The following is a 71549-nucleotide window of genomic DNA, read 5'->3' as shown; positions in this document are numbered from 1 at the left end:
AAGCACGAGCTAGAAATAAAATCCCACTTGCTTTCTTCATTTCGTGAGCTGCCTGCACGGAAGCGCGGGGTTTTCAGTAAGCTGAGATGTGAGGTTCCTGTGCACTGGAATGTGTTGCTTTTCAATATAAACCTTAGTCTGTGGTATCATTTTCTCTGCTTACCTGGAGGTCCTTGAGGTTTTTGAAGTCATTGGTGGAAACTCTGCTCTAGAGTGGAGATGGAGTATGTGTGGGTGGTGGCAAAACACCCAAAGCAAGAGACAGGACAGTCAGAGGAATGAAGCTTGTGTGCAGACTGGGTGAGACTGTGCTGCGTGGCACCCATCACCTGAGGGAACACGCACAGTCAGAGTCTCTCATGTCACAGGTCTTGTATGCTTGCACCCCTCAGTTAAAAGTACTGTGGGAAAAGTGAGCATGATAAAGTGAGCTGAGGAATGGAACAGAATTGTAAATTAGGGCAGGATAAGAGGGAAAGAAAGAATTTAGTTTGGATTACAGACCCCACTGCTGTGCCCATTACTTCACTTTCAGCTTTCTTCCTTCCCAGCAGATGGGGAGCACAGGCAATGGCTTGGCTCGTGGTTGTGCTTCTCTCCCTATTGTGGAACTGCTCTGGGCTTTATGCCCTTGTCTTTTCCTCTCTCACAGCTTCTGTCACTGATCCTGCATCATCTCCAGCCTCTCCCTCCCTCCCTGCTGCACTAACCAGGAGCGAGCAATCTACTTCCCTCATTGCTTCTTTTCCTCTGTCCAAGGTAGGCAGGTTATCTTCCTCCTTCGACTTTCCCACTTGCCTGCTGAGACAACCCCAGAATATTCTGAGTGGTCTGGTCCAGTGGAAGTGTCCCTGCCCTTGGCAAGGGGTGGAGCAAGAGGGGCTTTAAGTTCCCTCAAACCCAGACTATTCCGGGATTTTTGGATTCTACCATTAGCTGGACATAACTAAACCATAGCTGAAGTGACCTGTTACACAGTGTGCTGGCAGGGCTGGCTTTAAAACCCTGTGCTCAGAGGTTTAACAGAGGTGTTCATAGATACACAGCAGTCCAGCCTTGGAAGGTGCTCATCTGCTCTTCGATTATCAGTCAATGTTTTAGAGCACAGTTGCAATACAAAGGCTTTATCTAAAATTAAAAAAACAAAGAATAGCATTCCTGTTACTTTGAAGAAAAATTGATGGTTTTATGACCATTAGAATGATTTCTAAATTTCAGATAAATTCAGATGTTTTAGTGTTTACAACATTTCATTAAATATTTTCTCCATGTGCTAAGGAATTGGAAGCAGTTTTGCTCAGGGTGTTCTGTCTCAGTAGGAGCTGTATTGCACCTGTCATATCCAGATCCATATGTACCTGTCATATCCATACCTGTCACCTCCACTACAACATGAAACCAGATTTGCGTTTCAAACGAGAGATTATTTTAGAGTCATTTTGTCTATATAAAACACAGAAGATAAATGGAAAATTGGCCTGATAACGCCTGGCAAATGGGGCATGGAGAGTGGCACAACGGGCCTTGTGGGGCTGAGACGCTTCAGCCAGGAGAGCAAGTGGAGCTGGCTGTATTCACCTGCCCTTGCTTTGCCGGCTTTCATCTGGAACCCCGCGGGGCTCGGGGCAGAGCGGGACCCGGGGGATGGCTGCAGGACCCGGGCAGAGCAGGGCCTGGGGCCGGCGGCTGTCCGGGGCTGCAGCGGTGGCCCCCGGCCCCCGCGGGTCCCCGCGCTGCGCGCTCCCGCGGCGGTGGCAGCGCGTAACCAGAGATGCGCGCAGCGGCGCGCCGGGATGGCCGCGCTCGCACAGGTATCGGCTGACGCTGCTGCGGCACGCTTTATTTCAAAGAAGTAGCGGTAACAATGGCTCTCAGTAATAACAGCGCTGCCGCTTCCCCCGGGGGAAGGCGCAGAATGCTATCTCGCCACATGATCTCATTTCTTTTAAGCTCTGCACTAACCGCTGACATATCGCATAAATGCCTCCTTTATTACCTGCCAGGGATTGTCTTCTGTGCTGGGAATGGCCTCCGGAACCCACGTCCTCATGCCAGCCAAGTGCTCCGCTGCCTGCCTGTGAATTTGTCTCTGTCTGGCGCTCCGGGAGGCCCCGCATCCACCTGAGCATCCCGGCGCGCTCAGCCTGGGTTACAGCTCTGAGACGCCTTTGTTCGGTGCCTCGGGCTGGGCCGGCCGCTGGCACCGGCCGGGGCTCTGTTGCTCTATTTGCCAAGTCAGTAATTTGCCATTTTAGTCAGGGGTGGGTTTTTTAAGTGGTGTCCAGCGGGTAATGTAGCCTGGCCACGCATCCCTGCAAGGATTCTGGTTCTTATCTCTGCGCTTGCTTTCAGACAAAAGCAACATTCAGTCACATCGCTTCCCTTATCAGCTTGCTAGCAGATAAGATAGTTATTTTTCAAATTGCCTCTCTCTTTCCAGTTTTAAGTAGGCCTATATAGATACTTTTCAATCATTTTGGTCTGCAGATACTCATTTCACATAAACAAGAATACACATTCTGTTTTGTACGACCGTTCGTTCAAACCCCGCTGCCACGTAGACAAAGCACATTCTCTGTGTTTCATTGTATTACGCTTTAATCTGTTCTATCCAGCCCCGGTTAAATTAAATAAAGGGCAGAAAGTAGCACACAAGTCAGAGTGACCATTTTTCCCCAGCGGTGCATTACAGTCTGCCGCACACACGCCTACTCAGGCTGGTGTTGAATTGGTAGACGGTACCTTCTGCTTCAGCTTTTTCCTTTCTTTTTCTGCAATGTGCTGTTTTGAAAAGGCTGGTAATTATTAGGTACTCTGAGCACAGCAAAGGACTGTGCTCTTCAATAAATCTGTGCTTTGCAGATAAATATTTTGATCGATGGTAATAAATGAAGCAACAGCAATAGGAAACTGCTGTCTGTGAGCTGTTCCTGGGTGCTGAACCTCTCCAGCTCCCTCCCTCAGCCCACTCCTCTGGGTCTTTAAAGATCATTGAATCCCAGAATCCCAGACTGGTTTGGGCTGGAAGGGACCTTAAAGCCCATCCAGTGCCACCCCTGCCATGGCAGGGACACCTCCCACTGTCCCAGGCTGCTCCCAGCCCCAATGTCCAGCCTGGCCTTGGACACTGCCAGGGATCCAGGGGCAGCCCCAGCTGCTCTGGGCACCCTGTGCCAGGCCCTGCCCACCCTCCCAGGGAACAATTCCTTCCCAATATCCCATCCAGCCCTGCCCTCTGGCAGTTTCAAACCTTTCCCTCTTGTCCTGGCACTACCTGCCTGTATAAAAGGCCACTCTTCCTCCTTTTCATAAGTTCCCCCTGGAATGCTGCAAAGAAATCTCCCCTAAACCTTCTCTCCTCCATGCTGAACAATCCCAGCTCCACAGGTTGTTCTCCCTGCTCCTGCTCCTCCAGCCAAGCCTGGGCTCAGGTTTGCCAGAGCCCTAAGCTCAGCTTCCCAGGCCCCTAGGAGATAAGTTATCATTCACCACGGGGTGTTAATTTTGAATTCTTTGGGACTCCTTCCAGCTTTGCCTCTGTGTTCTGCCCGAGAGGGACCATGCTGATCCCTGCTGGTGGCTGGGCCCCGAGTCCCAGGGCTGTCCCCCAGGTGCGTGGATCATGCACAGACTCAGGGCCTTGCCAAGAGCCCACACATTTCCAAATGTACCTGATTCGTTCCTGCCACTCACACACGCTGCACACACACGCTTTGTCATTAACAAATAGGCCCTTGGCAAGCTGATTGCAAAATGTTCTGTCAGCAGGGCTGGAGCTCCTCTGTCTCTTCTCCAGGCTGGAGTTTTGTGGGAGCTGTTTGGGCTCCAGAGAGCAAACCATGCAACCTGCCCAGCGAGGTACCACTAAGGAACACTGTTCAAATGCTACTTTCTAACATTTTGGGACAAAGCTTTCAAGGACTTATTTTTCCTTCAACTTTATATCCGTTTTAACTCTCTTTCTCTCTCTCTCTCCCCATATAATCTCTTCCTGCTGAAATTAGTACCAAAGATGCACTTGTATGCTACAGTTTCAACTGCATAAATACCTATTGCACTTCTGCAGCCACTGCTCAAGCTGTCTAAACAACGGCTGTGAAGGATGGTAACAACTAACATGGAATAGCCCTGGGAAAGTATAATAATGCAAACTTGGAATGGGGGCGAGGGAAATTGTCTTATTTTCTTTTCTTCAGAAACATGAACTTACTTCCCACTTTTGTTTGCTTTAGTTTGCTGATTTGCCAGGTGCACGGATCCAGTAGGCCAGGGCGCACCCAAGACATTTGCTGGGATGGTTTTCTTTCCTCTTACATTGCTCTTCAGATCCTGTTGCATAAATTAACACGTCATGTTCCCACATTTGGTGGTAGAGGGTTTGTGGTTCAACATGGATTCGTTCTCTCTTGCCCTTGTATTGAATCAGCAGCGGGTCTCAAGCAGGATGAGCTTCATCAGAGAGTAGCTGTGTCTTCATGTTGTTGTGTGTGAGACCATCTCTGTTTCTCATGCTTTACTTACAAATGTGGTGGCAGAGAGTTCTAAAATCTGCAGCTGATCCTCTTGTTGGGTCATTTCATAAACTTTCAAATAAACTGCCTGTATGGTCTTAGCCAATCTCAGCTTTGCACTGAGCAGCCAGAGGTTTTCTATTTGCTCCAAGCTGTATGAAGAGTAAATACCACAAATTACCCCCACATTACAGGAATTGTTCTGTCCTTCAGTCTGTGCAGAAATAGAGATGGGTATGAACTAAGAAAGGCACCCCCAAAATGAGCATTAGCATGGAAGTTTTGGTTCAGTGATTAAAGAGAGGAGTCCAAAGTCAGGGCTTCTGACTGGTGCACTAAAGCACAGTTTTATTTTTTGGAAAAGAGACCGCAGCTCTCTTTGGCTTGTCTAAAATGCTGTAGATTTGCCCTCTGAAGTTCACACAGGGGATAGCAGGTTTTTATACAGCTGGCTTTCGTTGTTTCAGTCCTTGTTGGTACACTGCATTTGTCAGTACTGTTAACTGACACAAGCACTGTCAGCAGAACCATTTCAGAGAGGCAAAGCACCCCTCCCTCAGCTGAGGAACTCCTTCCTTCCCTGAGCACTGCAAGTGCCTCTGGCTGGCTGGCAGTGGAGGATGAAGAGCTGGAAGATTAAGAGTGTCTGTTCCTTTTGCTTTCAAAACCAATTTTCATTCAGTGGTGGCTAAAGCTGGGGGACAGATGGCTTCAAAAAGCCCTTTAACTAATACGTTTTGCCAGCCCTACATCCTCTCTTCTGTTAAACATTTCATTCATTATGCAGCTTCAAGGAACGGTGAGAGCCAACTCTTTCTGCCAGTGTCACCCCTGCACGTAACTCCCCCTGCTTTCCAAAGAGCTGTCAAGAGGCATTTTTCTTCGAAAGGGGTAGAATCTAAGTCCTGCTACAATCAGCTTCTGAAGAGGAAGGGCCTTGCATTCAGCCAGAGCTCTGGCGATTGCTGAGATAGAATTAAAAAGGAGAAGAAATAAGAGGAGGGAAAATCTCAAAGGGTGTCAGGGGGCTCTTTGCCTCAAACAGCCTCGTGGGATGGAGTGTGGTGTACAGACTTTGTTTTACAGCTCCAGCTCAGTGTGCACAAAGGCAGTGCCTTGGTTGCTGCGTGGGTCACCAACAAGGGAAAAGAGAAATGAAAATAACACTGCAGCTTTTCCATTCTACAAGAGCTGCTTAATGACTCCGAGTAATTAGAGAATGCAGGGAAAAAGTGGCTATTTTTCATTACAAGTCCCATTTTAATTCAGCTCAAAGTCACCTGTTGGTAGAAGAGAAGAGGACAAACCACCGAGCATTGGTTCTGCTTCTGGGAAGTGTCGGAATTGCTTCCCTTTAAACTGCAAGCAATGAGAGCTCCTCTGGACACGGTGAGGAGCTCCCAGAGGGAGCAAGGGCACGGCCGTGCCTGGGCAGAGCACGCTGGGCTCCAGCTCCTGCCAGCCTGCCGGGCCTTCTGGGTGCTCCAAAACTCAGATGTACCTGTGCTTTGTGTCAGTTGGGTGTAAAGTATTCAGGAAACTGATTTGAAGAGCCAAAAGAATTCTCTGGTCTGTTTTCCTCTGAATGACCACGTGGGCAGGAAAACAGAGGGGCGGTGGGAGGACCAGGCTCATGGAGACCCCCTGTGTGCACCAAGGCTGGGTGCTGTCACACTGAGGAAAGGAAAAATCCTCCCAGAAGGAATGAGAACTGTGTTTCCTCTCATCTGTTCCCTCTCCTTTCCCATACACACACTCCTGAGGGCTTGGTGGGGTGACACGGTGGCCCCATTTCTGTCTGATCACTGGCACAGAAGCAGCTGGGGAGGGAGGAAATAAACACACTCTGAGCTCTGAAATTTCTGTGTTTGTTCTGCTTGCTGTTCATTTTTCTGCTAAATATGAAACAGTTTTAGAGTAACTAGGCCATTCACAGTAAATGGAAATTGGGGCAGGAAGAGGTAATAAATTTCTCATTTCAAAGAACATCTTCAACTCCTTTAAATTGAAGGAATTTAAAACATCCTTGTTTTCTGACTGCCTAGCATGAGGAGAAAGGATAGGAATTTTCCCCAATCATAATAAGATTTCCTTAAGTTGCAAGAATTTTTTCAAGTGTTTACAAATCCAAGTCAGTTAACAACTGCTCACATGAAGAGCTCTGAACAGTTTGATATCACTGGTGCACAGATTGGGAATACATGTGAAAAGTAGCTCAGCAGATTAATTTTGACTCCAGCCATGACTTGCAATTAACACCAACAAAATTTTGACATGTGGGGCTCTGCAGACAGCATGAATGTATTTTCTGTAGGACTTTGCCTGGTGTGAGCACTTCCCTTCTCTAGTAATCAGCATTTCATCCTCAAGTGCTAAATTAATATTTCTGTTGGTTTCAGGAAAAGTCAAACTTAAAGCTAGGGCTTCATACATCACTCACTTCAGAGGAGGTGCATATACATATACATATAAGACTCTGGGGGGCAAATATGCCAGAAGAGAAAGTTCAGAGGGGAGCTAGGAAGGAGAGAAAACCTGAGACATTCTGAGGGACCCCAACATCTCACCCTGTGACTTGGGGTGATCTTTCCAGAACCAGGAGAACAAGGAGAACTTGAGGTGACCCACAACCCTGCACCCAGGATTGTTGCCACTTGTCAGTCCCTTTCCTGTAGCCCACTTCTTCTCCCAAGGGAAAGAGAAGTAGGATAATTCATAAAATTGCATATATTTATGATTAGAGAGTTTTGGTACCCAAACCCATTTAGTCCTAAACAGTGACAAGACACAGTGACAAGCAACAGAGTAATCCCATGGAGAGTGTAAGTAGCACCTAAGACATTCCTCAGCTGCTATTTTGATTCCTGGTTAAAGATTTCAGCAAAACCAGTCTGGATGTGTTGGGGGAAACTGGGACATGATTCAGGAACTCAGGAAAAGAGGTAACAACCCATACAACATGTGAAGTTTAGGAACTATTCTGTTTTGTCACAAACCCCACTATTTTTTTTCTGTCTGCTGGGACTCCAAATTGTCAGTGGGATCTGCGAAGCTGGAATTTGTCCATTCCTCCTGAATCTTATCAACAACTTTCTGAACTGCAAACCAGCTTAAGTCTGGGTGTGGGATGGAATATGGGGAACAAGGAGAAGGAGGTCCCTGTTATTGACATGCCTGAGGCCACGGAGATCAAAAGACGTTTTTAATGGGCTCACAAGTGACAGAGTGAATGGGGACTGATGTGGCAAAGAAGCCATCGTAAGGGGCAGTTCCAAAGGACCCAGTGTCTCCCTGTTCCTGGATTAAATCACAGCAAAGGAAAGACAATGAAATCCAAGAAAAGACTGAAATGTTGAAGTGTTGGAAGATAATCTGTTCTGAGCCAAATCCTGCATTTCAAAACACCCTGACAGAACCTGAATTTACTTTAGTTCACAGCAGCATTAGTCAAGGACTTTATCCGTGTTTCAAAGCACAGCCTCAGAACTGGTGCTGAAATGGCTCAGAAAGTTCTGTTTCAGGACAAGCGATGGCTGTGACTGATCTGTGCCAACTGGGTCTGCAAAAATTGGAAAATTCAAAGACCTTCTTATGTTTGAGTATTTTGGCTGCTATACCCAAACTCGCAAGCACAGAAGGGAGAGTTTAAGAAATTTTTTAGGTTTCAGTGTGGGGCAATCTCTAACACATGAGTGTGCATCATCCCAGAGCAGATCACTGTGCATCAACCAGGAGATGAGACTGTGGCACACCCGTGTGCCAGGGCAGGCCAGAGTCAGGTGGGTTGGCACACGTCTCTCACCAGCAGTTGTGAGCCGTGCTGAGGTGAACACGAGGCTCTTGCAGAATGGTCCTGATGTAACCAAGGTTCTCCTGGGCTCTCCAGGCATCACCTCAGCCAGTCTAGAGAATAGTAATAATTTTCCCATGCAGTCTTACATCAGAGCTCCATTTCACTGAGGGGATTTTGGTTTGTGCTCAGGGGCTGGCTTTCAACTGAAGAATTCTGTAACCTGAAGAAGAAACATGGCAGGAGTCAGCTGGTCATGGTTACCCTGTCCTGGCCACCCCTCTTTCCCCACAGACATACAGTTCTTCGTTTTACTTGCCTTAGAGCAAACCTGTCATTGAAAACTCAAACACCCACCCTGCAAATCTTATTTGTAACCCTTCATAGCCTAGAGAGGAGACAATGTGTTCTGAACCATGGAATAATAGGTCCCCCACAAAATGCAAATCTAAGTAATAATATAATTATCATGTAATGATATTTGGCTGTCTGAATTCATCTGTCCTGAGTAATACATGCCTTGAAATGTCACACTGAAATGTAATTTTTCGCACCATATGTTTTGTAAGGATTTGGAGTCTGGGGACTTTATTTGTTTGTTTGTTTGTTTGTTTGTTTTCCCTTTGTTGCATCTTTAAATGTAGCAGAGCATCACTTGATCAAAGTGGTTCAAACTTGAGTGATTTCAATCCACTTGGCTGAGTTGAACTACCAACTCCTTCAATAACCAGTTTCAAGAATGAACTACAGAGTTATCCCAAATAACCCGCAGAAGAAAGGAATAAGTGTTGTTCTCTCCTCTGCTGATACGAATTCTACGTTTGAAGAAAATTATCTCATTACATTAGAATCTAATAGGAGGAAGTGCTCGGTGTAATAGATTAATGTACATTATAATAGTTTCTCCTGAACGATGAGGAATCATTTAAAGTACAATATACTTGTAAATATTCAGTCATTCAGTAAACCTACCAATCTCTAACTCTGTTAGTTAATGCTTTTTAATTGCCAAAGCAATAAGTGAGGAAGGAGAGCACCAATCTAATGTAATTACCTCAAAATACTGTGCTACAAATATCAATCCCAGTGGGTACCACCCCTGCTGAGACTGTGGAAAGGAAATGGAGTTATCAGGAAGAGTTCAAGGTGGAGAAGGTGGAGAGGGTGGAGAAGGGAAGCGATGTGCACACAGTGAGGGAGCTGCTGGGATGTGCCAGGAATTCTGAATGGCAGGCAAGGATTGCTCCAGGGCAGCAGCAGCTGTAACACTGCCTGGGGTCGGTGACACCACTCCTGCACTCAGCTGAGCAGGGCCTCCAGCGGCTCTGGCACGGTGTGGGATTCCTGGGAGCCAGCAGATAGCCCTGGGGGATTCCTGGGAGCCAGCAGATAGCCCTGAGGGATTCCTGGGAGCCAGCAGACAGCCCTGGGGGATTCCTGGGAGCCCGCAGATAGCCCTGTGTGCTGCAGGCTGGAAATGGAGCACTTGGCACTGAACTTTTGGGAAGACCCTCTGATTTTCTACTGATTGTCAGGTTTTAAGACCTCTCTATCTCACTGGTATCCTGCTCCTCACCTTTAGCAACTGGGAGAAAAGGGAAAGAGAGTGGGAGAACTCATTCCCAGGGCATGGTCCCTCTGTTCTGCGCTTGCCCTGTCCCGTGGCAGGGGAACAAGGACAGACTTTACCTCCTCTGGGTCTCACTGACCCCAAGCACCCCCCCTTTACTGGCAGCATAATCTGACCCAGCATGTTTAAAGGCAGGATGCTGTCCTTAACTATATTGAGTTGATGATAGATATTTCCAGGAACTACAAAAAGGAGAAAAATCGTTTCTGGAAGGATCACTTGGGTAAGAGTGCACATGCTGCAGTGTAGGTGCACTGCTGGGTGGGTTTAAGTGTCGTTCTAGATGTGTCATGTCCTGGCATCTCCATCATATGCTAGAGCCTCATTTCAGTAATAAGGAGAAGATGATCATAAATCTCACTGAATGCTTTAAAAGATATTTGGATGCTCAGACTTACTATGACAGAGTGAACTTGTAGTATTTCCTTACCTGAGATGTACAGGAGTAATTACACATGTTGTAGAACTTAATTAATTGTCTCATTTCAGGCAGTATGAAATGCTAATACATCAAATGAGTCGGTCCTCATTCATCATTTCATACCATATAAATCCAGTTTATAATGTTCAACGAGATGCAAGCAGACAACAGAACAGAACTCCAGCAGTCTTGTCCCTGGCAAACCAAAGGCAAATCTTGGTAAATAAACCCAGCTTGTTAATGATAAACTACTATTAATTAGCATTCTTGAACCAGCTATTGAGGAGTTGGATGAATGAGCAGATCTGGAGCCAAGGCAGTAATGACTTTCTGTTTGTGCAGCTACATCAGCTTTTAGAAGGTCTAAGACAGCTCTGGCACATAATTGACCCAGCAGTGATAGATGGGCAGTAAGGAGCAGATTTGCCTCACTGGGTTGAATCACCTGGTTCTGTACAATCAGGGTTAGATTCCTCTGTGTGCCTTCAGACAAGGTGGATGGTCTAGGACTGGTTTATCTTGAGCAGCTCTTTGCACCTTCCTTCCCTTTGGAGGCAGCCCAAGGGGGAAGGGTGGCTCTAGTGGACCATGTTGGCTGAACTGCACAAGAACAACCTGGCTTAAAAAATCTTGTCAAAGCATGGAACTTTCCAATGTTTCTGGTTCTGGACTCCTGACACCACCACTTTGTGCTCATACAGGTTGGTGGCACCCTGAGACACTGCTGAGCCTGACAGCTGTGCATGCCTCTGGTGGAAACTTTGTCACTACACACTGCAGGTCCTGCTGGACACAGAAAGGCAGGACCTGCCAGACATCTGGAGCCATGGATTCATCTCTGAGGTGGAATAAGGTTTCTGTGATGAAGATGATGCCACTCTTAATGCACAAGATAAAGGGTGTACAACAGACAGGGCTGAATTTACAATGGCTGCACATCAGCACTCGTAGTAAGACAGAAGTTGCACTGTCCTCTGAAATCCTGTGTAGATTTTTAGGTAGTTACAGGTAAAAGTAGCTATAAATATGATACAGCCATATGAAGTAAAATACAGGAGTTAATGAGTATTTTGCTCAGGCCTTGAATGTCTTTTTGAGAAGCAGAAAAATCTGTATAACTGTATTTTGATTTTTTTTGGTTGAAAACAGCCCTCCTCCAGACGTGACTAAAAGCCCAGGTGAGATTTCATGTGGTGATTCTGCCCACAAATCCTTTTGGAGGATTTGGAAACTACAGCAGGACCAGCAGTTACTACGGAGCGCACCTCATTTGGAGAGCGTTTTGCCACAACACCTGTCCCGAAGCGGTGCCTTCATCCCTGCTGGTGCTTCAGGGCATTTGTAATGCACAGCCTGCCTAAAGCAGGAGCTCCGTGCAGAAAGCTGCTCACAAGAAAGGACTTGTTGGCCAGATTTCCCTGCGAGAAGCTCCAAGGTGCCTTTGTAACACAACCCTTTATTAACGATAGAAATGGAGTCAAAGGAACGTATTGCGAGCCGCTGAGGTTAACCAATCTGCCACTTAAACATAACTGTAGTTTGTGTTATCTGTAACTGAAGAAGGTCATGGGATCTATCGTTTGCAGTGGGAGTTTGCAGTGCCAACAAATTAGCATCCAAAGGCTGGCTCGGCATACAGAGCAGCCTCTGAGAGCTGCCCGGGAGCTGCGAGCGACAGGAACAGGCTCCCTCCAGCTCCAGATCCCACTGTCAGTTATTGAAAAAGCCCCACTCTTGTTGCCAGCCCTAATGTGCTTGAGAAAGTGTCAGCGGAGCCTCAGACAGGGCACAGGAGGGTGGCAGTGCCAAGGGGAAGCCGAGCCCGGGGAAGGGCCTGCGGTGCCGCTCGTGGGGCGGACGGGGGACTGGGGGCTGAGCAGGCATCTCGCCTCTTTTTGCTTTGAGGAAGGCAACAACTGGGTAATCCTGGGAGGAAAAGCACTTCTGAGAGGGCAGAAAAGAAAACCAATTTACTCTGAGAGCAATGAATATAAGTGCTTTTGCCCTTTCTTAATAAGACTGCCTAAGAAGGAGAAAAAAGGGAGAAAGCAAAGTCTTCTTCTTTCCTCCTCCCCCCTGCAAAATCCTACATGCCCTTTTGGCAGAGATCCATCATTCACTTAATGTGTCCTGCTGAAATCAATTCATGTGTCAGGATTTGGAGAGCTAGAATAAAATTTGTTTGCTGATCCCATCCACAGATCACTCAAGAGGATTCATAAAGGTTGGCAAAAATACCCACAAACCCACATTCAATTTGCTATGTAAAGTAATGCATTAGGGAATGACAGGTTCCAGCAGGGAGGGGGAAAGTCTGGTTGTACAAACCAGTTGGTTGAAGTCCACAAGCACCTTGAAGCACATGCAGTTGCATGAAAGGGGATTTGCCTCCTTTGGTGATGGAAGAAAACGGCCTTTACAGTGAAAAGTGTGCCCAGCTGAGTGAGGAAGGGAGGGCATGAGGAGGTGCTTCGGCGCTTGGGGCTGTGTGACACCAGAGCGTGGGGTGGTCACACAGCACAGGTCCCTTGGCCACTGGTGCTCGGAGCCAAAGGCAGCTCTGTGTCCCTGCTATGGGGTTGGGTGGCACTCCTACCTCCATTCAATCTGGGGCACATGAAGAGGAACTTTGCCACTACATCCCCACCCTGGAGCAGGTAGAGAATTTCCTCCTCCAGCTGCGCTTCACAGACCTGTGAAATGACTCCTGGTTTGGGATTCCCTGGTCTCTGTCTGTGCTGACGTGGAATCATAGGATCGGGACTATCCTGAGCTGGAAGAGACCTCCGAGGATCACAGAGCCCAACTCCTTAATACACATCTTCAAAGCTCCTGTCCAACTCACCCAGCAGAGAGCTAAGCAAGAAAGAGCCCGAGTGCCTGTAAGGGCTGAGGAGGAGCTCTCAGGGCACAGGCTTGGCCACAGCCTGCTCTCCTCTCTGCTCGTGTGCTGGGAGCATCATGTTCTTGCAACAGATACAAGTAGGACCTTGATTTCTGAAATTATTCTTAATTAAAATGCAATTAGCCACACTAAGTAGAAAGTGGCTTTCTCTAATCTCCCATTTGAATGAAAAGGAGGGCTATGGATGTTGGTCAGCAGTGCTCACCTTACAGCAGCCTCCTTGCTCTCCTGGGCTCCCAGAGCGCGGCCTCGCACACAACACGTGACGGGGAGGGCAGAATTCTCCTGGCTGTAGCTGAAGCCCACGCCAACTGCATTAACCCACCCACAGGCTGATGTGCTGTTCTACAGCCTCCCTGCGTGTAGTTCCTCTGGTAAATAGTGTGGGCCATGATGTCACTCTTGCTTAAAGCAATTTGTTGAGTTGTAAATACCACTAATCAATTCCTGTGACTGAATCCTGTGACCTTGGGTGTAATCCATGACAACGCTGACTTTAATGTATTTTCTAGCCTTAGCGAAACTACTTTTAGCTGCCCTTTCCCATTAACTTCCCATCTCACTAATAAAATACTAAGAGAATTATATTCACCACTTCTGCCAATCTTAACCGGAAACGATTCTGACTAAGGAATATTAAATGTTGCACATTGACAAATCTGATCCCTGCTCATCATTGCTGGGGTCAGCAGCCTCCTGCTCGGCCTTTTCTCAAACCCAGGCATACTTTGCAGCCCAGGGTCCCTTGAGTTTCGAACTCAAATTTAAAGGGCTTTTTATTTATGCCCAAAGAAGGAGGGGATGTGGGATCCCTGCCTGTGTGACAGTGTTTATTGTGAGACTCCTCCAACTTGAAAACTTCCTTCTTTGAGAGCAGTGTCTCCTTCCTGCCTCTGCTGCCCTCCGCCAAACTTGCATGCAGACACTTTTGAAAATGATCGGTATTTGTTTCCCCTTGGTTGTCTCCTAAAGCAGGAAAATTACTGTGCAGGCTGGGGGGTTTTAATAGGTTTTGGAAGGGTGGTTTGGGAAGGATGACAGAGGACAGGACACACAAACTGTCTGACAGGAAGGATATTTGCACTCAGAGGATTTTTTCCTGACATCTGAGATGATTCCAGTGATACAGGCCCACATCCTACGAGCTGAATTGCTGTCACACAGTTCCTGGGCAGAAGCTCTGTGTGCAGCAGGTGGCCTGGGCAGGTTTCTCTGTCAGAGCTGCTGAGCTCTGGCTCCACTGCAATGCCACAGACGAGCACCCTGTGTTTGACATGCAGCAGAGAGCTCAGAGGCCGAATGTGATCTGCCAAAATCTCTCTTGCTGTCCTTCTGTGATGACAGAGGAATCTCTGCATATTTGGCTTTTCTTCTAGAACTGTGACAGGAGCACAGGCACAGTCAGCAGCAGGTGCAACCTTGTGGGGCTCTAAATCCCCGCAGTCCCCATGGAGATTTTACACTCGGAATTCTCAGTTCTGGCTTTAACAGTTGTGCTGGCTACAGCAGAAATCCTCGTTGTTTCACCACAGCAGGGTGAGAACTCGGTGTTGCAAAGCTGTCCTTCGTCTCTCCCTGCGCTGCAGCAGCACTTCAGCATCTCCAGGCCTCCCAGCCATTTCCTCTCGAGTGCCTTGGCTCTGCAGATGCGCCAGGCTGGCTCCTGCACTGTGAACGCCGTGGGCAAGGCTGCAGCCGGGTGACGGGGGTGCGTGGGTGGCGAGGGCCTGCAAGGCTGACAACGCTGTTGGAAAGTTTGTTCCCTAGAATCCGAACTCCAGATAAATAGTACATGCTGTCTGTAATTTAAATTCAATCAATATTCAGTTAAAAAATAAATAGAAAGCTTTTTAGATCGGTGATGTAAGGGAATGTTGGTTCAAGGAAGTAATTACATATTATGTAGAAAAAGTCAATTTAAGTCCTCAATAATTTACTTAAGTGATTTACTTGACTGATGTGTTGTCTTGACCCAATAGGGCAGAGTAACAGACACTCAGTTATGGCAGAGTTCCAGCAAAACCAGCCCTTGTTACCGTCCAACATAAATCATTAGCTACTGTCTTGTTCCAGGTGTACACAGGTGCTATTTAAAACAAAAAAAGGTGATAAATTTTGTGTTTGTAAACATAACTCTGTCAAAACTAATCCTGTTTCTGGCAGATGAAGATGTTATCCATACCTTTTGCTAAGGCAATATCCATTTTCAGGAAATAAAGTTCCTAGTGTATAATTAGCTCAAATTGGCCGACATTAGGGCAGCAGGGCTACATGGTGGGATTAACTGGATAGCTGGGAGAGAAGCTGCCCCCTGTCAGCGCTGCACAGAGCTCTGGGGACAGTGGCAGGATGGCTGCTGATGGCCTGGGGGGGCTCGGGGCTCCAGGACCTGCTGCTCGTTCCAGGCTGCCATCACAGGGCAGTGGCTTTTTAAGGATGCTCTTTGGACTCTTCCCAGATTACATTCCATACATGTGGAAGATAGAGATTGCAATTTGTAGCCATGACAACGATGCTGGCGAGCGCTGCTGTTCTCTGTACCTGTGATACAAGGGTCCTTTTAAAAACCACCTCTTGTGCCGTGCTCTTCCTCTAAAGTCGAGAGCGAACTCTGGCCCCTGAGAAGGTGAAACCCGGGGTGCATGGGGTGGGTGTGCTGAGCTCTGGGCTTGGTCTTGAACTGCACCAAGGCTCAAAGAACAGCACAGAGTCCCACATGCTCACTCCAGACAGATCTGAGAGCAACTGAAATCGGAGTTTAGGATAACACAAAATGTCTGCTGGTATTCCTGGGCAAAGCTGTATGATCCACCATATTCAAAAGCTTCAAGCAACCCATCAGACCCCTGTTACACCTGTTTCCCTGTTCCTTGCTGCTCTGAGTGCTTGTAGCAGCAGTGCCAGAGGTTATGCCACCTCTTTGCCTCCAAGGTGCCCTCTCTGGGCCATCGGGACAGGCTCTGAGCTGCTTGCAAGTGCCTCATGTGAGCAGAGAATCACTGAATGGCTTCAAAACCCTAAAGATCACCTCGTTCCACCCCCACCTCATGTGCACATGTGATGGTGTGTGTGCACCAGGTGTGTCCTCCTGCAGCCATCACTTTCTGAACACCATTCTCTACTGGAAGTTCTGAAGCTCTGATTACACTAAGAGCTACAACAAAGCAAGAAAACCCCGCTAAAAATGCCAAAAAACCCCTAAAGCACTCCTCACCTGTACTCCCTTGAAAATTATTGGAATATGAGTCAACGAATGCTACTGCAGCATTAACCCTGGTGTGTGTGACGTCCGTTTAATTCCCATGGACTGAAGATCACCAGCTCTAGGAAGGATCTCTGGGAGAAGCCAGCTCAGGACCAAGGAGGGGAACCAGACTGATGGTAGCTGCACAGGGTGGTGGTGAGCAGCAAAATGTAGCTGAATTCTTCATTAAACACTGTGGCTTTGCAATTATAACCTGAAACTGGGGCAGACAGAACCCAGGAAACCACGGTGGGGAGGGCACCCCAACACATGTTTGGAATGTGGCAAAAATGGCTGCTGGCAGTTTTTCACATAGTAATAAGTGGCTTAACAAATCTTGAGCTTGGTTATGTAACGAGATCATTAGATCAGCATTTGGGACCTATTTACTGTGACAGGAAAACAATACACCTATGATCTATTGTGGGCTGGGTTGAGACTTCCAACTTCAACAGTAAACATGGCTGATAAATTAAATTAACATGATAGCCCTGATATAGTACTGATGGTTTGTGTACTACAGCTCCAACCAGGTGTTGAATTTCATTCTCAAAGAATTAACCTAAACTTCAGCCCCCTCAGGTCTTCAGTCTCTTCATAAAGCCTATAAATACCACAGACAAGGCTTATGTCATTAGCCTCTTAATGTTATAAACATTTAATGAAGTTAAATTTGAAGCACAACACATTGTAAAATCAATCTGATCTTGTTGGGAAGACAAAGGGAAGAAAATTGTTGGAGTCATTTGGAAAACAAATTAAGAATTACATTCACTTAACTTTGAAGTGGATGAAAAATTATGGCCAAGACAGATAGAGCCATTGTATTTCAAAGGCAAAGGGAGCAGGGAAGCCTCTCTCAGTGGAGGATGCTGCCTGACAGAGATCACCAGCACCCTCAGTGGCAGGCAGCCCCCCATCCATCACCTGGGCACAACAGGCAGTGCCTTCCTAGCAAGTGGAGGAATTTCACTCCAAATATTGCAGCTCGGATGCCTGTCCCTCAGAGCAGCCACTTCAGCAGCCGGAGCTTTCTGTGCTTCTGTGCACAGGTCTGCACTGCTCCCTCCCCGGGGATGCTCACCTTGCCAGGGATGCTCACCTTGCCAGGGATGCTCACCTGCTCCCGGCGTGGCTCCTGCCCCCAGCACGGCCCTCGAACACGGGGCTGCCTTGTCTGGCTGCAGGACAAAGCCATTCCTCCTGCAAACGCTTCCCTGGAATTGGCTTCCCACGGAATAGGTTGGAGGGCGAGGTTCTCTCACCCTGTACTGAGGTGGGCACAGGGGCTTTGCTGGCAGCCTGCTCAGTGTCCTGGCATGGTTTACCAGCACCCAGCGTCTCCTGCAAGGGCTAAGTGGGCAGAAAAGAAATAAATAAAAATAAATTAACCTCTATTAGGGGAGGTTTGCTGTGTAAAAATCTGAGACAGTGAAGAGGAAAAAGTGAAGGGCAACGGACGTGTTAAAATGCTGCAGACAACAACCTGCTCGGAGGAAAGTGTATTTGTTCTTTCTTTTTAAAACTCATCATTTATTTTCTCTATTCTTCAGACCTAATGTCTCACTAATGAATTCCAGGGGGATTTTTGAATCATGGTGATATCATGGGTTAAACCCCTTCTCTACTTTTTGAATGTAAATTCTTTTTGACATTCTTAGTTATTGCAGAGCATTGACTTCTTTCCTACAACAAAACCAAACGCTCTTTGGTTTTGCATAGTTAACATTTTGCTAATGGGTAGCCAAGATTCTCTCAGCAGCTCAACAACATTTTCTAAAGCACACTGGCGTTGTTGTAGCAACTGGTGGCTGATCTGTGAATAAAGCAGATGTCATTGTGGCAGGATAAAGGGAGAATAATCTATCACCCGGCCACTGCCACTCCTGCCCAAACAAGTCATCAAAATGACAACTTTGGTGTGTAGCCATTAATTCAGGTCTATGTGTCCCCTTATCTCATCTCGTTATTATATCAACCAAGGGTATGTTACAAGCACCAAGAGTTTCCCAGCCCCTCTCTGTTGTCTTTCTGAGGAAGTGCAGCCTGGATGTGCCGAGGCACTGACAGTCTGCCAGCTTCCTTTTAGGCTCTGATTGATTTTGCTCTGTCGTCCAAGCTGCTCTGGCCTAAATAAACACAATATATATTCTGGGATGCTTTTTTTCTTTACTGTTTCATCTGAATTCAGCTCATGTGGCTCACGACTAAAGATGGGCAAGCGTCAAAATATTCTGACAGGGGCCCGAGCTGAGCACAAAAGGAGAGACAGGAGCAGATAAATTGCCTTTCTAACTTCTCAGAAAGGCTTTAATCCATTTATTATTTTTTTAGCTTCTGTTCTAATTCTCACAATTTGTACTTAGTTGGTGCAACTGGTTGACCCCAGTGAGTCACCTCTCATCCCCCTCTTTCGGTGGCAGCAAATGCCATGTGCTTTAACACTGTCCCATGAAACACTTTCCTTAACTTTTTTCTATGCTTCCAGGGCTGTGGCATCACAGCAATGTGCCCCTGCTTTGTGGAGACTTTGAGCTGAGTTTTAGCTTGCCAGAGGCTGTTTGTTCCCTGTGGAACTGCTGTCCACATCTCACTCAAAAAGCCTGCTCTGCTATCTCCTTTGCCTCCCAGCTTTGCTAATCACTTGACTTAAGGAGACAAAACATGAGACCAGGTTTCTTCCATTTCCCTGGTGCATGACTCATACTTAATGTGGAGGTTATATTAATTACTGTGTGCTCAGCATTTAATGAGCCTGGGAAGGAGTCTCCTCTCTTCAGCTACACAGAGCATGCAGGGAAATCACTGCATGCAGTGAATACATCTCCCAAACTCTCAAATCTGGATATGAATTTCATACAAGGAGGCGAATCAGTCGTTACTTGAGTTCCTTAAAACAGGATGGCAGAAGCTGAGAAATCTGGGCCGCAGTCCTGATTCTCTCACAGGCTGCCTTTGTGCCCACTGGCCAACCCTCTTGGGCTCTGTGTCTCCTGATTTCCTGTCTGTTTGTAGGGATAATAGTGGCTGGCTGAGACCAGGCTCAGCGCAGAACATTTGTACAACTTGACATCACAGCATTGGGGAAGGCCAAGAAGAATAATCCTGAGGTTTTTTAATATATATAGAAAATACTTTTTCTTTTTTTTTTTAAGTAAATGACATATATTCCAGTCCTGTGTGATGGCATTATGGTCTAACACTACTGCCTGCACCAGATCTTCTCTGTCTTTCTCCACTGACTTCTTTCTCAAGGTGATGAGTATTTAGCATTCTCTGTAGGATTTAAATAGCTTCAAAAATACGCTGTATGTGATGTCCATGGTGCATATTTCCATGGGCCCATGTGCAAAAGAAAAGTTGCTAAGTAAAAACTTTAGTGTGAGAAACAACTCACAAAACAGGTTTCTTGTTGATTCAAGGGAATAGATGCTTGGACTTGGCTTGATCCAAATGAAATTGCACTGTGGCTGTGTAGCAAGCGGGCAGGCTGAGCTTTGGCTGCGATCTGTCCATTCTGCCAAGCCCTTTCTGTTCCCCAGTGGACTCAGTGGTGTGCCTTCCGTGCACTGATTTGTTCAGGGGTTTTCCTTCTCATGCTTTTTCCTCTGTATTCCAAAGATTTCTGGGTTGCACCCTGTCTGTTACAGGCCCTCAGTTTCTTTATCTTTCAAATGTCTTTTTCTGTCTCCTAGCTAGAATTATGGAACATCCTAAATTGGAAGGGACCCTCAGGGATCATCCAATCCAACTCCTGTCCCTGCCCAGACACCCCAAATCCCGCCCTGGGCATCCCTGGCAGCGCTGTCCAAAGGCTCCTGCAGCTCTGGCAGCCTCGGGGCTGTGCCCATTCCCTGGGGAGCCTGGGCAGTGCCCAGCACCCTCTGGGGAAGAATCTTTTCTTGATATCCACCCTAACCCTGCCCTGGCCCAGCTCCAGCCGCTCCCCCGTGTCCTGTCCCTGTCCCAGGGAGCAGAGATCGGAGCTGCCCCTGTGCTGCCCCTCGGGAGGAGCTGCAGCCCCCGCTGAGCTCTGACCTCAGTCTCCGGTTCTCCAGCTGAGCAAACCAAGAGCCCTCAGCTACTCTTTGTACGGCCCCTCCAGACCCTTAAATATCTTCATTGCCCTCCTTTGGACACTCTCTAATAGCTGTAGACCTTTCTTATATTGTGCTGACCAAAACTTGAGACAATATTCAAGGTGAGGCAGCCCCAGTGCAGAGCAGAGCGGGACAATCCCCTCCCTGGCCCGACCGGCCATGCTGGGCCTGGTGCCCCCCAGGACAGGGATGTCCTCCCTGGCTGCCAGGGCACTGCTGGCTCATATCCAACTTTCCATCCACCAAGAGTCCCTGCAGTTCAGACTTGGAGACCTTCTTGCTCCATCAGCTTCTTTGGTTCCAAGCTGGGGACGAGGGGCAGCATTGGTTAATATGCACACTGGGACAGTCACAGTGGGTATTTCCTCCTGTCTGTTATAATGACAAATGTGAAAATATTGTCAGAAATACTTATGCAGCATCTTAATTTGAATTTGTGCACCCTGACTGCAGTCTGCCACGTTTCTCTGTTTAACAAATTGATTTTAAAGTGTGGTCAGTTAAAAACAGTTTTGCAATCCACAGGAGAGTTCATTAAGAGCCTTGTGCAATAAGGTATGCAGCCATTATTTGCCTTTTCTAAGTTACTGTGTCCCCTTACAATAACTTTACCAAATGAGCCACTTAAGAGTACATTTTAAGGATGTTTTCAGTTTAATTATCACTGTTGAAAGACATATCTCCATTAGCTTTGTGCATACATGGCAAAGAAAACTTAATCACTGACTGATCCATGTTTTATGTAAGTGCTTCTAGTATCAAGTGCGTGAATTCAGGTTAGCTGTCCTTTTAGAAAGGCCAACAGGTGAAGTCCTTAAAACTTACTTAGGAATCCTGAGGCAGAACAGCTTCATTTCCACAAACTGGGGTTCCACTATGGGATGAGGAAGGGAGACTCCATAATTAGCAGCTTCCCAACTTGCAGCCAGGCTTTTTCCCTTCTGCCTCCCACTCCTGCCCCTGCTCCTGGGCTGTGTTTCCTTTCCAGCCCCATCCAGGTTCTCCCCGTGCCCAGCAGCGCCGCGCTCCTCTGGCAGCACACATGAAAAGATGTATTTTCCTTGGAGGGCTGCATTGTCCTGCACTTGTGTGCATTTCAGTGCCGTTGTGTGGCTCTTCCCCACGTGAAAACAGAGCTCTTCTATCTCCGAGCACAAAGCCCAAACTGTTGTCAGGGGGAGGAATAGCTACAAACCAGTAAATCTTCTCCCTTCTCCTGGTTATTCTCCGTGCCATTCAAGCCCACTTAGCGAATGACCAATTAACTCCAGGCTCATGGCACATTCTGATGGGCCAGACTTCTCCTAGCTGGGATGACACAGCTGAATTTCCGAATACTTTCTGGTTGAATGCAGCATTTGGTTTCCCTTGCTCTTTAATTCATAGTTCCCCAACTGTTATTTCAGTTATTAAACAAACCGACATTTTGTTCCTTTTTTTCTCTCCATTTTCTCACCAGCAATATTGTAAAATATAGGGAAAATGTGTACCAAATTGAACTCCTTGTGCATCCAGTTTTTTATTATTGTGAGTAAAACTGTTTAAAGATATTTGTCCTTCAATAATTATTCTGCTAGCTGTACATGGCACATCACTGCATATGGAAATTTACAGGAAGCAGGAGTTTTACACATTAATTTTCTATGGTAAAAACATGCTGCAAAAGTAATAATTTGTAAAGTAACTCTAATCAGTGAGGAGAACACAGTTTTAACTATGATACGGTATTCACTAAATCAAAACCCAATACAAACTGGGGGGGGGAGATTCCAAGAGTAAAAGTCAGATCTGAATTATTAGACCGTAATACAGAGTTGTAATGAACATCCCTACTGTATGTGGCTGCATTTTATATCTTGTCATGTGGAATTTAGAAGGACTAAAAGCAGTGACTCAATGACCAATAAAAATTTGCTTTTATACTGACAAGTCATAAGTTTGAAAGTAAATTGCGTTAATAACTTTATTTTGATACCCCATTCTGGTGTCTGAACTGAAGAAAAATTCTATTTTGCGTTAAGTGGCAGGTCTGCAAAGAAACTGCATTAACCCTGACTATCCATTGCTAGGATTAGGTACTGCATGGGCTTGTGTTCTGAAGTAAATGTATATACAAGAAGTGAGTTAAAACCCGAGTCCTAACAAGTGGGTTGTCAAACTTTGCCGCATCTTTTGTGATGCTTCTGTTCCCCTTCTCAGAAATTCTCTGTTTTCGCAGTGCTAGGTGGGAGTTTTGCCTGAGAAGGATCAGTGCACACAGGGCAGACCTGTCCCACCTGCTCCTGGTGGCACTTGCTGCTAGGCAGGGAGTCAATGACACGTTCCCATCGCTGAAGCCTCGTTAACTGGGGACATCCTGCAGTCTGGAAGGAGGAGAGAATCTGATCTGTCCCAGACAATGTGCAATATCTTCTGTAATGCTGGGCCATGTTTCTTACCCAGTGAAAAAGAGTGTTAAAATTAGAGATATTATTTTATCAATCACAAATTAGTTAAGCAGGAGGAACAGAATTATTCTAAATGCAGAGAAATATTTACCACTCGAATGTCTGAGGAAATCAGTAGTGATGAAAAGGAAACACCATAAAGGGAATGCAAAACAGCTTAGTTGGGCTCTGAAAAATAAGTGAGCAGTCTTTAAATTTGCCTCTTTAAACTTGTCCGAATGTTTTTCTGGAGTTTTTGGGCTCTGGCCTTTTTGGGGGGAAAGAATAATGTAAATGCCAAAAGGAGCTGGACAAAAAGTAAGCTTTGTATCCTATCTATGAGAATCAGACGATGTGTGTCATGCAAGTTATTACAGTCACAGTCTACAGTCTTCCCCTGATGGAAATCAGATTTGACAGCAGCACAATGCAGAGGTTTAACTGACAGCACACACAGCACATTTGCGAGTCATAACGCCACAGTTTAATGACTGACGCATGTGGGAAGCTAATTCGGATTTTTTTTTTCTTGAATGGGATAAATGAGCATCCAGTTAATACCAATCATGAATTCTAGCCATGTGACAAAATTGATGCTACATACCCTGTTCTTGTTTTGCATATTCTGCAAACTGAGCTGCAGGAAAAGAGCCAGTTTGTACACACATCCGGAGAGAAGGTTCATTCTGCTTTCTGACACATCCACCAATTGCAGCTGAATGCATCCAGCTTGCTGCTGTTGTGTTCACAAACTAATTACCCTTTCTCTGTTAAATAGCCTAAGAATTACAAATTGTATGCCTGTTTTGAGAAAAAGTACAGGTTGAACAAGCAGACGTAGTATAAATAAAATATTTATATAAAAATAGTCTCTTACAAAATATACTCTCTTATCCTATGGTTGATTTTTCCAAAAGATGGAATTTTGTCTGGATTTTCTTATTTTTAGACATATTCCAAACCGGATTTTATTAATGCTTCTTTCTTTAATCGAAGAAAAAAAAAAAACCAACACAAAAACTGGTAAAGATTTGTAACCCCTACCACTCCACTTTTGTTCCAGACAACTAGCAGCAAACAGGAGGAAACAAACAAACAAAAACCCCAAAATACAGTGTGTTTGTGTATGTACATATATATAAAGATGCCAGCTTTTGTCCTCAAATATCCAGTACTGTAGAACACATCCTGCAAGTCCAACTAATAGAAATATCCTAGTCAAGAACAATATATACAGCTCCAGTTTTTCCTTGCTGATCCTACAAAATTATTCCACAAAGAAAGCCAGCTATCTACTTTAATTGCAGAATAGTTCCAAAAAGGTTGGTAAAGTTCTTTTTTTTTTAATTAAATAAATTAATATTAGTTTTATCTGAATAAATTGTTAAATATTGCTATTATTATGCCCAAGTGTCCCAAATCCCTGTGCTAAAATCTGCAGCTCACACACACACACGAGAAAGGCAGATAAAGCAGTGTCTACAGAACCCTTCCACAGTTCATCTTGCTGCAGCAAGTGCTGAGAAGTGGAAAGATGGGCAAGACCAGTAGAAGCTTTTCACCAGTGTAGAAGCCTAAATCTGTGCCATCCACACACTCCCTCGGGCAATTCACAGGGAGGCTCTGGCCATCCCATCCTGTGCAAAGCCCTTTTTCAGGGACTTCTCCCCGACCCCTCCCTGCTCCTTGCACACAGAAGTGTTTGACCATCTCTTTCCCAAACCGAGAGTCAGTTGCCACACCCAGAGGTTTCTCCCTGGCTGGTGTCTCTCCGCAAGGCAGTCAACGCTTCTTCCTTTCGAGGTGCAGGCTCACCGAGATGATCCTTTTCTCTCTCTTTTGTGTGTCTGGTGGCCCCGGGTGGGGTTTGTTTGTTTTTGTTTCTTGGCTGACTTTATAAGAGTCTGAAATGTGTATCCACATAAGCAACGAAACGTGAGAAGAGAAGAGAGGGCTCCATTCATCAGCATTTCTTCGGGGAGAGCAGCTCTTCCCCACAGTTCCGTTCAGGTACACTGAGTGCATGTGCAAATGTATCCCAGGCTGGGAGGAGCCCGGGCAGGGGCTCACTTACAGGTGTACACCTCTGTCCTCTCGCTGCACGTGTTGCATTTCACGTAGCAGCACCAGTGGAACTTGCAGTTGCACTGCCACACCCGCGAGTACTGGTGGGTGTTGTAGCCGCGGCCGCAGCACATCAGGTCGCAGCCATTGGACTGCTGAGCCGTCTTGTTGCACATCCTGCCCTGCGTGCCCACGCTGCCCGTGACCGGGTCCTCCTCGCAGTAGTTGGGGGATTTCTCTATGTACACCAAGTCTGTATCCATGGGTTTGCGATAGGAAAGGGGCTTCTTGATTTTGAGGAAGGTGGGGCGCTTGTTGCGGCTGGCCCTGACAGGCTCCACCTGCACGGCCTCGTTGTACTTGTCCTTGAGGATGTAGCCCAGCTCCCGGAACTTGGGCAGGGTTGTCCAGCAGGTTTTAGTGGTGCAGGATCCCGAGACCCCGTGGCACTTGCACTCTAACTTCATGTTCTCTTCCAGGATCTGTGGTGGGAAGAACAAAGAAGGATGCGTTAATACCAGAGAGACTCTCCCCAGAACACCGGGGCTGTCTGATGGACACCGGGTGACACTCAGGGACAGGTGGGTTCTGCAGTGGGAGCTGCCACCAGACACAGGTCACGCTGTTGTCCCAGGTGGCAAATGCTCATCAGTGTGAACCAGTTCTGCCCGTGAAGCTGATTCCCCTTCTGCACTGCGAGTTCAGCAGGGAAGATAACTCTGCCTAACCTCCCAGCCAAGGGACCAAAGCTAAAATGGGACCCTCCTCAGCCACAGCTTTGCTCCAACATGATTGCCCAGTGCTTCATATTTGTCTGGTCTTGCAATGTTGGGCACAGGGCAGTGAAATTAGGAACTGGCAGAAAATCACACCTTTACATGAGATGCCCCTCGCAGAATGCTTGCAGAGGTCAACAACAGGGGCCACAACTTTACTTTTGTAAACAAAGGTTCAAAAACGAACTGCGCCTCAGTCCTTGCACATGAAAATGACATAAGGTGGAGCAGGAGAGGAACAAACAGATAAGCTCTATCAGTGCCCATCCCCCTGTGGGTTTCACATTAATCAGCAGTGTAGAACAGATGATTATTTAGTCATACAGCCATCAGCAGTTCTAAATGTTACAACTTAATGCTCCAGTTTGGAAATCTAAGCATTACTTTTGATACACCACAGTCAAGCACACTTCTGGAAGGTCTGAAGTAATTTGCCTCCTGTCACACGGAGCACACAAACACCACAGCCACTTTGCAAGAAAACTTGCAGGGGTCTGTCTTAGAGCATAAAGGGTGAAGGTAGAGATGAGGAATCGGTTTCACATTTTGTCATCAATTCTTGTTAAAAAATTTCTACTGCTTTCATACTATAAAGCATCTCAAACACCTCAACATCACGGCTCTGTCCAGCCTGTCTTGTGTCCTCTCCCTTGCAGGGGTCTCTCATGCCTGAGTTGTCACTACTTTCCTTTCGAAGACAGTAAGCTTCATCTTCCCTTCCTTCAAATCCCTTGAAACTCTGTCCCTGTATCTTCCCCTGCTGTTTATCAGCCCAGTCTTTGCCAAATAAAACTGGAGACCAGCTTAGTTCCTGCTCTGTGTCCTGAGCCCCACAGCTGACCCCATGCAGCAGCGACATTGGGATCACGCAAGCAAACACACCTAATTCCAGCAATTAATTTACCACTGGCCTGTACTTGAAAGAGGCCATAATAATTTTGATGATGAAATTCTGCCTAACCTGGCAGAGAACAGCACTGGAAAGCCCAGCCAGAGGGATTATCAGGGTTCAGGGAGTGGCCACATAATTTTTCCCCTGAGAAAACCCAGCTGATCCATGCAGCTCCAAACCTGGGCAGCCGGGAAGGCTGGAGGGAGGTCAGTGATATGGAAGTTGGAAATAACCCTTTGTTACAGCCTCTCCCTTCAGTTCTGGGTGTTTGGAAACAGCAGACACTGCCACTGGCCATTTGCAGCAGAAAAATGCCTGCACTGAAGGAGCCAAGTCCAGCTGCAGGGCTGGACATGTGTGTGGGGACCTCGAGCCTAAAACCGCAGTGGGAGCTGGGGGTGGCAAGGAGAGAGCACTGATCTCTCAGAGAGGAAGGTGTCCCTGCCCATGGGATGGGCTTAGAACCAGATGAACTTTAAGATCTCTTCCTATGCAAATCATTCTGTGGTTCTATGAAATAGCTTTATTTTTATTTTAGTCTGTGAGCAGATTGTCAGCACGCGTGGTCTGAAGACAGGATCACAGCCCTAGAAAGCACAGGTCCAAGCCTTTGACACAGGTGAACTCAGCACATGCTAGGCCACGTTTTGTGCTACTGGATTTAAATCAGTTCCTCGTGCAAACTATCTAATGACTGCCCTAAAACTCAGATGTGAGAAACTTCCACATTCAGATCTACACCTTAACTTCTGCTCAAGCTTTGGCTTTATCTTGTTATCTTGAGTTTCTCTCTCAGCCACTGCATACTTCTTTTATTGCTCACTCATTCATAAGGCAGGACACTTCGAAGATAGATGAGGAGATGGAAAAGGAGTTATAGCACAGAAACCGGAAAAATAACATAAATTCCTTTAGCCTCATTTGTACCTTTTTAAAAGCTCTCTTTTTTTTAAATTGAAACTAGCCAGGGATACATTTCTCAGCCCTAATTCAATCACTGCCCTTGTAGAAAGGGCTGGCCTTACATCCTGGTACGATGTTCAAACTTGCAACAAAATATTTCCAGCTCGCCTGCAGTGGGGATCCGCCAAATTGGCTGCAACATTAACACAAAACACATCATGTGTCATCTATCCAGGCAGGGGCTTTTTCCCGAAGTGTAGTTAAGTAGCCTAAATTGCCTTTTGGTTTATTTCATTAGCATCCCATTTACAGCCAGCCCTCTCTGAGGGATGAGCGCTCCTGGGCGAGGAGCTGAGCCAGCGGGCTGGGCTGTGTCCAGTGTCCCGGGCTGGGCTCCTGCTCCGGCCACACCACGCCGAACACAGCCAGCCCTGCTCGGCAGGTCTCAGCTAAGCCTGGGCACGGGCACTCGGCACAGAAAGGTCTGGTTTTGCCTGAAGAGGAGTTTGAGCGATACCAGCCGAGCCCCAGTGCCGGGGGTCCTTCCCAGAGGTCCAAAAACACTTGGAGGGGGACGGGAAGGAGCAGAGGGATGAGAAAGTGCTACTTCATTGTTCTCTTTTCCATTTATTGTTTCTGTATTTTCCTAAGGTTTGCTGGCTACCTCTCCCTTTCCTTCTGCACTTGTCAGAGGTGCCAGGGGTTCCAGTCCTCCCTGCTGGAATCCCTCTGGCACATCTGCCTCATCTAGGTCCCTGCACTCCGCCGCTGAGCTTTCCCCTCCAGGTCTGCCCCCTCTGACCCAGCCTCTCCACCTGTGCCTCACAACCCCTTCTGTTGCTTCTGCTCTTGCACACAAATCCATCCTCCTCGCTGGGCTCTCAGGGCCGTCTTCTGCAAAGGCAGCAAGCGACGAATTGACTCCAGAGCCTGTAGAAAATGGGCTACGTGGAACTGGAGCCGTCTGTCCTCAGCAAAAGCAAGCCCTGCCAGGGTGATTTGATAGCTTTAGTGTGCTCTGATAGCAGGTGCTTGGACTATTTGTTTCACACTGAAATACGTGCATGGTGGTATTTTAACACTATCGTATTGTTCCAGTACCCTCTGATGAATCAGTGCCTGTCATATGGGATTCTCTGGGTAGGGACAGCAGGCCACAGTCTTTTCCTTGGTTTCCATGAGCCAAAAGCAGCACCCTCCCCTTTAAAACTTGGTCTGTGATAAAACCAGAAACCCTTCTTCACCTTTTATATCAGGATTTGTTTCTTTGAGGGGATTATCCAGCAGCTCATACTTTTTACACTAGATTAAAACTTTAGGTACATTACAGACTGACTTTTCCTAAAATGTAAGAGCCTGGAGGGCACAAAATTTAAATCCCAGATCCCCTGTTTCTTACCAAATGACTATATCCAGCTCCATAAGCCATGGGAAGTAAATCTGTATGCACCAGTGAATGCTCTGAACTGGATTAAACGCAGACAAAGAGCTGGAGTTCTTTTAGCTTTGTCCACTTTTTCTTTGAGCTCCTACAGCAAACTGTCAGTACTTGTTTCTCCCTCTCTCTCCCTTTGCCATTTGCCTCTGGGAAATAGTTTGTGTGGGGAGAGCTCGGGCTGGCTCTCCCTGCTGATGTTATCTGCAGATGCAGCACCTTTGGGCACTGCCATTAGGAGCACAACAAGTTTTCTCTCCCCCTTTAGTTCTGCAGGGAATGTGTAGGGTTGGCCATGTGAGGGTGGCAGCTGCAGCCTGGGAGCTGCAGGGGCTGGCTCCAGCTCCGTGGTCCTGCTGTGGTCCTGGAGCTGCCTCAGCCAGGGGTCCTGGGGGGTCCCACCCTGCTGTGGGGGCACATGGAGAGCTGGTTCTGTGCCTGGCGTGCTCAGAAACACTGCTCACACCCAGGCAGGCTTTTCTCAGCTCAGAGTCTGCCCCTGAGTTGCTCAGTGCTATGTCCTGGGTTCCCAGCACCCAAACCAGCTGAGTTCCCAAAGGACCCCACATTTCCATGCCCGTGGGGTCAGGGACTGCCCAGCCCTGGCTCAGCCACCAGAGCTCTGCAGCCCTCGATGCCAAAGCTGTGCTGAAAGGACCTACACTGAAATCTGGAAATCATCCCACCCCCAACAGGATTCCCACGGAAATGGGATCAACGCAGGGCCAGCACCACAGGGCCTGGGGCCAGGGACCCTCCACTGCTGCAGCCAAAATAACCCCGGCCCCAGCCTGCATGTGCAGCCCAGGTAATTAGTGAGACACAGACTCTGACTCCTGTCCCAGCAGGGCCATGATCTTGCCTAATTTTGCCTGACATCAGATCACCTGGGTCAGGAAATGCCTGTCTCCTGCAAATGTCTGCACACACACCTTCACTAAAGGTCAAGGAGAGCACAACTATTGGCAAAACGAATGAGATTTTCACCACAGAAGAACAAGGCAGGGCTTGGAGAGGGGCCACAACGTTCCTCTGGGCTGGGGAGGGCCACGGACAGGTGGCCCTTTCAGCTGGTGGAAGGTGAGGATTTGTGATTTTTATTATTACAGAGGAAATGGCAGCTCCTTAAATAAGACAAAGCTCTTCAAACTTCGGGAATAATGTTGAGATGCATTTGTCTTTCTATTGAAAAGGATTCATTGAATGAAAATAATGTTTTAAGCTACTAGAATAAAGCCATGTCTTATTTAGTCTTTCCACAAAATAACTTGAGAACCAAGTCATGTGTAAAGCAACTGGCAGAGAGGTGTAGAGTGAGACCAGAAATATGTCTCTTAAAGTTACTAGGAAATGTCTCTGCCACCTGTTTTATCCAAGTTTGAGATCAATCTCAAAAGGATGCTACTGCTTAGGTAACTTGCAGGACTGTTCCAGCACCAAAGCTCTGAAGTGTGAGGGAAGTACAAGCAATACTTGGTGCTTTTTGATTGGAAAAAAAGAACAGGAGACAGCACAAAAAAGGAAACCCTACTGTCAGAGACAAATCCTATGGAATCTTTAAGAAATGTGAGAAACTGCATAAAAACCACCCAAATGCAAGTTTAAAATTAGCAGAGGCGTACTTAAGCAGAAAGGATGGAAAATATTCCCATCAGTGGATGGCCACCATCTATACACACAGAGCTGCTGTCGAGTGTGCTCTGTAGAGCACATTTTGCACTGATACCCTCTGGCAAACTGACTGGGATGAGCTTGGAAAGGATTGTGTCCCACACTGAGTGACTCATCCAGACAGGCTTTGATACCTCACTTGAACATCTCATGAAGATCTTATTAAGCACAGCCAAAAGAATTTTTTTCCTCATGTTTTTGATAAGCAAATCTGTTCAAAAGAATATCTGAAGTCAGTATCAAACAACTTTGCTCCTGAGCACCATGAGCTGTGACTGCCCCAGAAATCCTGCTACCCCAGGCAGGCTGAACCATTTTTCTTGTTACAGGAATTTTTGTGTTTTAAATAAAAAACGAGTGGGGAATCACCACAGCACGTGACCTACATCAATCAAACCACTTTTGCACTTTCCTTGGAAAAAGGAAAGGTGTCTCAGGAAAATCAGGCAACATGCTGCTCTGAGGACTGATTATGAAGAGAGCCAGGAGCATTCTGATAAATGTCACCCTGCTGCAAACACCACAGCTGGGTGGGATTTCCCGGCACCAGCATCTACCTTCATGAAGGGATATCCCATTTTAAAGAGCAGAAAAACTTCTTCCAGATTTGAAGGCATGATACCCTCAAAAATGAAGACTTCAGAAATTTTATACTCTCATAAGTTCAACCTTTTGTGTCCTATTTGTGACCTTTCTCCATGCCACCCAAAGCAGGAGGTTCCTTTCATTTCTTATATGCCCTTACATAGAGTTTCATATTTATTTTTGTACTTTCTGCCTGGAACATTAGCTGCCCTTTACTCCACCATAATGAAAAATTGATCATATGCAGCAATTATTTTGGAAATGCAGCTTCTGTTTCCACAGTATGTCAAACAAGTAAAGAACAAGTGTTAGTTCGACTTTCTGCATGCTCCCAGTGCTCACGCCCTGCTGCCAGCACGTGCAAACAGAGTGAGATGTTCTCCTCTTTTCCTGGGCAAGTTGTGTTGTTTAAATCACAGAGCTGGTGCCCTTCAGTCACTAACAGTGAGCAGAATAGCAAATGAGCAAGAGCAAGGCCAGTAAAAGCAGAGAGGAATGTAGCAAAAAATATTTTCTCCTGCATATTTTTCTTATACTTCTGATAACCTCTGTGACTTGCTGTACACTAAATCAATTTATCAACACTTCGGGGTCCAGAAAATAAATTTCACAGAATGCTTTTATAGCTGTTATTTTTGAAGAACAGCTGAACTTGGGACAAAAAGGACATAACTGGTTTCAAAAGGTGAGATTTAATGAGATGGATTCTCACACGACCTAATTAATGCTCTCCTCAAACCATAGTCCTGGCCCTTGCCTTTTTTCATCTGTAGGAACTGCTCTGTGAAATGAAACAAGGTGTCGTAATACCTCAGAGCTACAGAAACATTTAGGGGGGAAAAGCCCTCCCAGACCATTGAGTCCAAGCTGGGCCCCATCCCCACCTTGTCACCAGCCCAGAGCACTGAGTGCCACCTCCAGGGTGTCCTCGGACACCTCCAGGGACAGGGACCCCAAACCTCCCTGGGCAGCTCCTTCCAATGTTTAACAACCTCTTCCACAAAGAAATTATTCCTGACAATTCGAGTTCTTCCTCATCTTTCTGTCACTGAGGGTTCCTCCCAGGAGAACACGTTATCTGCCACCGTAGCTGCTCCTGGGATAATCTACCCAAACACTCTTGGTTTCCCAAAAGTAACTGTGCAAGTGGATTCCATGCATGTGGCTCGGGCTCTGAGCTTGCCCAGTGCTCAGCAATTCTCTCTGAGTGCTCTGCTACTCTAATCAAGCTTTATGAAAGTCAAATGAGGCTCTGAAGTTTTTATTTATCTCCATCAGGATCCTGCCTGCAGAGACAGTGGGCATGATGTGGCTGCCCCTGATGTTGACAGCTCACCATCTGTAGGTGTTTGAGAGGAGTGACACCCCTGAAATCCCCTCTGCCCTGTGGGGTCAGGCCCTCCTGCCCAGGTCTCCCCAGGTGTTCTCTCCTCTCCTCCCTCACCCTCTCCCCACCGTATCTGGTAACAGCTGCAGGACCCTGGTACCCCTCGCCTTCTCACCTCTCTCCTGAACACATTCCCGTTCTCCCCAGACAGAAGGGACCTGCCCTCTCATCTCTCTTTGGTCATCAAAACTCAAATCAAAGCCATGAACTCCCGAGCTGCAGCCGCAGCTTCCACAGTTTCCCGTGGCTGTGACAAAGCTTTCTGAGTCATGTCCAGTGCAAAACCACCTCACCCACCCCCTGAAAGGAAGTCCTGCTAGTGAAGCTTTTCTCAACTACAAACATCCAAACTGAGGCTTAGGTAAGTTTTACACCAGGAAAGAGACTGAGAGCAGCATTTCCCCACTCTCTGCTGGAAGAGGCTGGGAAATGGGGGGTCCTGGTGGGGCACTTTGAGCTTCCTCAGCTGCTGGTGGCAAAGGCTCACTGCTTGAAAGGTGGCTTGGCAGCTTATTGAGGGGTCACTGCTGTGATGGCTTCTGGGCACAGCTGCCTACAGCACCACTTGCCTTTTGGCTCCGTGGGGTTTTCTATTTAAAAGCAAGGCAAATATTTTAACAGGGAAAAATGGAAATAATTTGAAAACATAACTGTCAATGGGTTTGATAAACTACTTGTTTTTGAAAAATAACTCTTGTGAGACACATTATCACCTAGATTAGACTGGATCAATGCAGTGCCAAGTAAGTGTCATCATGTAGGAAGTTTAAAGGTCTGTCATAAAAAGGAACTTGGAAAAAATAGTTCTGAAAAAATCTGGTTTCTTTTAATGTGCTTTCACTTGTTACTATTAGAATATAGCTGAATTGTCTGAAAGACATTCAACATGTGATTTTATATTCTATATTTAAATGAAAATGTGATTTCCTAGCCCGTTACTGAAATGGGATTGTGAGATTAAGGGAAAATTTGTCTAGGATTGTTATTTGCTGCTGTCCAAGCAAAACTGACACTGCAGACATGATGGATTTTAGCTTGTGAAATACTGAACAGTCATGTTGTCTGGCCTACCTGGGCACTTTGTAGGATGAAGCTGCAATGGGCTGGGAATGGGGGAGGTGGTACAGAATTACAGATAGAGTTGTTGGTTATATTATCTAGCTTACCTCCCTATCACTGCATAAGTTTTCCACAGTACATTTCTTGCTTTCCAAAAAGATACTGGATAGAATGTTCATGCCAGAAGTGAATAAAAGATGATGATTGAGGAGTTTTGGAAATGAAGAAACAGCCTGGTGTTCACTGACACTAAGACAGTTCAGAAAGAAAATGAGACAGCAATTTTTCTGCCTTTTGACACACTACCCACGTAACATTTCTTCTTAGGCCATAGCTACCTTCCTTACATTCTGGTCACCAATTAAAAATCACTCCAAGGTGCTGATACTTCCAATCAGGACTCTCTAACATAGTGATCTGTGTGGCATTTTGCTACATATTAAAAATGTCATGATTGTCCATTGTTAAAAACATCCTTTTCCTTAATCCCTGCTTCACCCTACAAGCTCATCCCTGCAGTCAAGGCATGGATCAGAACAGTGAAGTCAATGAAATCCAAACTGAACAATGTCTGCTGACCTTGACCTCTTCAAAGTCAACACAATCCTTCCAGCATCCTCTGTCCAGAGTGTCTGGTTTAAGTTCTGATCTTGGGAGAGTGATCTTCATCCGTTCTCTGGGCATCTGAATGAAGATGTCACTAGGAAGGTAATTGTGCTAACAGTTTGCATTTTAGCATGATGTTTCTGAAGAAACAGGAAACACTCCCAATAAGAGGAACTTGATTTGATTATGCTCCTCAGTTTGGGAACACAATGAGTTAAATCTTGGGGTTATTCAGACAAGGATGTCACTGCTGCCCCTCACTTTGGAATTTGTCATGGAGCCTGAGTCATTCTTCACACAAAAAAGATGCAGGGAAAACAAGAAATGACGCAACTGGAATTTGTCCTCGTCACAGCGGATGCACACGGAGAGGAATGACCCAGGCCTGACTCACTCCCACTGAGCTTCACCTTCCGTGGGACTCTCCCCACTGGAGGGGAAGCTCTCCTGTGAGGTGGTGCTGGCAGTGAGGAACTGTGTATAAAGAGCTGGGAGCCACCAGGTAGAGCATTTTGACAAATGCTTCAGCTGTCGAGAGAAAAGTTTCCAAAGAGTGATGGAAACCAAGAGAGCAGCCTCGCTGGTTCCAGACAACTAATCAGGAAACACCTCTCGTGCTAAACTAATAAAGCCAGGTACTGGCAGGAGCATGAGCTGCAGAATATTATCACTTCATATTGCTTCCAAACATTTCCAACCAATAGCCACACACAGTTAATTATAGTTCATTTAGTTGCATACCGAACTGTGAGAGTTAACCCTTAGGTACCCAGCAGATAATACTGCACAGGACATTATTCATCATGCTGAAAAATATCTATAGATTTTAGTTCTCCAAGACAGTAGTTTTAGTTGAAAAGGGATGTTTTTCAATTCTATCGACCTTTTTAGGTAATGTCAAAGTAATTCTACGTCAATTTTCCAGTACTGCCTTTATAAAAACACAATGTCTCTTAGCTCAGCTTCTTGATTGACTCCATTGGTCTAGAAAGAAGCAGGAGGTATGCTCATATTTGGTACAGAGAGACACTTAAACTTCAGTCCTGACACTGGTCCCAGCTCAGTAAATGACACTGGGGATGCACCCATGGCCTGCTTTGCCCACCTGCCATTTACTGAGCTGGGAAGAGCACCTGAGCTACCTCACACCCACTCCCATTCCCTTCCCACTCCCAGCCCCTCTGTTTCCCAGGGATGACATGACCTGGGCTGTGGCAGAGGCTCCAAGCCCATTGCCAAGGGTGGTTGTACCCTGGGTGGGATCTCACCAGGCTGGCACATCAAGCAACAGCTGCTCAGGGAAGTGAGAGCCATTCTTGCCAGTTTAAGAGAAATTTCTCATTGCTCTCCAGTTAATCACTGTGCCACTATGTCAGTTTTGCAAGGCAGAAGCTGGATCACGATGACAGAGTGTGTATTGTGAACAGACTTCCACACATTTTGTGTTTACAATTCAAAATATTCACGTTACCATAAAGTAACATGATTTTGGTGTTAATTGCAATATTCTTGTGAGAATAGTTATTCCACGAAGATGACTTTCCAATTAAGTTTAATACAAAAGTGTTTTCCCCCTCCAGTTGCAGTGGGACAATAGATCCACGCTTCCATGTTTTCAAATAGCTCCCACTTATCAGAGATAAGATCCTACCAGCAGAGCCTCTCTCTGCAGCCCCACAGCTGCCAAGAGCAGCACACCCAGACCCAGGCCAAGAATTTTAACAAGGATCTTCTGGCCTGTTCTCAATGAAAATTTGCTTCTATGCAGAAGAAAGTGGAATTTCCTAAATTTATGTGTCATGCCCAGTGCAGTCTAAGCACAGGGTGCCCAGAGCAGCTGTGGCTGCCCCATCCCTGGAAGTGTCCAAGACCAGGCAGAACGGGGCTTGGAGCAACCTGGGATAGTGGAAGGTGTCCCTGCCCCTGGCAGGGTGGGACTGGGTGGGTTTTAAGGTCCTTTCCAACCCCAACCATCCTGTGATTCTGTGATTCTGTCATTTTAAGCAGTAGTTGAATAGTTTTTGTCTTACAAAGCAATCATGTGCTCACAGAGTTCGCTCTTGGCGTTTACTGTGTGGATGGATGTGGTTCCCCTGGGTCAGCTCACCCTCTCACCACACAGGGCTGTTGCTTTTCCTGAGCAGATCTCCCTGCTCACCACGTGTACACGAGCTCAGCAGCAGCAGCCAGCAATGCCGTTGACAGTTCCTCTTTATAAGCCATGCACAAGTGAGTCTTCATTTTGAGATGTAACAAAGGGTTAAACAATTGCTCCAGGTCTTCAGTTCAGAAGGGCATAGGATGCCAGTAACAGAGCTAAACACCAGTTTCACCAGTACATGAACCCATCAGGAAAAGAAACTACACGTCTGTGGTGCACCTTTAGTGTATTAATCTGATATCAATTTTATGAATCTGTCATTAAGGGGTACCTTAATATAAAGCAAAAGTCTGTTGGATCAAATTAAACAAATGTCTTAATGCTAAGGTACTCCTTAGCATAGCTGTTTAAATCTACAATTTTCTAGAAAATATTTTAGACTTTGACTACACCTTTCAGTCTAAATTTGCTCTAAGTATGACAAGGCAGACACCTCAGGCTGATTCCCTGTGAAAGCAAAGCCTAAGCACTCACTTGGTGTCTGGCTCCCTTCTGCCTTCTCATTTCCCACCGGAAATTTCGAAGCAACTTCAGCTAAATATGACAAAGTGTAGACATTTTGAAGAAACTTCTGTGAAGACTTAATCCAAGTTTTTGTGGACACATTCTCTTGACTGCTTATTGAACTTCTTTATTGACAGGCTATTGTGCCCTCTCAATAGTTACTCGTTCAACAGCTGCAGGATTTATACCCCCAGAGATAGCAGCATGTGCTGTGGCTCAGTTAACATCTCCTGTGGGAGCAGCTGTGTCAGAGGGTGCGTGGCTGCCCCCCAGTTGTGGGTGGCCCCGTATTTGGCACAAGCTCTGGAATGCTTTGGGCAAGGCTCATTCCCCCAGTGCACTCTCACAGGAACCTGGATGGAGCACCAGGGTGGATGCTGGCTCAGAGCTGGGTTAGAATCCACGCCATGACCTTCCTGCTGCTTGGCCCAGGGACACCCTTTAGGTGCAGCTCACTGTCAGAACCAGAAGGCTCAGGCTGATTTCAATAACCAGCACTAATTCAAGTTAATCCCAGCGTTTTCTGGCACTAACTGGGCATGAGAGCCAAGCATCCTCCCTGCAGTTCCCTGAAACCTTTCTATCCTTTCATAGCTCAGTTCTGCATCCTGCAGTACCAACAGACTTTGTCTGCATCCTTGGACTAAAAGGTTGTTCTTCGTTCATTGATTTTTTTAATTGTTTACTTCAAAATACCTGGAAACTCTTTCCATTAAAGCAAAAGTCTGTTCCATTTGTACAGCATGTGCCAGCAATTATTGCTCTTGGTGAGCATTCAGGGCTTCATGATTTCAGAGTTCTCTGCCACCATGTGTTAATGACGAGGTTTGGACCAAGCCTTGGTTTACCTTTCAGTTTTACCAAAACCTGTGTTGAGTTACAGGCTGAGCTCAGGTAACTGAGTTCATGCTCCTGACTCATCATTGCAAGGCCCTTGGAAACGTTCCTGGAGATACTTTCAGCTCAGGCTCGAGAGGTCTGGGCTGTAACTGCAGAGGATTCCAGTTTCTGCCCCTGCTGACACAGCATGGAACACAGACCCAGCCCCACATCCAAGACTTGGGTTTAATTTGTCAGAGGTGTAATGAATGAGGCTGCATGGTGTGAGACCTCCACCAGAATTTGGTGCACACTTCATGCATCAACACGGCCTCTTTCTGCATTAAAAGTGCTCTCAGTGAACTGGCCTAGCCATTAGTTTCCTGCTGACTTGCCCAATACCAGTCTTCTTTGAGTTTTGCTGAAGTGTGGGTATGGAAGATCCCAATAATAGGCAAGGAAATCAGTCTTGGGTTTGGAAACCTAAATTTGTAGTGTGACAAATGTCATCTGGAAGAAGCAGAACAGTGCTCAACAGCTGTTTCTGAAAATTTTTCAACAACTTAGGCCAAAATTTAGGTATGAAGCTCAAAAATCTTGGATTCTTATTAAATTTCTCAACAAAACATCAAAGAGCACAGGTTAATAAAAACAATACAAAGTGAGACAGCCAAGCTCATAGGTCACAGTAAAGGTTAACAGGTGCTGCTTTCTTTCTTGCAACTTTTCATAAAGTCACAGAATGGTTGGAAGGGACCTTAAAGCTCATCTTGTTCCAACCCCTCAGGTTTTTTGTTCCATGACTGGGATAAGTTTTCCAACACCCAAACACAGCAGGAATCTGCTGGCGGGTGATTGTGCTCCATGAAAGCTGCATTTGCTTCAAATCAGTAAGGTTTCTTTTGTTCTCTAACAGGAGAGACACCAAAGCCCTACCAAGGCTCCAAAGGTGCTGAAAACCCTGGGAGAACTGACCAATCTGCACAGCTCTGATTTTTGTCTCGCTGATGCTCCCCTCTGAGCACTGAATGACAAGTGTGTACCCATGGGAAGTGCTGCTGACTGTCCGAGAGAAAGGCCAAATTAAATCAGGAATTGTCCGGAAACCTGTGACCCAGCCAGGGGCTTTGCTGAGCAAATTAATCATCAGAGCAAGCATCTGATTACTGCAGTTGTAAGAGGTGCACGATATTAAATTTGGAATTTGAGATCTTTGTTATTTATGAAGAGAGCCTGGCCCTCAGTCCCTGCTCTCCCTGTCAGCAGCATGACAGACTGTCAGCTCCAGTAATCACATACATGAAATGCATGTTTTGCTCAGAATGCCAGAATCCTCTAAAACTGCAACTGCAGGTAAGTGATAGCATTTATCATCCCCTAATCTCCAGCGTAAATCAGGAATTCAGTTTTCAACCACATGAGATATAGGAGGGAGTTGAAAGCCAAAATACAAGTAGGACCATGTATCACCATTTCTGATTAGCTGAAAGTGGAGGACAAGTGGAATGAAAATTCATTCTTGTGGATTACAGTTCTTGTGGAGTCCAATTCCCTCTCATAATTTAGACCAACATTAATGCTCCCTTTATCTTTACCCTGGGCCGTTGAGAAGATGCAGAACTTGTCTGTCAAGCTTGGACTTGCTTTAAGACTATTATCTAAAAAAGTAGGAAGGCCATAAATAGTGCTTTGATCCTTTCAAACACAAACAAAATGCTGTAAGGGTGCAAGGGATGTGTATTTCTTTTCACACCTCAGAAACTGCCCAGCAGAGCCTTGGGATGGAGTTGGATGGGATTTTTGGAAGCACTCAGCCGTGCCCTGTGGTCCCACCAGCCTCAGTGGGAGCTTTCCCATTCAGTGAACTGGATTTACTCCAAACTCAGTGCTTGGCCTTTCTGGGAATCCTGCTGCCCCCAGCCAGCGCGTGGTGATGAAGTTGCCAGGAAAGACTTTGTGGCATTTAAGGCTCCTTTTCTAATGGCACTGAAGTACAGCTGGGGTGCCAGGCCTTGGGGCTGGAGTGCCTGGAGAGAAGGCAGGGGCTCAGCACTGGCCTTGCCTTGGATAAAGGTAACTGGACCTGCAGTGGTGATTGCCCACTACGCAAGAAGAGGAGAACGTTCAGAAAAGTCTCATGGCAGCAATGTCCCCCCGAGGTCAGAGAAGCAGCAAGTAAAGAGTGACACAAGTGAGGGCTTTCCAGGACAGCTTGGGAGAGCCCCTGAGCTCCGTGCTTTGTGTGTCTCTTCAGCATTGCTGCAGTTTTTTACAGGGTGAAGCATTAAACACCTCAGTCTATTATGATCCCTGCATGATCCATTTCAGAAGCGCCTCCTGGGTGCTCACAGCTTTGCTTGCTGTTTGCAGCAGCTCTGTCAGGCACGTCCTGCACATCCCCTGAGAGCCTCAGAGCTGAAGGGGAAATCTGAAATGCTCCTGATTCAGAGGATGGGGAGACATTGCAAAGTTAGTGCCCCTACATGTTCCTCCGGAGAGAAATGCTGAATAAAAATCCACCTTGATGTGCTCTTGAATTGCAAAAGCCTTCTAATGCAGCCTGTGCCCATGATTTATAACAATGACTCATAATATTGCATTATACTTAATATGATGTAACGCTGATGCAAGATGCCATTCGTGGAATTTCAATGTCACAGAGAAAAAGAGAGAGGAGAGAGCAGTCTGGTCATGTACCTTGCCATGCTGTCAGAATGAAATGTTTACAGCCAAAATGTGTAGAGCCTTTAAGTATCTACTTTGCTATTTTTTAGCAGGATAACCTGGAAATAACATTTTTTATTTCCTGGAGCATAAATATCTCTCAGACATACATTATTGTGTTACTGGCAGTAATTTAATCAACTTTATATTTGAGAAGACAAATTTGCTAACAGACAATTCAGTCTTGCAATTATACCCCCTCACATGGAAGTTTGCAGGGCAAATAAGCATTATGCCTTTAAATTAATTGAAGCTTTATCTCCCTTTTCTGACCCAGCTGTTATGAATTCTCCTCCTGTTCTCACTGTACTGCTTGCTCCTTCCTGCAGTGAATCAGCACTTCAGGAAACACTAATTCAAAGAGGAAAGACACCCTAAACTCTGCTTCTGGAGGTCAGAAATCGCTGCTCTCCAGTAGGTTTGACAAATGAGGTGAGGCTCTCGGGCTGCTCGGGGCCGGTTTCGTGGGGTGTGTGTGACCCCTGCTCAGAACTCTGCCGCGGCCCTTCCACGCAGCCCGAGGACTGGCGAGCTGTGCTGCAGAACTGAGCGCTGCTGGTTGGTCACCCAGACAGAGACAGGAACAGAGGCAGAGCCCCGTCCTTCAGCAGGGAGGGAAGCTGCCCACAGGCACCCCTGGCTGTGTTTGGGGTGTGGGAGCAGCTGGGATGGGTCGTGTCCCCCGCGCTGCTCCCAGGGGCTGCTCCTCGCGGCGTCCTGGGTGTGCACGGGGGGTTGGCCAAGCACTGCACTACCCAGGCTGGTAAGGGAAGGAACATGGATGTTCTCCACCTGTGACCTTTGAAATCCTCCACATTTGACACCCTCAGTTGTCTCATTTCCAGAAACAGCTGACAAGATTATAGAATCGGAATTTCCTGAGCTGGAAGGGACCCTCAGGGATCATCCAGTCCAGCTCCTGACCCTGAACAGACACCCCGACAATCCCACCCTGTGCATCCCTGAGAGCATTGTCCAAAGGCTCCTGGAGCTCTGGCAGCCCTGGGGCTGTGCCCATTCCCTGGATAACTGTGCCCATTCCCTGGATAACTGTGCCCATTCCCTGGATAACTGTACCCCTGCTGTGTGTTCAGGATGTTCCGAGGCTGCTGCTGGCACCACAGGGAGCAGATGGACATTGCCTGGGTAGAACAGGACTGTGAGAGGGTGGAAAGTCTTGAACTGAGGTCTCCATAAATCCTGGATTAGGCTTTTCCTGCAGGTTCTCTGTTGGATCATACTGCACAGTCCCCTCTACGCCCAGTCTTCCCACTAAACCCAGCAGACCATTCTCACCCACCAAGACGGAATGGATGATTCTAGCAGTGGTTCTCAAGAAGACAACCCAATGTTGATGGATCTGTGCTTTCCTAGAGTGCATCCTGAACCAGCTGCAGCAGGTGTCACCCTGAGGAGGGACCTTTCCAGAGGTGAGCACCAGGTGAGTGGGCACAGCACAGTTTCACATTGCAAGACAAAAGAAGTAGAGGCAACTCACTTCTGAACAGCACAGCAGTGCCTACAGGTGATGGTAAGAAATCAATAAGAATTGATTTATTTTTGGAAGCCTGGTAGGTGCCAGTCTGTCTCCTAAGTGCATAAATACCATCAAAACCTAGCCATGGGCGAGTAAAACAAGACAAGAATTTGTAGCCCAGAGGAAAGCCACCATGAATAGATTGTGTGGAGGCTGATAAGATCCATACTGCTCCAAAATGGAGAGTTCCACCTCACAACAAGGCTGTCTTTGTTGTGGAAGAGTCAGGTTGTGAGAGTCCTGGCGTGCCAAATACCTGTAATGGCCTCCCCTGCCAATTGTCTTTAAATACTGTGATCTTTCACACAGGAGCAAAGCCTGAAAGAAATCTGTCTAGCAAAACCATCATTTATTCATTCTCTACAGGGCAGTGGAGTAACAAGCCTCTCCTCAGTCCTGTTACTCCTTCTCTCCCCTGAAGATTTCAAACAGAGATTTGTTCGAACAAAGATCGGTAATTTTGCTCTGTGAGGGATGCAGGAAGAAGCGCAGAAATATCTCTAGATCAGAACAGTTCCTGAGCCTGCTGGAGAAATGGCAGATGGCCAGAGATAGCACAAACCGCTGCTCTCCCAGATAACAATGTGGAGAGCTGAATCTTCCAGGCACGAGCTTTCAGGACAGCAAATTGTGCACAGAAAGGTGAGAAACACAAGGAGCCTCACGGGGAGGCTGGGGAGGCTCCTGGAGCTGGCCTTCCCACAGTCTGCTCCAGGACCAATGGCCTCCTCTGCCCAAGGTCCACACCCGGGGCATAACTGAGGCAAAAACCACAACTTTTCTACTTGTCTGTATTTTTGAGCTTTGCATTGGGGAAAAATTTCCAGCCAGTAGGCAGTTCCAGCTATGTTTGCAGTCTGGTGTAGGCTGGTGTGTCATTTCCTGGGAATCTTTTACTGCCAGCACCCATCAAATACAAGCAGACCTCTCAAGGAAGTAGCTTTCCCACAGAGGTGAAACTCCTCTGCTATTTTTTGTTTCTCTAGATCTGTGCTTGTACAGCAGAGCAGGCAGTGGGCGTTGGTGTTTCACCAAGCTTTTCAGGATGTGCCTTCATGCTACCAGAAGCTAAGTAATAAAGATCTCAGATCATTTGCGTAGCAAATATTAATGCTCAATCCTTGAGTTATTCTCAGAATTGGGGGTTAATTTTGCCAGTGTTGAAGTACAAGTTTTTGCACCAGAGAGCCAGACACAGGCATTTGGGATACTACACAGAGTAAAACCCATAATCTCACCTATAAAACCTCTACAGTAGCATTCAATTAAAGAAGGGTTAGGCTTTTGTTTGGGGTGGAAATGGCTTTTCTTCAATACAATCTGCCTGGCTCCAGCATAACTGGAGATGTCTCAGAGCCTACAGGTAATTACCACAACGAAAGTAGCATCCACAAATTAACTGCTGTTCCCAGCTTCCTCCTCCCATCTGGCTCTAAGTCACACTCACATAACGCTGCCATCAGGACCATTGCACAGCAGGTAAAAGGAGAGCTGGGGAAGCAGGGGATTCACATCCCTGGGAGATGGGATCAGCCAAACTCGCGCAGGGAGAGCTCTGCTGGGCTGTGCCCGGCTCTGTGGGGAGCACACCGACACCCCCTGGCTATTCCAGCTGCTGGAATCGGAGCCACAGCACTGATGGACTGCCCTGGGAACGCCTGGGAATGCCTGACCCACAGGGATCTGAGGAGCGCAGGTCACACCAGGCTGGGTCTTGTGCCCGCACCAGCTCCATTGGCGATCAGAAACACGGCCAAGGCAGCAAACCCGGGGCGTTCAGTGCCCAGGATCCCAGGAAACCTGTGTGTGCGAGCTGCTGGATTCCTGCCTTCCCCAGAGCTGCTGCTTTCAGTCCCAAAGGATGGGATGGGGCGGGAATCCTGCTGTGCTAACCCCAAATCCGTGCCACAGTGTAACCACGGTGCGACAGGGACTCAGCCCGGGGTCTTTGCTGAAGGCTTTTCCTCCTAGCAGCGGTAGCGCTCACACAAAGGCTGAGGTTTGAACAGTGGGGTTGAAAATGATCCCTTTTCAGCTGAGTGAGACGTTCATGTCTGAACCTGACGAGACTCCCGCTCACCCACACAGTAGCAGGCAGCTTTTTACCAGAAGTACCGTTTGACTTCCCAGATAAAATGGTTGGGGGTTTTTTGTTGTTGTTTTGTTTTTGTTTTTTTTTTTCTTTTTCTTTTTTATAGCTGCAAAGAGTAACATTTAGACAAACGTTTGACGAGCAGATGGTCCAACAACCTGCAGAGGTGCCTGCTTGTGTGCTGCGAATGATGCCAGCACGGAAGCCCCACGGTTCTCCCGCACTGCGGGGCACCAAACCCCATCCCAGCCCCGGGACGGGCACGGGGACAGCGGGGACACGGGACACGGGACACGGGACACGGGACACGGGACACGGGACACTCACCTTCCGCCCGGCCTCGTTGTTGTGCAGGTTCATGAGCGTCCTGGCGTTCTGCTTGATCTCCCGGGCGTCCACGAAGACCTTGGCGAAGCCGATGCCGTAGCGGATGTCGGCGGAGCAGCCGCCCCATTTCCAGCCCTCCTCCTTGTGGTACTGGCCCTGCTTCTCCTTGTCGCAGCCGCAGTCGCTCAGGTTGCCCTGCGTGCAGGCGGCCGTGATGGCATGAGCCACTCCGGCCGCGATGATGGCGTAGGTGAAGGCGGCCTCGCGGCTCCCTGGAAGGCAAAAGGGGCCATCAGCAGCGGGCAGGAGCCCAGCGGGGCACAGGACACAGGGACGGGGCCATCAGCAGCGGGCAGGAGCCCGGCGGGGCACAGGACACGGGGACGGGCAGCTCCTGCGGGCAAACAGCCCCGGCTGCTCTCAGGAGTGCTGCAAACCTGCAGGCACAAGCAGGTCCCTGCTCTTCTGAAGTATTGATTGTGGTGGGTGCTCGTCTCTAAAGCAAGAGCTCTCCACGAGGCAGGAGGAGATCGAGCGTTGTTCAGGCAGCTCCATCGCTGTATTACTAGATGGTGTTAGAAGCAGGCAAACTAAGCTTCTGGTAGCAAGAGGGGGGCAAATGCTCGAGCTCAAAAATAAAGGAAGGAAAACAAAATAGGTGGGCTTGGGGGTCAATTTGTTAAAATGCCCACACACTCAACTTTTTTAAAATTCGGGTCAGAAATAGGATTTTATTTAGAAATTTAATTCTACACTAAAAGGTATTTTTACAGGACAACCGCTTCCCATTGGACTCTTGTTCTGAAAACATTTTAACTGTACTGGGACGTTTCTTTCACACTGTAGGTGTCAAAAAGTTTTCAACACTGACATCCATGCTGACTCAATGAAATAAGTCTTGGGTTTAATTTCAAAATTTCTCATAAAATGAAGAAAAAATCCTGACCTGTTGTAGGCACCGTGACCAGAGCACGGTGAAGTAACAGCCTCACCAGAGGGCTGTGAGACAGAGGTTAGGCCAATAATACTTTGTGCAATAAGGCCATAATGACAGGCTTCTGTCTCTGGAGGGAGGGGCTTCTCACTGTAAATCTAAGATTTAATTTCTCTTTTTGAAGTTTTGTTGCATTCTGGTGCGTGGATTTCCCACACGTGGACCCTACAGGATCTGTGAGACTTTTGGAACCAGTTCAGCTGAGAGAGGGACCTTCACAGCCTGAGGAGCTTTGCAGAGGTTGCCCATGTATGTCAAACAGCCCTTTAAAAATTTTTGGATCTCCCAAACCAAGAACTTGCCCCTACTGTTATTTCTCCAATGACCAAATGCACCCTTGCATCAGTAGGATCAGAATCAGGCTCTTAATCAGGGGAGTGCAGATGGGAAGATCTGCTTCCCTTCTCCAACTGTCCGCCAGTGGAGTCCTGGCAGACCTCAGCTGCTGGCAAGTGCTTGTTACCCATGAAACAAGCCCATTTCTGCTGTTTATTGCATTTCACAAAAAAAGAATCACTTGGGAAAGAAACCTTACAAGCACTTCAGCCTTGGCTACATCCCTTTCGTGTAATACGATCTGGATTTCTCTACTTGTTGCTTTCAATGATAAATGTTCACTTCCTTATGTCGAGGAAGCAAAATGGAAAACAAGATGACATTATCACAATCTGTTAATAGTAAACTTCGTGCCCTCTATCAGCATAGGGAATATTCCCCGATGCTGCTACATGCTGCATTTATTAAGGAACGTATTAAGGTCTATTATCAGACTTCCTCACAGGATTCCTTGTTTCTCCTTACTCAAAAAAAAAAAGAAAAATCATAAAATGCTGAATCCTTTTGGCTGTGCAAGTTGCAGATGAAGCTTTCTAGAACTCTTGGCTTTTTATGAGAATCCGAATGTGAAGGAGAAATCCCAGGCTTCAGGTGCGTTTGGAGTTGAGCTCCTCCTCCAGTTTACACCCATCAATACCCTCAATCTTTTAAGCACAACGCTACAAAAAAGGCACTGATAAACAGTGTACAATTAGAAGTCCCACTTCATCTCTCAGAGGGGACCAATGCATCACACCAGGTTTCTGTTCCACGAAGCAGCAAATGGGACATTGTCACAAAAATATTTTTGAGTTGAATTTATGTGTGGTTCTTGTTTCCCTTCTATTTGATTGGATTATTTTTGTTCCAGCACAAGTCATTTTCAAGATCTAGAATAAAAACCGCTGGGAGATCACTTTGATCTGACACACTCAGCATTGTAAAGGCTGAGCAGCTCTTTTGCTTTTTAGAGGGGAGAAGAACTCAATGTAGAAAATATAAAATTAGTTTGTACAAGCAGAGTCAGAAGCCAGAGTCAAGCTTGATCATAAATTACATTACCTAAATTGTTTTATAAGTTTGTCTTATTCGGGGGAAAACCTTAGCAGCTTTTAAAAACTCAAATTTAGGAGATTACAAGGTAAACAAAGCAAGTGCCTGGAAGAATTGACCCAGGTAGGAAGTGCCTTGGCCCTTGTGCAGTGGTGATAAAGTGATGTGGGTTTGTCACGTCTGCATCAAACTGTTCCTGTTTGCCATAAATGATTCACTTTTTTAGGTCTCGTTACCCTGGTGTGGCTCCCAGAAATGTCAGCAAGGGAGGGAAGCTCAGGCCAGTCTGAGTCTCTTCTGTGACAGTGCTCGAGGTCCCAGGGGTTTGTGACCAAACAGGATAACCTGAGCACGGGGTGTTCCTGCCACTTTTCAGTAGGAATTCCACTCCTCTACTTCGGATTTCAGCAGAGAGTTGAAATTCCTGGAGGATCTCAGGGGGAAACACGGCTTTACCAAGGTATGGCCAGGCAGCTGCTCCTACAGAAGTTAGACAAAGGTGGAGAGTCACCTGCCATAGCACCATGGCATCCCAAGTGGTTTGGGTTGGAAGGGACCTTAAAGCTCCTCTCACTCCACCCCTGCCACAGGCAGGGACATTTCCACCACTCCAGGGCACTCCAAGCCCCGTGCAGCCTGCCCTGGACATGTACAAGGATTGCAAGCCATCTTTTCAGCTCCCAGATCACACATTCTTCTCCTTATCTCAAACAAACTGTGGTAAACACTCCAGAGCTCAACTCCAAGCACTGGGAACTCCAGAGAAGGATCTGGCAGTGGTCAGAGGTTGCTGTGGCCATTCACAAGGCCGGTGACCGGCCAGGTTCCAGCCACGGCGGCCGTTCCAGAGCAGCGCTGCAGGACCACGGGGGATGTTGGGGGTCAGTGCAGCTGTGCAGGGGCTGGAGGGCAGGGGAGGCACCCCCTGAGCCTGGAGGGCAGGTGAGGAACCCCCTGAGCCTGGAGGGCAGGGGAGGAACCCCCTGAGCCTGGCCAGTGCCGCCCCCAGCGCTGGGTCTGGCAGCAGGGCGTGGGCACTGACATCTGCCTGGCTCAGCCCCTCACCCGGGGCTGTCCCCAGCCCCAGCAAGTGCCTCAGTGCTGTGTGACCATGGGGGCTTCTCTTCAAGCGCTGGACAGAAATATCTGCCTGCTTTTCCTGTGTTTTTCTGGCTTTCAGTGAGGTACGCAGCACATTGCAGCTCCGTTTGCTCTGATGGCAGAGAGCTTGGCACTGATGGCTTCCAAAATTTCTTCAGCTCCATCTGCTGATGCAAATCCTCCTCCAAAGCTCTGGAGTCCTGTCTGCAGGCTCTTCACATCTGCCCAGGCTGCCTGTCCCTTTGTCTCTGAGCCCTGCACAGTCAACCACGGGGTGCCAGATGTCCCAAGGGGAAGCACTGAGAGGATCACAGGTGGGTGCAAATGCAGACATGACCAGGCCAGCTGCTCTCCTAACACTGAGCACACTTATACACAACCCATGCCCACCTTGCAGCCTTAAATCTGCAAACACTCACGTGCACGCCTCTGATTTTGGATGTGAATGTTTGCTTCACTGGGTTCGGGCTGATCAGCCTATCAGCTGCACAGACTGGTCTGCATTCCGGTCTTAATTTAGCCAACTTCATTTGGTTTTAAGTTTAAATTTGAAAACTTTGTAAAAACTTCATTCACACGGGTTAGAAATGGGAACGTAGATTTTAAAAGAAGTGCAATACCTTGATGTTGCTCGGGAAACAAAGTCTAAGCCTGCAAAATACAGCATGGATTTACTTGCAGGAAGTCAGTAGGTGCTCAGCAGTTTGGGATCTAAGGGTGTTTCTAAACAGCCTGTCCCGCCCTATCAGTCTCCCTCATAAATTGACTAAGCTGTGAAATAAAAAAAAGACAAATCTTTGTTTATCTCACTGGAAAACATGGGTTGTATTTTCTGCTATTTAAAGCCAAAGGGTCAGAGAGGGAGTTATCTGCAGTGACATGAGCTGAAATATGATTGGGAAAATATAAAGATGGAAAACACAGCGCACCTTGCCAATTATGTGCCACAGCAAACATTACTCCTCATCTCTCTATAGAGGCCATAACTCACAGCCTGGAAAAACGCAGACCAGAACCCATCCCCTGCCTGCTTTGGGCTTTGCCTCCTCCTCCTTTGGTAGACCATGTATGGTCCAGCAGGTTTTTTTATTTTCATCTTTCTTTAACCTAGCATGAGTGATTAATAAGAATGGTAGCTTAAAAAAAAAAATCTTTGCATTATCCTCGTCCTAATTTTTTCTTCCCCTTCTGCTCAAAATTGGGGGGGTTGGTGCCTTAAAACATTGTATTCAGTTGAAATTAGAAGGATGGTTCCCTATAAATCAACAGTGTGGCTTTACAAAGATTAGTACCAATAAATAAAATACAGACTGGCTTTAAGAGACATTCAAGACTCTGGGGGGTTTAGTCCCTGCCCACTTTCGTGAGCTGAAGTTCCTTTCATCAACACATGAAACTCTTGCAGAGGAAACACTCCAGCTAAAGTGATTATTTTTGAAAATAACCTCTTTACATTTATAAAGTTACTACTCAAGGCACGTGCATTACAAGAATCAGAGCCTTTATTTTGGAGTTCAAATAAGTCTCCCCTTTCCAGAGGGCTCTGAGCCCCCCACGCCCCAGCCCTGCGCTGCCCCTGCTGTGGAGATCTCCCACCTTCCCAGCCAGATGCAATCTCTCTGTTTCTCTGGAACAAGTACTCACAAGACACATCTGAAGGCAGGTATGAAAACCCTGTGATGGGAATTCCAACTGCAGTGACCTTGGGGCAATGTTTTATCTTGCAGTGACAGTCCCTGCTGAGAAAGATTGACTTTTTGGCATAAAGCAGTTCAGGATGATCAGGCCATATTTCAGCCTGGCCTCACTTCTGCCTGCAAATAACTGTTCTCCTGCAAGACACTGACAGCAAAAACTGGCTCTAAGGGCTGGAAACCTAGCACAGAAATTCAGACTCTTGACCTTACTTGACTAAATAGCCAGACTCCTGTTAATGACATTTTTTTTCTGTGCATCTTGGGGGGTTCATAACAGAAGTGGTTCAGAAAACAGAGTATTTATCAATCATTCCTCTAAATATTGACCAAAGCAAATAGTGCAGCAGCACTCAGAACCTAGCTTCCCACAGACCTGTGCAGGTAATCTTCCATGCAATACAAAAACAACAAGGATTTTCCTGCCCAGAGCTCCAGGAGTGTTGGGACACCACTCCCAGGGATGCACAAGGTGGGATTGTTGGGGTGTCTCTGCAGGGCAGGGGTTGGACTGGATGATCCCGGAGGGTCCCTTCCAGCTCAGGAGATTCTGTGAGTCTGTGATTCCACCAGTGGTTGTTCACTTGGTCTGTTATTCTGGAATTCAAACACTCCGATTTTAAAACCTGACACAAGAGACTGCAGCAGTGTTTAAAATCAAAATGCTCCCTGAAATGATGGAAGACTGAATCTGTTCTTCAACACACCTGAACTGGGATGTTTTCCAAAGTGTTTGTTTATAACACAGTGACAATATGAAGACTTACTCATAACTTTCCTGTTAATTTTTCTGTTAAATCTACCCCACCAGAGAGGAAATTTTCCTAGATCTTCTTCTCTTTTCCATACCAGCAGGAGAGCTATTCCTGACAGCTACTGAAGAAGTTAGTGAAGGTTTGGCTTGTAGGGCAGTTGCCATTTGTTTCAATAGGCAGGAGTGGGAATGTCCCTCTTCCCTTACGTTGTTTGAAGCTATAGAAGAAAAGTTGATTTTAATATCTGGAAAAGAAATCACTGCAGAATTCAGTCCAGTGTGGAGCCAATAGTGCAGTGAATAAAGGAAAGCCAACAGACCTTCCTGGTTTAATTGTGCATCAGGGCACACCTGGGGTGATCCCTGGGCCAAAGGCATCGGGCACAGCGTACAGAGGTGCTGAGCCAGCCTGCTGTGCTCACCAGCTTTGGGACCAGCTGGTCCGTGGGGATTCTTGTTTTGATTTCAGCTTTCCTTATTCCCAAGAGTAATGTCAGGTGGGTGGAGGTACCAGTGTGATTATACTGAAGCATTTTCCAGGGTAGAAAAGAGCGAAGAATTGCTGCATTTTAGTAAGGCCAGGATGAAGCCCAGGCTGAAACCAGTTTTGCTGTAATGTTCTTTGCAGAGCACCACTCACACCTCGGGACTCCCTCCATCCTCCCCCACGCAGGGTCCTTGCAGCCTCTGCAGGGCTCCTGTGCCTCTCTTCTCCCAGATGTGTCCTGAGGAGAGTCTCCACTCTGCTGTGTCCCTCTGCAGGAGTGCAGCCAAAGCGTTTGTAACATTTCCCTGTCTCCTTTAGCAGCGACAGTGCTGCTCACTTGGGGCAAAAGGAGATGGGGTTTTATTCTCCCCTACGATGCCCATGTGGTGCTGTCCTCTGGATCCCATGAAATGTAGGCACATCCCAGGACAGTCCTTTGAGATAACAGCAGTCACTGCTGACCACCTGCTCAGGGCTGCACCCTGCACAAGGGGCCACCGAGGCACCTGATGAGAAGCCTTTGCCACAGCTCCTGCTCGCGATCCAGCAGAGCCCAAATCTGATTTTCAGACCCTATCAAAGGCATCTCTGGCTGCTCAGATCCTTAGGCTTGAACCACATTTCACCTGAAGACAGACAGGCAGGAGGCTTTTGGCCTATCCTGCTTTAAAAACTTTGGTTTTGATTGTGGCCGTCCTCAGGAACAGAACTGCTGACCACCATAGCAAATATATTTGTTTTTAAGTGTGTCCATAATTGCAGTGTTGCATCATCTCCATGGTTATTTTAAAAATTCTCTCTGCGACTTTACATTATTAATAAGGTGTCTGTGGAATTGTCTAGAAAAAACATCCTTGTGTCGATCTGGACTGTGCCTCCACCGCTCCCTGCCCTGACCGGAGCAAACCGATGGCACTTTGTTATTTCTCTTCGTGCTCTCGGCACTGCTGTCACCAGCTGGCACGGTGAGACATCCACAGGGTGACAGGAGGGGAGGATCTCTCTTTGGAAGGACAAGCCAGGTAAAACGACCCAGGAAATGGAAAGTGTGTGCGGGGCACTGGCTGAAGTTCGCTGTGACCAGTGGGAAACTCAAGCCTGTGACCACAAATATGCTCTAGGATGAATTGAAACGGTTGCTTACTGTGGCTCTGCAAATAAACTCTACACGTAAATGACCACTTCACTGAAGATGGATTATATGGGGATTCTAAAAAATACTCACACGCTACAGGTTACGACAGGGAAATACTGTTTGATGCTTGCCTTCTAGAGGATTCCAAGTGTTTCAATAAGGTTAATATCCCTGCTGCCATTTTAAAGACAAGAAAAGAGAAACACGGAAGAGAGGGCCATGATCCCTCAACTACACAACAGCAGGGCCGGGAGGAGAATCACCCTGAGCGGCAACAAGAGAATTTAAATAATTACAGTATATTTGCATAACAGTCATAAAATAGATTACCCAGCAAGGGTAAAAGGCAAGAAACTGGATTTGAAGAGATTTGGCCATCAGAGCTGTGGGTTGGGAAATAGATCACAAGAATTTCTGGTATCTAAGGGAACTTACTGGCATGGACTGACACACACAAACCCTATTTCCATCAGAGTTACTCAGGCACATCCTCCCAGATTGCTGTGAGCCTCTGCTGGCTGCACACGCCCGGCAGGGCTGTGGCCAGGACAGCCACATCACTGGCCAGGACAGCCACATCACTGGCCAGGACAGCCACATCACTGTCACTCTGAAGTCATCTCCTAATCACAGAGCAGCCCATCCGTGCCACTCCAGAGGCAGAGCGAAGCCTCGCTGGAGACAGAGGGATGAGCTCATGTGTGGCTCACTGACTTTATTGCAAGTGGCAAGACAAAGGTGCCCTCGCACTCCCCAGGAATAACTTCAGGATACAATCACCTGAAGGACGCAATCAGTTGTTAAATGCCAGGAAAGGGACTGGAGTACTGGGGCTGCTGGAATAGTATTTTGTAACACACCATGTCAAAGTCTAATTAAAAAAGCAACAAAGGTGCATTACCTTCACTTAATGGTAACCTGCGTTGTTCTGGCGCTCTGTCCCTTGAAACGCTTCCTGTAGGGGTATATGGTCCTTCATGTCACACATCTCCCTCTTTCCTATCTAGGGTAAGGCCCTCAGGCCTGATCTCCCGTTTGTGGGCACCAGATTTGACTTATGGCTTTATGGCACATAGGCTGTACCCTTTCTAACCAAAGCAAATATTATTTCTCTGGATGGTAACCTGGAGCACACCCTCACAGAGATCCTTGGGAAAGAGCAAGAGATGTCTTTTCCTTACAGCCATAGAAAGATGAGCTGGGTCAGACATTCAGGGTTTCTGTAGCTGCTGATAGGGAAGAGGCAGAAGAGCAAGGAGACCACCTGAGCAGGAACAGTTACATTAAAATATCTCGTGCTGTTTGAGAGCCTGAGTAGTTTTATCCCTGAGACCGCAGGAATGTCTGTGCAAAAGAAAAATTCACTGTTGGATTTCAACCCTCTGTGATTTTTATCAGAGTTTAGTTTAAAATTTACATATATAGCCTGTTTAAATTTGAAGGTTTTGTTATTCTTTAAATGAATTTTATGGGGTTTTGTAATTTGGATGCCATTCAACTCTTGACTGTGCCCTGAAACCAGTGAAGAATTTGCCCTATCCATCTTAGCCTCGTAATGGATAGATAGAACATATTAAGAGTTATCACCTCAAAGACAGATCAAAGTCTACTTCCTTTAATATCGACTTTCTTTAAAAGGACCTAAATATAACCCTCTAGCTAAATAATTCAATTTTCGGAGGGAGGGAAGGAACTGAGAGCATGTTTACGCAACAGACCACAACAACTCCGCAATTTTCTAATTTCTGGGAGAGGAAAAAAATCCTTCTCACATTTTCTGTTTAAGGAAATGTTACTCTCAGACTAAACGAGCCCAAAACTGTCAGCCATCCAAATGGACTCTTCACCGACATAAGTGGCAAGCGCTTGCATCGCTGACAGGAAGAGCTCAGCCCAAGGAACAGGAACAATGAGCTAATCTGAATAAATGCTCCATTTTCAGATGTCTCACAGTGTTGTGCAGGGGGCTTTTTACCTTCTTTACTTGAGCCCCTCTGATTATCAAAGGTGTTGACATGTTCTCCTCCTGTTCTTTCCTTAAATATCTAAGTTTTGGAAAACACGTATCAGTGTGCACTGATGGGCTAAAATACACGCTGAGTGTTCTCAGGAGTTCTGGAGCAGAGTGGCAAGGCTGCACCGCTGCGTTTCACGGGAATGCCAGGAATGATGTACTGGGGCCATATCCTGCCACGGCACTGAGCAGTGCCTGGGGCCAGCCCGTCCACAGGGTTCCCCCACAGCTGCTCAGGGCTCTTCCAGCTCCTGTTCTCTGTGCTGCCTGCTGTCCCCAAGAAACATCCCTGTTTTCTACCATGCTAAGCATTGCTTGATGAGGTTTCTGGTTTTTTGCAACTTCATTTTACATGGGGAAGAGACTGGAAATCACAGATCCCAGCTTCCACTTCTGGAATGCGGTGCTGTGAGTGATTGGCTTTCTATGGTGGCTCTAAAAAAGACCAGCCTGTATTTGGAAAACTCATTCCTTGGTCTCTGCATTTTAAGTGCTGTGGAATCAAAAGAACAGCGAGTAAACTTCACTACTGCGTATTGCAGAATTGGGAGTATGAGAGTTTTAACTTCAGCCCCATTTCTTCAGGTATTTACATTTGCTATTCTTAATGCTGCAATAAGTGAAAACATGGAAAATGGCAGTGGGATCTTCTGTCAGTTGATTGGAACAGCGTTTGTAAATGCCCTGACATCTCACAGCAGAACACACCCACTCTCTCTCGTGGCAGAGAGGGCACTGGATACAGCTGCTGTAGGAGAACAATTTTGTGTGGTGGGAATCTCTCACAGCGAGACCAATTGCTGTGCCTGAGTCCCATCAGGTACAAACGTCAGGCCAGTATCCCTGTGGAGATGCCTGCACCCCAGAAGTGCAATTCCAGCTCTGCTCAGCGTTCTGGCTCTGACTGCTGCCTTCAACAAGAACCAAACCCCTTTTTTCCATCCCTGAGTACATGGATAAGGCTGCTGTCCTGTGCACACAAACGGGAAGCGTTCTGGAGAGGATTTCTGAGAGCAGGGCAGTGAAATACTGCGGTGGAGCTGACACACATGGAAGGGAGCACAGGCAGGTGCCCTGCCAGGAGGGAGCAGGTTGGCAGTGACAGCAGCAGTGTCCAGGTGCACACACTCACAGCGACCGTCCTGCCCTGGCTGGAACGAGCTGGGAGCTGCTCCTCCGCAGCCCGGCAGCCGTGCCCGTGCCACCCCCGTGTGCCCCCGCGGGTGCCCTGCGGGCGGAGCCGGGCAGCAGAGCCCGGAGCCACGTACCCACTTTGAGCTCCTTGCCGAAGACCGTCCTCTCGCCCAGGGCCGAGCAGTTCCAGCGCCCGTTGCGGAACTGGAACTGGCACTCGTTGATGCCCATCTGGGACCCTTCCCCGATGACAATGATCGCGTCGGGCCTGCTCTGGCAGATCGCCCGCTGCCGGGGGGCGAGCCCCGGGATCTTGTTACAGATGATGCTGGCTCCCAGGGCCACCACAGAGGAGAAACCCCTGCAACGACAAGACACCGGCGGTGGCTGAGGGAGGCTCGTCTGGGAGGCAGAGCGGCACCCGCTGCCCTCCCGTGCTGCGGGGCCCGGCGCTGGCAGGTGCCCCCGGAAAACAGCCGCCTCTCCCCCTGTCGCTTCCCTCTCCCTCTCCCTCTCCCCAAGCCGAGGCAGAGATAAGCAGCGCGTGGGCTCCTGCCAAAACAGGACCAAACTTCCTCCTTCGTGAATTAAAGCGCGTGCGGCGGCGTTGCCTGCCCGGGCCACGCACAGGCAGCGGGCTGGGAGAGTTTTCCCAAACTTGTCGAACAGTTAGAGGAGAGAGGGAGAGAGGGAGGGAAGGAAGGCAGACAACCCACGCTCCCTGCCCCGGGGCCGCGCCGCCTCCTCCCGCACCCAGCGCACCTGGCCGGGGATGCTGCGGGACCGGAGCTCCGCCGCCCTCCCTGCGCCCCTCTCGGGGCGGGCCGCGTTGTCTCCCCGGGCGGCAGCCGCCGAGGGATGTCCCGCGGGAGGCGCGGGCAGGTACCCGGCAGAGAGCCGGGGCACCCCGCACCGGGCCCGCGGCCGCGCTGGGGAAGGACCGGCTGCCCGGGGATGCCCCCGGGTGTCCCTTCCCGGCCGGGACCGCCGCCCAGCCCCTCGCAGCCCCGCACATCGCCGGGGCCTCCAACTGGCCCCGCTGGAGGGTCGCTCCGAGGTGCGGGAGCTTTACCTGTCTTTTGAGAAAAAATCGTGATCTCCACCATCATCGCTTCTTTTTCTCTCTCTTTTTTTTTTCTCTTTTTTTTTTTTTTTTTTTTTTTTTTGTGACTTCCCGAGTTAAATAGTAACAGGTCTGGGCAGGTTGGGCTGAGCGCGAGAGAGAGCGCGATTGTTATAAAAGAAAGAGAAAAAAAGTTACTTACCCGATCTTGATATACACAATCCCCAGGCTCAGGAAGATGTGGAAGATCCAGCGCCTTGTTTTCCTGTTCATATTCCTTGCTTGCCGTGGCTCAGACCAACACGCGAAACGATGCCCGGCGCGCTCGGGGCTGGGGCCGGTCCGTCCCTGGCGGCGCCGCCGCGGTCACGGCCGCCCGGCCGAGCGGGGCAGCCCCCGCCGCGCCCCGCAGCGCCCGCGGCTCCGCACCGAGCCCCAGCCGCCTCTCACCATGGCCCCGCCGGGGCTGCGCTCCGCCCGCGCTGCCGGCCCCGCTCCGGCCGCGGGCGCTGTCCGGGCAGCGCGGGGCTGCGGGCGCTGGATGGGCTGAGGGGTCCTGCGAGCGCCGGCCGCGTCCCCACCTTCAGTGTGAATTGTCTCTCACTCTTCTTCACCCCCCCCCCTCTTTTTTTTCTTTCTCTCTTTTTTCAGCTACTTGGGCGTGCTCTCCAAAGGAGGGAGTTGTCCAGCGGGGGGGGAAGCAAGGAGCAAGGCGGGGAGGTGGGCAGGAGGGGAACCAGGAACGGCAGACGGATCACCTGCCTGCAGGCAGGCTCAGCGCGATCCTCCTCCTGCGGGCACGGCCCGGGGGAACGCGGCGGGGGCTCCGGGGGGTGTCACCGGGGGACGCCCCCGGGGCTGGCCCCGGCCCGCCGGGCGGCATTGGAGCCGCCGCGCCCGGCTCGGCTCGGCCCGCACCCCGCGCTGCTCCGCGCCGGCAGCGGGGCCGCAGCTTTGACTCCGCGCTCGCCGCCCGCTCGCCGGGGCCGCCGAGCACCTGGGGCCGGTTTTATGCGTTTGTCCCGACGCTCCTCCCCCCGGTCGGCCTCTCGCCTGTCGCGGGCTGTCCCGCAGCCGCCCGGTCCCCGCGCCGAGGTGAGCTCCGGGCGGCCGCAGCATCCCCGGAGCACCGCCCCGTCCGCACCGGGGGGCGAGGCGGCACCGGCAGGTGCGGGGGGAGGCAAGAGGGAGCCCCGTGTGCCCGCTGTGGCCTCCCCGCCGGTTTTGTGACCGATCCTTCCAGTGACAGGGCAGGGCTCGGTCCCGCCGGCCCCCGTGGCAGTGGGCTCTCGTCCGTGTCTGTGGTCCGAGCCCACGGCGGGGGCGGCCCGGGGGCTGCGGCCGCCGGGGCTCTCCGCGGAGCCGCCGGCCTGCCGCGGGGCGGGGGGGCCGGCCCGGCCGGGAGGAGGATCCCGGCTCCTCGTTGCGGGAATTTACACGGATATGGTGACTATTTTATTATCCACTTAAAATATTTCAAACAGGGAGGTTACCTAAATGATAACAGGGGTGTGGTGCGGGAATTGTTCTACTGATAATGTTTTTCTGAAAACAAAAACACGACGACAGGATCCCTCAGGGTCCCCCCGAGGAGCCGGGCCAGAGCCCCCCGAGGAGCCGGGCTGGAGCCCCTCCCGCGGGGCAGCGGCTGCGTCCGCACGGACCCCCCGCTCTCCCGAACCACCCCGGGGGGGTCCAAGCGGGGCGCAGCCGGTCCTGGGGGGTGGGCGGCCAGGTCCGTCCCTGCCGAGTTCCCGGGGCAGGGAAGGGGTGTCCCAGTCCGCCTCTCTATCGCTCCGCGTTCTCCGGTGCGGCGGATGATTCACCTCACCGCGGCGCCCCGCAGCCCCTCCATGCGGCCGGGCCGTGCTTCCCACGGCGCCCGGAGCCAGCGGGCGGCCCGGCCCCGGCCGGGGGGGAGCCCGGAGCAAAATGCGGGGTGCGGGGGCTGCAGGAGTGCGGGGCGTGGGAGGGCAGGACTGCGGGGCGCGGGGGGTGCGGGGTGCAGGGCTCGGGGAGCGCGGGGCGTGGGGCGCAGGGGTCCGGGGGCTCGGGGTCGCGGTCCGGGGACTCGGGGCCGGGGTGCGGAGGCTCGGGGCCGGGGTGCGGGGCCGGGCCGGGGTACGGGGGCTCGGGGTCGCGGTCCGGGGGCTCGGGGCCGGGGTGCGGGGACTCGGGGCCGGGGTGCGGGGGCTCGGGGTCGCGGTGCGGGGCCGGGCCGGGGTGCGGGGGCTCGGGGCCGGGGTGCGGGGCCGGGCCGGGGTGAGGGGGAGCCCCGAGCCCCCGGGCAGCGCCCGCCGCAACCTTTTTGTCAGAGCGGCACCTGGCGGGCACGGCCGGAACTGCAGCCGCGGGCAGCGGAGCGGGGGAGCGGGAACGGGGAAACGGGAACGGGAGCGGGAACGGGGAAACGGGAACGGGGAAACGGGAACGGGAGCGGGAACGGGGAAACGGGAACGGGGAAACGGGAACGGGAGCGGGAACGGGGAAACGGGAACGGGGAAACGGGAACGGGAGCGGGAACGGGGGAACGGGAATGGGGAAACGGGAACGGGAGCGGGAACGGAGGAACGGGAACGGGGAAACGGGAACGGGAGCGGGAACGGAGGAACGGGAGCGGGGAAACGGGAACGGGAGCGGGAACGGAGGAACGGGAGCGGGGGAACGGGAGCGGGAACGGAGGAACGGGAATGGGGAAACGGGAACGGGAGAGGGAACGGGGGAACGGGAATGGGGAAACGGGAACGGGAGCGGGAACGGAGGGACGGGAGCGGGGAAACGGGAACGGGAGCGGGAGCGGGGGAACGGGGGAACGGGAGCGGGGGAGAGGGGGAACGGGAGCAGGGGAGAGGGGGAACGGGAGCGGGGCAGCCCTGAGCACCCACGGGGCATTTGGGGCGGTGGGAGCCGCTGCCCCACGGCTTTTGCAGCCTCCAGCGCAATAAAGGCTCCCAGCCCTGGAGCACGCCCAGCTCAGGGACAAGGGGATGGGCCAGAGCCGATAGGTGTGCGTAGAAGGCAGCAGGTATCGATGAGAATAAATTCAAGGCTTAAGGCAGATCCTCTTCGGGCGGGGAAACCTCCCAGCAGAGGAAAGGGCCGTTAAGAGGCAGCAGAAAGGCCGTGTTCCAGTCTGCAGCTGTCCATCACCTCCGGTACCAGCAAGGAACACGCTGCTGGTGCTCTCCTCCAGTGCCACGTGCAGGGGGCAACAGGGACAGGCGTGCAACGACCAGAGGGTTTGGGAATTTGGGAGCGCTGGCCTGCCCGCACAGCACAGGCTCCTCCAGCAAACACATCCACGGCTTCTGCCTTGCCCCAGAGGTGACCTGGCAGCGGTCTGGGCCAGGTGGGATGGTCCTGCTCCCCAAACACGGCCCTGCCCCGAACATCGGGGCTCTGGACAGCGGGTGACAGCAGTTTGATCAGCCCTGCGAGGATGAGGATGTGCCCGGTTCTCTCTCTGTGCACACGGAGCAGTTGCAGAGCAGCAGAAGTGACCCAGAGCCGGGCACCAGAGCCCCTGTTCTGCCTGTGCAGATCCCTGAGGGAAGGGCTCCTTTCTGCTCCGCATTTACCGCAGGACAGTGATGTCCTGGGCCATCACTGGGGCTCCTGAGGGCCAGGGCAATCCCAAACATCCTCCAGAATCCTGCAGGTGAGAGGCCTGAAGAGGACACAGGAGGCAGGTGGGGGTTGTGGCATTTTTTGTTGCCCTCAGTACAACTGGTCACGTTGGTTCCATTGTCCTTGAGCAGAAATGGGCACAAAATGTCTCAGGAGCCTCATCCTGAAACTAAACTTCCTTTCCAAAGATCAAATCTACCCTTTGAACAGTGAAATAACTGGGAGGTCATTTTCAATTTGCTTCAGAGTTTCAGTCCATATTCCCCACTGTGGTGATCTGGCACATAAAGGAGACTTTTATGCTTTATTTTTGAGATTTTTAAAATTTATTTCTGATGCTGAAGCTAGTGATGATCAGTATAATTCAACCTCAACTGTTTAACACAACACACGGGTATGGGATAGGTCAAGGATGACCAAATTATCGTCTTGGGGTTCAGGAAGAGTGGAAAATAGCAAACCTTCCTGAGAAAATAATTTACTGAACTAATCAATGACTTTCTCTTGCTCTGTTCATTCCTAAAGAAATTGTGACCTAGATGCATTTGAAGCATACATAAAATGACATTCCTGTGCAGATTACAGGAGGTAGTTTGTCTTGTTTGGCAAAGTTTCTTGGGCTTTTTAATAATTTTTTAAAATGCTGTAGGCCTTAAATTATCCTTTCAACCACGATGTCTTTTGAGTGGTCTGTAGTAACTAATCCCTACCTACCATTACAGGGTATGCATATCCAGCTTCCTTTTCTACACTATATCTTTATATTTATTACTTCTAATAAATAGATTCTAATATCTGCATAATAAAATCAACATGAGGCATTATGATATAAATAACATGAGCATTATGATAAATTATTTTACTTCTCTTTGGAGTAGGGTAATAACTTACAGGCAAGCTGGTAAATTAACACAAAACTTAGAACAACGATTAGAGATTAATGACAGAACAGTAGGAATCAGGAAATTGCCCGTGGCAAGAGAAATTAACTCAAAATCATGCTCTTAAAAGGATTTAAAAGCAATCCCAGAGCTCGTGGCAGGAGGAGGTTTGCTCTGCTGATCCCCCCAGCGCCTAAATGGGACTACAAGGAGGGAGGGGGACTTCTCACAAGGGTGTGGGGTGGCAGGACAAGGGGGAATGGCCTGAAGCTGAAGGAGGCGAGCTTTAGGTGGGATTTTGGGAAGAAATTCTTGGCTGTGAGGGTGGGGAGGCCCTGGCACAGGGTGCCCAGAGCAGCTGTGGCTGCCCCTGGATCCCTGGCAGTGCCCAAGGCCAGGCTGGAGCAGCCTGGGACAGTGGAAGGTGTGGGATTGGATGGGCGTTAAGGTCCCTTCCCACCCAAACCATTCCATGATTCCCTGGCAGTTTCTGGCTCGTGATCTGAGCCACGGGGCTCTCCTGCCTCTCCTGAGATGCTCCGTGCTGTGAGAAACACACCCCAAGCAGAGCAAATAGTTTTATTCCCGATACGATCTCTCTGCTCTCACCTTTTATTGCCCAGGTCTTTATTTAGCAGCAGCAACTTTCTTCTGAACAAAGCCTAGGCCCAAGCTACACCCTGGGGCCATCCATCACTTGTTGCCACAATGGTGTTTCCATTGTTAATTGTTTGTCAGAGCAGCTTTTCGGGGTTAGGCAGTGCAGTGATTTAGTAGGGCAGCTAATCAGCTCTGAAAATGTATTCTCAAAATAAATTAGATCCAAAAAAAAAAAAAAGAGAAGAAGCTTGAAAAGTCTGTTGGTCTCAGTACAATCCTTTGGGAGTGCTGAGCTGCCTCACCAAACCACAGCTGGATCCAGGAGCTCCCGAGGTTCAGGGCTGCTCTGCTCCCAGCACAGAGCTGAGTGAGGAGATCTGCCCAGCACACGAGGCTCAGTGTGGGGTTCTGGCCAGGGTTATTAATGGCTCACTTTTCATAAGCATAAAGAAATACAAGAAACTTGTCTAAATGAAAAAGAAAGGTTGCCTGCCTTTTTTTTCTTTTTTCTTTTTTTTTTTTCTTTTAAGATGGCCTCTGATAACAGGAACTCACAAGGGAAAATGTGGTTAAAAGCCCATTTTGTAACTAGATCCTAGATGCACATACCATCAATACTCCAACTCTGGCTCCCTTTTATCAGGCTAATCATAGCTGCACTGTTTTGTTGTCAAAACATCTCCTGTGGAAGTCAGACCAGAGAGTCCTTTCAGTAGCAAAAACATGAGGTCAATATCCCAACTCTGCCTGTATTAAGAATCTCCTACCTCCTAAAAGCACGTGGAAAAAAGATACAATAAATAAATAAATAAACAACATCCACAAACCCAGGCAGTTTCCTGGGCTCTTGTCAGCCCATTCCCGATACATCGTACCATCAGCAGCCACGGTGGCTTCTCAGTTTACAGCTGTATTCCTGGCGCTGCAGAAGGAGCAATAAAAACGCTGCTGCAGAGCTGCTCCCTCGGTGAATTCCGTGAGGGGCAGAGCCAGGCAGGGTGAGAGCCTGCCCTGCCTGGCAGGACTGACCACAGCACCTCCCCAGGGCCAGCCCCGGCGGGCTTGGGACCCTTGTGGTAACAAAAGGTGACTCGTGCCCTGTTGTGATCAATCACCTCCCAGTCAATTGATTTGGTGACACAAACAGGGGTCTGGCGAGCTCAGGCCAGGGTCAGAGACACCCAGGGGAGGGTGGCACCCCCTGAAAGGGGAACTCTGATCCCCAGTCCCACCCAGGAGAGCTCCAGGCACAGTTAATGCATCCAGGCAGCAGAAGCAGTTCGGGCAAGCACAGGTGCCTGGGACCCAATTACCTGCCACTGCATCTAATGACTAACTGATGGGCTCAGAGGGCTGTGGGGGCCTGATGACCAGGGGGATGGATGATCAGAAGGCAGTAGAAGGTTTGGGATGAGGAAGGAGGTGCTCTGATTGGAGCATTTAGGATTTTACTGGCTGTTCAGTGATGTGGGAGATGCAGCTGGTTTGTGGCGCAGAGCTGCGTCTGTGTGTGAGCACAGGCTCTCCTCTGCCACAGCCTCCAACACATCTCACGGCTTTTGGAGATGGACACGGCCTCAGAAGCTCCTGAAAACATGGTCTGTGGGCCCAGGGTTTCTCTGGGCTTGAGTTTGCTCAGACTTTTTAACCCAAGTACAAATAAAGGAATACTTTACATCCGAACCAAAGTAACGGTGGTGAAGCTGCTGCGAGCCTGAGCTCCGTCCAGCCTGGTTTCTCAGGCAAGTTCATTTGGTTGTGCCTGAGAGCTGAAGGTGCCTCTCTGTATGAAGACATGAGCATCAATTCTGAAAAGCACAGGAGAACCTGGAGGCTGTTCCTGTGCTGCTCTGCAAATCCCTCGCTCCTTCCCTGTGCTGTCTCTGGGAGCAGCTGTGGCTGCACCGAGTGGATGCCCTGGCTCCTGTGGCACATCCAGGCACAGCCTGGGCTGGTGCTGGGGCTGGATCCCAAACTGGGATTGGGATCAGCCCTGCTACCCTGCAGGCTGTGCCCCCTCCCTGTGTACCACCTGGAGTGCCTTGTTCAGACACCAGAGGAGGGGCTAATCATTAATATACATGAAGAAAATTCTCCCTCCAGCAGTAATATTTAAGGTCAGCAGAAGAATTGGAGAAATAAACCTCTTTCTGCCAGTCATCTTTAACCAAGCACGTGAACCCCACTGCATTGTCTGTTCCCTCAAGCAACGTGGAAGTGTCACCAGGTGCCCGCTGCATGTCATGAAGTGACTTCCAGACCTACAGGGGCTCATTTCTTTCTTTCTGTTTACCTTTTATTCCCTGACAGGCACAAACACAGCTATTTGTTCACAAGGATGCTGCTCATCCAGACTTTTTTTAATTATTCATTTCCTGCACAGCTGCTCTGGGAGACTTTCCTGATCCCACCCCATAACGTGTTACTTGTTGCAAACACACTGGGGAATATGTTGTATTTGTAAAAAAAATAATATTCCTTCATTATCACAACAGGCACTTTGACAAACACTATTTTTGCTTTTTTTTTTAAAAAAAAGATATGACATTTCCTTTACACATTTGTTGATGGACACAGAGGTGAAAAGATGAACTGTCAAAGCAGATCATTCACTGCCAAAGAAAGGTCTTAAACACCGTGGATCCGATCCAGAAAACATGACAGTCTTGCAGGCAGTGTAAGAACCACGGAGCTGTGGATGCTGTCAGAAGAAGGTTCCAAAGCCATCAGGGTCTCCCCAAGGCTACAGAGAGGTGGAGCAGCAATGGCACATGTGGAGGGAAGGGAGCTGGGCTGCAAAACTGGATGTGGATGTGCATCTGTGCTGCCTGTGGCCAGCTGGTGTTGGCCCTGAAATCCTGCAGGAGCCTTTTGGTGACAAAACCTGCTGGGAACCAGGGACTGGCCCTGGAGAAAGCTGAGCTCTGGCAGCTGCTCCAGCATGGGGGCAGTGGGAGACGAGAAGGAGGAGGCAGAGCTGTGCTGGACACTGGTCACTGCAGGGGCACAGGGAGCCACACAGCTGTGCTGGACACTGGTCACTGCAGGGGCACAGGGAGCCACACAGCTGTGCTGGACACTGGTCACTGCAGGAGCACCCTGAGCCACACAGCTGTGCTGGACACTGGTCACTGCAGCGCCCTGAGCAGCTCCTGGCTGGCCAGGCTGGCCGGGTGATGTGCCCAGCACGTGTGGCTGGGTGGGGACCAGCCTGGACAACAAGGGTGGTGTCCATTCCCTGGCCATGGGCAGGGCGGAGTCGCACAGTCCGGTGTGGAAGGGGTAACAAATAGCATGAGGAAATCATGTGGAGATGAGGGGAAGCAAACTCATGTTCATGGCAGGAAGGAGAGAAAGGGTGGAGAAAGTGGAATGATGGGGAGGAGGGCACAGAAAGACACAGGTCCACTTTCTGTTGTGACGAAGTCTGACCTTGAGCTAATGCATATTTACAAATCTGACAATCAGCAGAAGACATTTTGAGACTATGACTAGATTAGTATCTTTATATAACTATAATTAAAATGACAGAACTCAAACCATGTCTTTTTCCAAAATAAAACTTCCCTTTCCATCTATTCAAAGATTTGAGATGCACTTTTACAAGCTTGATGTCAAGATGTCACTAGAAATGCACGAGGCCATGGTGATATCATGGTGTGAGAGAGTCACGAGCAAGGCACGTAAACTTTATGAAATACTGTCATTTTTTTTCCCTTCCGTTTTGGCCATTGCCTAAACTGGAACCATAAAACTCATCTTAAAATAGCACTGCAGGTTAAAAAAAAAAAAAAAAGGAAAAGTACTGAACTGGATTTTGTTTTCCAGCCAAGTTTGTTCAAACAGCATTTGCTAATAGGAGAGCTTTGGGGCAATTCTGTGAACCCTCGGAAAGTGCCTTGTACTGCAGATGTCAGGGCTCTTATCAATAATTTCCTATCTCCTTGTAAAGCCAGGAACATTTCCCTATCTACCTGTGCAGAGATATATTTTATGTCAAGATGAAGGGCAGAACAGCACTCAACATTTAGTTCTAAATTATGTAACCAGTATTAACTGATCTGTCAAAAACGCCTTCATGGAAAACGCCTGGCCGAGCTGATTCCTGGTTTTGGAAAGGTTGCCTGTGCAGACACCTCCAGCACGTCTGTGAGCACGGGCCCGGTGTCTCCAGCCATGCAGGTCTCCAGTTACACGTTTCCCCCAGTAACTGTGGAGTAAATACTCCACAGGTATTAAACATACAGCTGGAACTGCTGGGGCTCCAGCCATACAGAAAAGGTGGCACTCAAGCCCGAGCCTGTTCCTCGTGCAGCTGAGGGGATGGGAATGGAGGCAGATCAGAACTGGCCAGAGGGCTGCTGGGGGGCTGCTGGGTTGAGTGGCCAGGGCTGGCTGAGCAGACTCTGCTGGCTCAGGTCCCCTGAGCAGAGCTGGGGGCAGAAAACTCAAACCTCCGCGGTGCCTTGGAAGTGCTGTCCTGCCCTCCTGCTGCAGGAGGCCATTCAGGTGCCACCCAGGCTGGAGCCAGAGCTGGGGCCACCTCTCTGATGGCCAAGTGAGGACACTCAGAAGTTTAATCACAGCTCCAAGTGTCCATCTGCCAAAACTGGTCCTTTTTCTGACAAGCTCCAGGTGCTGGTCCCGCACTCTCATACCGTGACTGAGGATAAGCGAGGCGTTCGGTGTCTGCTCTCTGCGCCTGGAGGGACTCCCAGCCGTGCCCTCAGCGGGCTCTGCCTCGGCTGAGAGCAGCTCTCCAGCCACGTTCTGGTGGCCTGGTTTGAGGGAGTGCTGCAGTTTGCTGTGCTGCTCCTCAGAGGGGAAAGCCCAGAGGGACACCCAGAAATTCAGCGTTTGCTGGAGCATTCCTGGGAGCATTTGGGAACTGTGGCAAGGGGGGGTAGGTGCACACATGAACCCTTTGGACACTGCTGAAATCTGTTCACTGTGAGATTAATTCCTTGTGAACCAGAGATAGAAGGAAGTGGCTGACTGAAATCATGGTCAGAAGAAGAAATGAGAGATCTCCACCAGAGAATTTTCCATAAGACGTGAGGGGTGGAAACTCTTGGAGGAACACCAGGATTCTACAAAAAACAGTGACCTATGGGATGGAGCAGGATGTGGAAGGACAAGGGGAAAATCAAATGCCTTTTAATACATTTGATACATCTTAAGACAGGAGATGCTAAAGTATGTTAGTGAAGGGGAAATTGCAGAATTCAAGGTTAAATGAGAAGAGCTAAGCATAATTAAAAGGGATGAAAGAAGGTTGAAAGCCAGTGAGATGTTACAGAGATGCTGTTGGAAGGGAGAACAGACCAGTGCCCTACTAGAGAAATGAGGAAAACCAGTCAGCTCCTATTTCCTGGGAGAACAGGGGAGCCAGGAGGGAGCCACGAGTGAGGAATCGCATCAGATGGAGTTGCAGGTACATTTCCTCAGATTCAGCTGGATCTTACAGCTGTGTAGTTGGAAAGGTAATGGTACAGAGATAGAGAGAATGCATTTTCTGCTGTGTTGAAAGCTCCAGGGGAAAAAAAGAAGTGAAATTCAGTCAGTAGGCCAGACTCTGGGAGAGCAGGATAGACTGGACTGAAATGAAGCTTGAAAGCAAATGAGCAATTTTCAAATTGAGAAAAGGACAGGGAGGAGAGGCCTGCAAACAGAGGAGGAGAGGAAAACTAATTGAATTACCTGGCTGAGCAGTGAGCAGAACACACTGCACATCACAATTTGCACAGCAGAGAGGTGAGGAAGAGCAGTGCTAAGAGCAGAATATTGCAGATTAACCATTTCAGAGTGCCCAGGAGGGTCAAACAGGAGCTGCAGCTCAACTGAAGGAGCGAGGAGATGCCAATGTGAGAAGCTGGTTGTGTTGTGACTCCAGGACCTGACAGCACCAAGAGTGCCTGTGGGAATCTGGGAGGAGAAGGAAGAGCCTTGGATCAAGCATGGAGAAGGATGGGGAGAGGCTGGGCAAGAGAAGGGGCTCGGAAGCAGCAGGAACAGGAGAGATCCCCAACCATTTGCACCAGGTCTGCTCCTGATCCAGAAAGCTCAGGGAAAGGAAGGTGCTTGGAGGAGGAAGAGAGCACAGGTGAGGCCCTGAGAGCTGGAGGAGCTGTGGGTGCCTGGGTGAGCCCAGAGTCCATCAACAGCCAGGAGGGGAGAGAAAAGGAGGGGTGGTGGCACCGGAGGACTGGTGGAGGAGAGGGGCTGGTGCAGCTGGGCAGAGGGGGTGGCACCTCGGCAGGACAAGGACAGGGACAGGGACACAACCCAGAGCCGTCAGAGGAAGGGATGAGGAGCACGGTGGGAAGAGGATAGGCTTGGCACGGAAAATGGGAGGGCCTAAGGAAGATAAGAGTGCCAGGTGCTGTGATGGACCAAGGGTGAGGTCAGAGCCACGGCAGACGGGCGCGTGTACAACATCAGAAAACAGAGGCAGCTCCTGCCTGTGGTTTCCAGGTACAGCACTTCTGCCTGTGACCAGAAGTGATTGATTACAGAATTAGGCTGCTGCTATTTTGGCCCTGTGACTTCAGATGCTGTAATCTAAGGCTGCTGTGTGCTTATCCTTGCAGCAAGGATAACTCCTGAGGCATAGGGATGCTTTGGGGGGAGACACGTCAGAAAGCTTTTCCCCAAACTGCGTTTGTAATCCTGCCACTCCTCTCATCAATCAGCAGGCGAGCACAGAACTGGCGGTGTGCTTCCTGTTGGAGTGTTGTGAATTTTCAAAGGCAAAGTGCACTATTGTTTGATAGCCAATTATTCACTGGCATTGATAAACAGGCTCTGCCCGCGATTACTGCAGCAATTACTCACTCTCCTAATTTAGACACAAGGAAAAATTAATCCAAGCTTCCAGTTGATCATTTATATCTTTGGCTTTCGTAATACACATCACAGCACGCTGAAAACAGCTCCACCATAAAGGAAACTGATCTGTCCAAATTGATAAGGTGTTTTACTCTCATTCTGTCACTGAGGGAGGCATGGCTGAGTCCAAGCTGAAGGGCTGTGGCTGAAGGTGGGGTTTTTTATGTTTTGGGGACATAAAAATATGAAAATAATTTTGTTAGACCTTAAATTAAAAACAGAAGGGAGGGATGTTACTGCAGCCAAAGGGAACTCTGTGTACAGCTAAGCAAGCAAATAAAACATGAGGATGTTTAAGTGGTTTGACCTCAGCTTGCCCCCAGGCCACCCTTCAAGCGCTGAGGGACCTGATTCCAGCCAGCAGACATCCAAATGTTCAGGGGAGGCTGGTGGGGAGTAACTGGAGAGTGCTGGCAGCCTAGTTCAGGATGAAGTGGAGCTGGCAGAGGCACATAAAGCTGTTAACAGGCTTGGGAATGGTAAATTGAGACCATCTACCTACTCCTTGTAATAAGTCAGGAGCTGCAAGAGGGAAAGGGATCCACATGCCACGGGAGCAGGGAAATGCTTTTATTCATTTTCTTGTTATTATTAAAGTTCCTCCACAGATCGCAAAGGGCACAAGGATGTTGTAGGGGCTGTAAGCCTGAGGGAAGGAGCTTCTGCAGCTTCTCCGTGGCCCTGCTGGGGTTTCGCTTCCCGTGTCTGTCCCTGCGCTGGCTGCTGGCCGGGGTTCAGCTGTCTCGGAGAGGAGCAGGAAGAGCCTTTCCTTGGACCACGTCTGGCAGCACATCCCTGCCCAGCTGTGTGCGAGGTGGAGCCTGTGCCGTGCCTGGTGAGCGATGTGGCGGGCAGGGGATGCTCGGAGCGCAGCAGCCCCGGCCCCGGCAGCAGGGCGCACCTTGCTGCGGTTCCGTTTGCCAGCTCCCAGCCCCGAGCGCTGTCACCGCAGAGAACTTTCCTGTTCAGGTGCCGGGCAGAGCCTGAGCGACCCCAGGAAGGATTTTTCACTCAGCTCTCGCCCTGGGAAGCGCCCGTGCCCGGCAGCAGGAGGAACGCCGGCACTCGCCCCAGCCCTGGGGGCGGATGGGGTGAAGCACGGACAAGGCTGTGGCCCCTCTGCTGCCCAAAGCAGACTTGAGGCAGGTAACTGGGCGTACAACTGAAAGGCAGCAAAATCTTGTCATCTCCCAGTATAACACCTCTCAGTATAACATCTCCCAGTATAACACCTCTCAGTATAACATCTCCCAGTATAACATCTCTCAGTGTAACATCTCTCAGTATAACATCTCTCAGTATAACATCTCTCAGTATAACATCTCTCAGTATAACACCTCTCAGTGTAACATCTGTCCCGGCTGCCAAGGCGGCAGCGTGGGGCGCGGAGCCGGGGCAGCGCAGGCTGGGCACAGGACTGGCTCAGCCACAAGAACGAGATTGCTCCGCTTGGGAGCCAGTCAGGCCTCCCCTCACTGCTGCTCCAGCGCGGTGATGTTGATTAGCAGCCGCTCATTAATGGGCAGCCTGGGCAGGGGCACTGCCCGCGGTGGGCTCTGCAGGGGCTGGAGGTGCTGCTGCCCCTTCCCAGCTCTGCTGGGGCCCAGGTCCCGTCGCCCTCGCTGCCACCGGGGCTCTGCCCATCTTTGGGGCGCCTGAAGCTCCTGTGAGCAGTTTAAGTTCCAGGCAAGCAGAGCTGTCCCAGCCTCTTCAGGAGGCAGCGCTGCTCCTGTGCCCGAGCCAGGCGGGGTGGGCTGGGCAGGAGGGGCACTGCTCTGGGAATGTGCTGTGGCCAAACCCCTCCAGGGGCTGGGAATGGGCACAGCACTGCCCATGGGAGGTGCTGGCTGTGAGCCCTGCCCTGCATGGCCCAGCCATGGGAAATACACGCCGGAGACTGCAGCACCCCGAGACTCCCGGCCTTGGCGTTGGCTCCAGGTGTGCCTGGTCACAAAGCACTGACCGTGATGTTATAACTGGGCTGATCGGAAAGAGAAGAGAAAACTATCAGGGCTCATCTTATCTGAGACAATCATGCACGCTCAGGAACTGTGTAATTCAGTTGCCGGGCTTAGCCAAAAGTTAAAGAGTTTCTAAAGTTTATTTCCTGTCTTTATAGCAACTGTCTGGCCCTTTATTTATTTTCACTGAAAGCTGCTGGTGTGCTAAAAATATTTTTTGGAGCAATTCTTGTGGCAGATTGTATAACAATTGCAGGCCGAAGCTGGAGCAGTTGGGAAGTGAAGGATGCCTCCTTGGGCAATCTCTTCTCATGAACTTCCATCATTTTTATTTTTAAGCTTTGTGCTATAGCATTTCGTGTCCCTCGCCACCGAGAAGAGCTGACGGCTCGCATTGTTGTTACCTTGAAAGGGCAGTTATCATGGCTAATCCACCCTCCAAGGTTTTTCCTCAGGATAATTATTGTTTTGGTGATTCATCTTGCAGACCCTGCCCTTCCTTATTCGCACAAAATATCCTACTCCCTGCAATATTTCTGGGTCAGGCTCGTGCCACACATGTGATTTCCTCTTGGGCATGCAAACAAGACAAGATGGATTTAAAGGTCAGCCAGCGCTGGGCTGGCCACCCTCGGCACTGCCCCGGCTGCTCCGTGTGCCACCTGTGGGGACGTCGTGACATGGGGAAGGATTGGGGCTGGATGGGCACGGGGTGGTCAGGTAAAGGTCACTCGTGTGGGGTGGGGGGCAGTGCCTCTGTTGTTGTGCTGGAAAATTTCACTGCTCCTGTCTTCAGTGGAAAACATTATCACCAGCACATCCTGGCATGTAATTTGGCCTCATTTATTATCATCCAGTGTTGGCTTAATGCTTATGGTGCATTTCTAAGGTACTTAGAGAGGGCTGTGGTTTTTCAAGGAAGCATAACTCACGGAGGGCAGGGGAGGGAGAATCCTGAAAGTTTTTGGCACAAATTGACTCGAATTTTACTGAACATGAAAAATATAACCTGGGCAGGCTTTGGCATGCTCTCTTCATGGCCCAGAGGCCACGGGGGAGGGAATATGCCCGGCAGGCAGGATTACCACCTGGGAGAGCTGGGCTCTGCTTTCCCTGCCAGCGTGCTTGTCCGGGTCTGTCCGTACATCCTGTGCTCCCCACCACGGCTTGTAGCAGGCACATGTATGCCTCAGCATACAGAACCAGCATGAAACCCAGAGATGGCACCAGAAAGGTGGATCAGAAGCTTGGTTTGGGTTTGCTTGGGAGCTTTTTCCCC

At 49.0% G+C, this 71549-nt stretch overlaps 1 protein-coding gene across 1 annotated transcript; it reads right to left on the bottom strand.

Moving 5' to 3' along the window:
• Positions 1-25093: 25093 nt before the first annotated feature.
• Positions 25094-56586, bottom strand: WNT7A (Wnt family member 7A; the record flags this gene model as incomplete). Its single annotated transcript, XM_082288631.1, has 4 exons — positions 25094-25573; positions 44570-44841; positions 55385-55611; positions 56516-56586. 4 exons carry the CDS (start codon positions 56584-56586, stop codon positions 25094-25096), a joined length of 1050 nt encoding a protein of 349 aa, XP_082144757.1.
• Between the last annotated feature and the right edge of the window lie 14963 nt (positions 56587-71549).

Source organism: Coloeus monedula, assembly GCF_965178545.1.
Source record: "Coloeus monedula genome assembly, chromosome: 11".
NCBI classification, from domain to species: Eukaryota; Metazoa; Chordata; class Aves; order Passeriformes; family Corvidae; genus Coloeus; species Coloeus monedula.
This window is presented reverse-complemented; position numbering and strand designations above follow the sequence as displayed.